Source organism: Parambassis ranga, chromosome 5 (assembly GCF_900634625.1).
Source record: "Parambassis ranga chromosome 5, fParRan2.1, whole genome shotgun sequence".
Taxonomy (NCBI): domain Eukaryota; kingdom Metazoa; phylum Chordata; class Actinopteri; family Ambassidae; genus Parambassis; species Parambassis ranga.
The window spans coordinates 19348048-19408995 of NC_041026.1; the positions used below are offsets into that span (position 1 = coordinate 19348048).

The following is a 60948-nucleotide window of genomic DNA, read 5'->3' on the forward strand; positions in this document are numbered from 1 at the left end:
TGGTGAGGATCCCTGACAGACCTTGACACTGAGCAATCTGAAACATTCAAGGACACTTAGTTGTAGTCTGTGGTTCCTCTTTGTAATTTTTGTTTGTGTTTCTTCTTCCAGGTTACCGCTGTTTCAAAGCAGTCATGTTTCTATCCGGTCTGATGTTTGGCTCGGTCATCATTTTCTTGCTGTGCCACAAGGAGCATGTACTGGACACCCAGCTGAGCGTCGAGGCCAGCGCGGGCATCGGCCTCGGTATCGGCCTTCTATGCGGTCTGGTCACCATGCTGGTGCGGAGCGTTGGCCTCTTCATGACAGGCCTGCTGCTAGGTCTTCTCCTGGCTCTTGCTGCCCTGCTGGTCACACACCAGTTTTTCATACCAACAACAGTCTGGGTGCCGCTGGGAGCCCTCCTGGGATCGGGCATGCTGTTCGCAGTGCTTACTCTGCAGTGGCAGAAGATGTTCACCGTGCTCTCCACCTCTGTGTTCGGAGCTGCTATCATGACAGTGTGTGCTGATTACTTTGTGGAGATGCTAGCTTTGGCCAAGCATGTCTACGAATGCTTGCGCCTAACGCCAGGGCCACCACTCTGCTGGTACAGCTGGGTCATCCTGGGAATCTGGCCCACTCTCAGCGTCATTGGAGTACTGGTGCAGTGGAAACTGACAGATAACAGCTTCTCACACACAGACGGTAAGGATAAAATATGAGTATGGTCATAGCTGTGTCAGGCCCAGATTGATCAAATGTTAGTTAGAGAGTAGGGAAGCCTTTGCTGGGTACAGAAACTGTGCAGGAGAAAGTGATCACATGATTTATTCATGCAGGCCCAGAACAGGCACAGAATATGAATATGCTGAATCCATTTTTATCCATCATGAACCCCTGCTGCTTGTCACAAAGGGAAGTTTTAGTCACATAGTTCTAAAAGCTACTTCATCTTTCTCTCATAGTCGTTCTCAGTCGGAGACAGAAGAGGATCCAGTTAATGCGGATTCGTGAGAAGGACGCCAAGAAGCGACAGCAGGCAGGTGGGCAGGAAGGCACGTACCGTCGTAAACCCACCCCAGTCAAACGTTACGCTGGGGATCTACTGGCACCGGTCAGTGTCACCCAACATGGCGTGTGCTGCACTCATTATTGTGTACTTATAGCAGCAGTTTGGACCACCATAAAGAACAAAAGAAAAATAAAGGATGTGGAAATAAATAACATCTTTTGTATGTATTCATCTCTGTCTCCTCCCTTCTGCCTCCCAGAGTTACCTGCAAAGTCTGCGAGACAGACAGACTGGCACCGGCACTTCTCTTAGCAGCCTGAGCACCAACAACCACACCATGATCGACCTGGACTACGACACCGGCTCCACCGCGCCCCTCACAGCTACAACTCCGGTCGTCAGGGTCTAAGCAGCTCGGAGATGAGAAGGGACTACTTAGTGCTAGAATATAACTTTTTTTAACTGGGGCTTTACAGCCCTTTAATGGAGCAAGGATGGACTCCTCCGCTGTAAGAGGTGTGACGATGATAAAACCACTACAACCACTGACAGAAGACACTTACAGATATTAAAACATAAGATCACCCATGTCCATTGATTCTGTATTAAATGCATAACAGCAAGAACGAGCCTCAAAAACAGACACATCTGTTTTGGTAGTGAATGTGACAAATTTGTGCGACTCATTACATGTACTGTACTTCAGGAGTTAGTCTTTGCCAACAAGTGTTGTGTTGTGTTGTGTATTACCCGTCAACCGTTTGGAAGTTTTTTGTTTCTTTTAGATGGTATTACATGGAGTATGACAAAGTGAAGCAAAAGCTCTTAAAGCTCATTACTGCAGCCTTCAGCACTCTGTGACCGTTCTTTTGTTTTTTGCATTGTAGTTCCTCATACAATAGGAGAAAGTTTAGACTGTCGTGTATGCTTGTGGAGTCAAGTTTTCATAATTTAATTTATATAACAACCAAGTACCTGGTAGTGTTGAAAAAAGGACAAAAAACAAAGCATGTTTGTTGTTCATTTGTAGATTTTTTTTTAAAAACAAACTAATTATCCATCTTGTTTTAAAATGTGCAGGGACGAATGTTACCTGAATCTGTAAATATCTGTTAATAGGAATTTCAGAAAGTTAATAAAACTTTGATTTTGGAAAAAAAAAGTCATGATTGAGTGAGATCTGTGGTCTGTTTGTCTCTTCAGGTTCTTAGCAACACTGGCAGCATTACTCACCAGATTTTTCATAGGCAATAAAAGAGGTCATGGGGAGGATTTCCTCCGCTGTAATTGGTTGGGGTTGCCATGGTGTTTCCAACGTTTTTTGTGTTACTGACAGCACAGTGAAGAACAGAGCACTCTTTGATCACATGAAATATTTTTCTGATTATCATTTGTGACAGAATTGCACACACAAAGGCGGCTTGTATTTACATGTCATCAGTTTATTATAAAAATGTTACATTTCTCACAGGCCAGTGTGAATCCAGACATACTGTAATGGATGCGACCAGACATACAAGGATGGTTAAACAAAACGGAGCAGAAAGTGCACACTCCCATCATCAACATTACATCTGACTGAAAACATTACCACACATAATCCAACACATGTGTCCAAGAAGAAAAAAAAACAAAAAAGGTCTTGATTTCTCCTTGACATCATACAAACGCTTGTGTAATCCAAAAAACAGTGTACAGTGTAATCTTTACAAACATCAGCCTGCTCTGAGAGCTTTGTTAATCAGATCCAGTGAGATAAATATCAATCTTCACACTTGATTTTTTCTTATGTGATCATTGATTATTCACCATTAAGTCCTACTGCTGAGGTTGCATGGTTGGCAATGCCCCTGTAGTGAGTGGAACCAGCACCCCCTGCTGCCTCCTGGTGGCCAAACACTAGCATCGCATCCAGCGCTCCTTCTTGCTCAGTGGGTATCCTCTGTCCACTCGCAGCAGCTCATTCACTCGCCAGTAGTTGTCTCCCTTGAAGAAGAAAATCTTGCCGTTGGTCCAGGTGAAGGCAGCATCAGGAGAAGAAGGCACTCCAGTAAAGAGCATGCTGAGCGGTTTGGGATAGAAGGAGAAGTCGTTGTACTTCAGCTCATCCCATTGCCAGTACTCTGAACCCTGAAAAGCAATGAGGCAATACAAATGAGGATTTCTCCAGGTATTAAATGTGGATGCGGCAACATATATGTTGCCGCATCCACATTTAATATATTAAATTAAACATAATATATATGTTTATATATAAGGGACAGTTCACCCCAAAATTGTGAATAGATTCACTATTGAGCTATCCAGTAGTTGCCGAGTGTAGTTAAGCAGAAATGAGTTCTTACACAGCATTAGTTTGATTGTGTTTGGGGTGAACTTTCCCTTTAAACGCCCCTGCCAGGTACCTTGATGAAGACCAGCTTCTTGTTCCTCTCCAGGTAAAGAGCAGCATCAATATTAGCAGGGATCCGCTTCACCTGTTTAGGGTAGCCATAGTCCAGCATGAACCTGTTATACCTCCACACTTTATCACCTGTGATCACAAACAAAGATTTTAAACATCCAGGACGGACAGCTGCCGAGGAGAAGGTGTACTACAGAAGTCCAGCTCTACCCTTTAAGAAGTATGTGATGTTGGTTCTTTGAGAGTGCACAGCAGCATTCAGGTTTCCAGGGAGTTCCCTCCACAGTCTGTTGATTTTTATCGGTGTGTTGTGTCCCAGATCAGAGACAGTCCAGACATAATCACCACTAAAAGCAAAGGTCTTACTCCAGGGGCCTGATGAAACAAATGTTGATGTCCATTTAGAAAATAATCAGGATATAAATAGACACAGATAAGAGTGTCTTGTGATCTGTTCTCTTCAAAGCTCCACTGGTTGGTTTTACGTTGTTTTGAAAACATTCTATCAAACTGTTAAACTCACACCTGAAATCTATTAAATGTACCATTTTGTCCTTCCCATATAAACCCAGCCTCTTTATCGCCTAAGGTTTAATGCATGTGGATTTTTTTTTGCAGCTGATCTATAAGTTACCGAGCATAATGGCATCCAGCCTTGCAGTGCAGGGGTCAGGGATGTTCTCAGTTCCATGGTTGCTTTCTGTGGGGAACACACTGTCTGGAGTTGTTGGACTGGCTAAAGTGCTGGTGATGCGTTTTCCTGTAAAACAGAGAGGGTTTAGTGTGAACATTGAATTATGATTTATGATATATAGATGTGTGTTATCAAAGTGAGATGGGCTGGTGAATCTGAGCTGCTGCAGTTAAAGTACTAGTTACTAGTGGTAGTACTAAGCTAGATCATGTGAAGTGTAACATCATATCTCAGACTTTCGTGCACCCCCCTCACCATATAGTGCCTGGATGCCTTTCACATCATCTGAGTGCAGCCTGAAGTTGGCACGGTAACCAGAGTAAACAGGTGCCATCAGTGAGCTTGTGAACTGGGAGTGACCCAGGCCGAGGGCGTGGCCTATCTCATGGGCAGCTACAATACGCAGATTAGTTCCATAATATGTTCCCTCAGTCCAGAACTCATCCTCATCAAAGTGGACAACACCAGATTCTGGTGACTCAGCGTGGGCCAGAACATGACCTGCAATGGAGCAAATAAACAGAAATGATTACAAACGACAGCTGCTCCAACGGCATCAGTGTTCAGTGTTTCTATTTGCAGAGAAGACTAACCCCGGCCATCAAAAGGGACAGAGCAGTAGCCATCTTTCTTATGGAAGGAGATCCTTATGTCGGCTCTGCCGTAGTCGACCTCCCTGAAGGTCAAAGCTGCCACATCACTCCAGTACGTGAAGGCAGAGCGGATGGCGGCCCTGACCTCTGTCTTCTTCATGTCAGGAGTGTAGTTGTAGATACGATAGGTCAGACTCCTTTTTCTCCAACGACCTGAAAAAAAAGGAGAGTTGTTTGTTTCTCCTTAATTCAACTTTAAAAAAGGACTCTTTGATACTCTGACCTCCAGTGGCTTTACAAAGAGGAAATGTGGTTAAATTGCACTACATTACACTGTAGGCAGCGGACACAGCTTCACAGGTTAGATCATTTACTTCCTGTATGTAAAACTGATGTATATACACATTTAGATCAGCAAAAAATAATCAATAAGTTGTCTATGTAATTACAGATTAAACTATGCAGCAGTATAAAGTATAAATGATTTAAATCAGCCTCAGTACAGCTGAGTATTCTAAATATATTTTACTTTACATACTTAATATTTTGATGCTCTGCATCAGATTTTGAATGCAGGAGTTATAAGAGTGTGCAGAACTGCAGCCTTAACTCAGTTACTGCTGTTTAATCTTGTGGTGTTTAACAACGCAATGGTCTTGGGTTAAAGCACAGCAAAAAAAGAAAAAGAAAAGCTGACTTATTGCTCTTATTGCTTATAGGCACCACTGTCAGCATGAAAACAACGAAGATGACCGTAACTTAAAACCATAATTATATTTCTGGATGATAGACTCACCCATCACTCTGTACTTGTGAAACTTCTTGTTAAAGGGATCCTCCAAACCACAGCGGGGCTTTCTCATCACATCCAGGGTGGCTTCATCTATTTCTCCAGTAGGTGGCAGATCGTTCACCCTCTGGAATACCCTTAAACAAGACAAGAGGCCATCAAACTTATGCACACAACAACAACGCTCGATTAGGATGAAACTATATTTAGACATATTGTAGATTTACTCAGCGTGTCATAGAGCATGCTGAGATATGTCACCTGAGAGCTTCAATGACCTCCTCCAGGTAATGAGGGTCCTGTGGATCAGTGTTGTCATTCAGGTAGCCATACTGCCTCAAATAGGCCTGTACATGTGTAAACAGGAAATACTGCAGCCAACTTATTTAGGACAAACATTAGAAGTTCAACATCTGAATACAAGTGATAAAAGTCAGCATTGTGTTACCCATACCGTTGCTTCATCTAACTCAGTCCACAGCACCACTGCACAGAAACCTCCTCTGAGGCTGAGCAGCAGCAGCAGCAGCAGTCCTGAGTGCTCCATTCTGCCCCAAATGTCCACAGCTGTCTGAGAAATGCTCAGCAGAGTCCCACAGCAGAGTCTTTGTCCTGAGGACGCTCCAGCAGTTTTTAAGTCTGCCGGCGTGAGTCAGCCCTGTGACTCCGATGATGCACCTCTGAAGAATGAGGGTTGCAGGAGCAGCCAGTTGGCCTGTTGCCAACATGTCTGCTGTTAAACTGCACAGCTGCTCACAGAGGGAGAGGGGTCTGAGAGGCAACAGGCTGTATTCACGTTTACACTAGTGTGCTTTATAATCCACTGAACAACCTGAAACCTCCTTCAACACAGCTACTGCTTTATTATGGTATTAATCCAAGATTGGATCATAGCTTAATTGTGGGCCTAACCCCAAGGAAGAACCTCGCCCTTACAGTTGCCTTAAAGAAACAACTTAAAGAAACACCCCTATAAGCATAATATAACATTCTATGTGAGACAAAGTAACTATTAAATTCTGCTGATGCATTTGACTTTTCATTTGGGAGGTTAACATGTAACTATTTATTCCTATCAAGGAAGGATAAATTTGGTTTTGTTATTCTCAGCAACTCCAATTCCTTCTAGTTCCTGTACTCCTGAGCACTGTGTCATATTTCTGATCAATTTGTAGCAGTTTGCAGCTGTGTAAAACCACAAATAATGTAACACCCACATAAATCAGAAGTGCTATTTGCAGAGCACAAAAAAGGCTGATGGAAGTCCTGTAATGTGTATTTGTGCACAGTTTAGGATCACAGTAGACTAATGTGTATGAATCTGGTATAAAGAAGCATGACCAGTGAAACAGCTGCTTTCAAGATGTGAGTGCACGTTTGGCATCGTACAGCCTCAGAGGTCCCACACAGAACATTTGTCTTTGAACTTCAGGTCAACAGCAGAGCTTTGAGTGAAATAGTTAATAATAATAACTAAAAATAATGACCCAAGCCTCAGTTGATGTTATTAGGCCCTAGCATTCGTTTGCATCTTAGCACTAAGCTAAAGACGTTCTCATTCAGACAGTGAGGCTCCACATCCTGCTCATTCCTCACTGTATCACAACTCACCACAAAGAAAAAGTACTTCACTAGTCTGCATCTGTCACCAAGGTGACACAATTCTCTGTACTTGCTGACTTAAAGAACAGCAAACTGCTTACAGTCAGATTTGTGCTTCCTGTATTTGTCATCGTGAATGATTTTAATTATAACTGTGAAAAGACAGACAGGAAGAACGAGGGACATGGAACTGGTGAGAGGCAGTACAGCCATTTCTGGATTAAGCTGGTTTTGGCGCTGAAGTGCAAAACACAAACACACACAGACAGACACACACACATACACACACATTAATGGAGTTATTGTTCCCTGTAGCTCTGTTCCCTAACGTTAATTATCACGTAACTAAGTGCCAATATATAACTAATGGTAACCTTACTGCAGCTATAAAACATGCACTGTTAAAATTTAATGGACTTGCTTTTTGTCTCCACCAGGATGATGTGTCCCTGTAATGTTACTGTATGCCTGTATGATGAGTAATGTCTGTATGTAAATCTCTCAGAGCACGATGCAGTTAATATGATGATATTCTTCATGTTGGTTTTATTTTCCTTGTGTGTCACTTCTCATAAATGTTAGTGAACAAAATGTGCACTGCTTTCATACACGTATCATGGCTTTTTGTACCACCCGAATGCATCACATGTCATGGTTTTGGCCAACCAGTAGAATCCAATAAATGATTTCCACATCTGCTTGACGCAGTTCTGCTAAACACAGCTTTAGTCATTTGTGACTCAGAGACAGATGCATGGTAGAAAAGAGTGAAATATCTCTGTTGTTATTTTTATGTAATTTAGTGTTTTCCTGTCAGAGAAAACATGTGGGAGAACACTTCTCCTTAATCCCCGGTTCTAAAGGCCAGTCCACTCATCACTATGACAACATCATGACTCCAAGAAAAGTTCAAGTTTCGATAAACATTACTTTTACATAGATCTCAGTTTTGAACTCAGGCCCTTCTCAACATTTCTGAGGAGGCTGTTTGAGTTTATTTATATCAATTATTCATGTTTCTCTAAAGTAACTGAGTAAGACATCCGGACACATGATTAGTATTCTAAAAGTGAAAACGTCCGGAATGAGGAGATTTTCAGATGAAACTTGGGTGCATACTTTAAGCAGAGAGACATTATATTCAGCTGCTCTCCAACATGTTTCCTTTAAGACCAGAAGCTAAACAATGTTAAAAATGAACAGCTAGAAAAAGTCCTGAGCAGCAGTTCACTGGTTTATTTGCACTGTAACCTACAGATATACACCTCAAAAGTTTTAAATTACATATTCTCAGATTAAATGTATACAAAAGTGCAGCGTCTTTACAAATAAAACTGGTTTGAATGTATTTATTTGTCCATCATCTGTAAGCACTACTGTCAGATTAACAGAATTATCCAGTTTATCTGATGACAAAGCAGGTGCTCTTCTACACATCACCACTGAACAGCAAGCAGAAGTCATTGTAAAATCAGAGGTATTTAATCATTACAAGAAAACGTACATTTTATAGTATTCACAAATTCAAAAGCTTCTTGTGCGTTTATACAGCTGATTGGCATGATTGGCATTCAGGTGAATGTAAATGTGCTGCAGCATCACTGTGTTCTTGTACATGAGTTACAGACCTCTGATGTGTTGACTGAAAACAAGAAACAAAATCTCAATCACCGATGCTTTGTTTAAGCATCCAGATTTGCATATCAATGATCAATAAACTACATGTTTTAAACATTCCAGGTTCATCCCAGTTTTAAGATGCAGTTGTTCTCTTCAGTTAGCATGTAAATACCAAAAATAAACCACTATTTCTACAAGATTCCAAATCACTACATCCTGACATAAAATATAAAATCTCTTATTTTCTGTTACAACATGAATTCTACCCGCTCAGTGTGTTGTGCATTAAACATTAAAATGCTCATAACAATTGCAAAAATACATGTTTTCTATAAATGGTTGACATTTATAGTGTCGACCATGACACGTGTAGGTGTTCATTTTGTGGTTTTACAAAAATAAAATCTAGACACCGTTATAGTTCTCTGTAGCTGCTGCACTGCTGCTAACAGTGTCTTAAACACTACATTAATGTGAATTAAGTGTTTATTTACTGGGTGCAGACTTTTGAACACATTTGATGCATATCAAGCTTTAGCTTTAGATTATAAAAGTTATTAACAGTTGTTGCTCACAAGGCTTTTAATGTCACCAACTTGGTTATTTAACTCAGCAGAGCAAAGGAGACCGTAGAGAAAAATCTCACACTAAGCTGAAATTCAAATGCATATAAGGGAAAATAACATAAATAAGACGTGGGTTTTTATAAGGCATACTGCATTATAAAAATAAGACATTTTTGGTTTGGATAGTATTTGTATTTACTTCTACAAATCTTTCAAATCTCATCAAGGCTGTGTCAGAAAATATTAAAATGCATATGACACTGTTTCCTTCCACTTTTTCTGCTGAGTCTAATAGTTCCCTTAAAGATGACTCCGTTTTAGGTGTACACCTTCCTCTGTAGATCTACTCCTCACTCTCATCCTCTCTGATCTTCACCTTCACTCTGTGCCAGGCGTTACTGAGCACCCCCCTCAAATTCCAGATGGGAGAAACTGTGTCCGGCTGCACATTGTAACTGTTGTCAACCGCCTTGCAAATGATCTCCACTTCCTGAGCTTCAGCAGGAAGAGGAGCTGTGATCTCCCAGAGTTTCCAGGCCCAGGCTCGTCCCGGTGGAGGTGAAGGCTCGGGAGTCTCGCCCCTCTCGCTGCTCCTTAGCTGGGCCACCTGCCATGTCTTTCCCCCATCCAGAGAAACATCCACACGTACCACCTCCCGACCCCCACCACTCCACGCGTAGCCCTTCACAGTCAGTGTTTCATCACTGCGACTGACTGCGGCGCCATCGGCCGGTGTGGTGATGGCAGACTGAATGGGCAGCTCCTGGATGGCAGGAGCAGATTTGAAGTCCACTGTGTCCCAGTCCGTTCCAGGGGAGAAACCTTTGTAGTCGTTCTGCTGCCAGTGGCTGCTGCTCTCCTCTGCACTGACTATAATCTTGCCGAGCCACTTCACGTTGCGAGCGCCCACTATGCCTGGTACCACAACCCGCACAGGGAAGCCGTGGTCAGGAGGGAGATCTTCACCATTCATTTCATAAGCCAGAAGCACATCCCCTTCCTCACTAACTGCCTTGTTTAGAGGGATTGATGCTCCATAGGTGGTACCCGTCACATCTTTATCCAGCCCTTCAAACTGAACATGGCGAGCCCACTGCGCCACGTCCGGCCCGTAGCCAGCAGCCAGCAGCACATCCCTGAGCCTGGCACCACCCCATGTGGCATTGCTGATGGCAGCTATTCCCCAGTTCAGTCCTTTCACCTGCTTGAACTTATTCATCTCACCACGACGATTACCGGCACACTGCAGGGTGGCGGTGACAGTGTGTTTCGGGAACCGAGTCTTCAGGTCTTCTAAGGAGAACGTCAGCACTTCTCCTTGTAGTCCCTCAACATGGAGCTGGTATGAGGCTGGGTCCACCTGGGGAACTGGCAGGTGGTTTCTTTTAAAGAAGAAGGCAGAGGGTGTGATGTAGCTGTCAGAGAGGATTTCAGGAGGTGGCTCAGCATTAAAGGGCTTCAGGCTGTTGATATGCAGGACAGGGTGACGCTCTGGGTCAGTGGAGTACGGGTCTAAGGATTTACCAGCCTGCTGCTGCTTCCGCACGTCTTCCACACTCAGCTCACCAACCTGGGATCAAAAACATAAAGGTTTTGTGACGCACCTCCAACCCTCAAATTTTCAGGCCAATTATTCATTTGAGTGAATAAAAATAAAATTCATAGTGAAGTGCAACAATCAATGTCATGAATGACTTATATTATAAACGATCCCTGACATAGAGCAAGGTACAGACACATTCCATCAGCTGCAGTTAAGCCACGTATTACCATGCAATCCTCAGAAGCTTATCTCTGTTTGCTCTAAAGTTAAAGGAGTTTGCAGAGGTGTGCTTCACTGCTGGATTGCCTGCATATGTTCTCCTAAACTCCTCTTTTAAAATACTGTAGGTATTTTATCTATGCAATCAAAGGGAAACATTGCCATTTATTGCTGATATTTAGAATAAAAAGAGGATATCTGAATACCACAGATGTTCCTTCTGACTGAACATTTCATGGAGCACAGTTTTTCTTGTTTTACAAACTGGCAGTTCATTTCTGTGAACTGCCTGACAATTGCCAGACTTGGATAAATCATTCACTTTTGTCTTGGCAGTTGTTCTAGGCTCTTTAGACACATCTTTCACTAGTTCTTGTTCCAGAGCCAATTTTTGGATTTTGACCATGTCCAGTCTTTTTCTGCACTGTTTGATTCTCTTTGAACTTGATAAAACCTCTCACACAAGTCCTTCAAATGTGGAAGCACTTTGATAAACTTGCAGATCCTTCTCCTGCTTTGAAGTTTTTAAGCAAAAAAACAAAAAACAGTACTAATAATATTGATCCTGGTTTGTGTGAGGACAAAATATGTTACTCTGTGCAAATTAAAGTGATTAAGACCTTCTCAAGGGAAAGACTATCATAACAAAATGTGTGTTATGATGTATTTCACCTGGGAAATATCTGAAAAAGAATGACAGTTTCATAGAAGACCTAATCATTTTGCAGCCAGTCCTTTTTCCTCACTGACCACTTGATGGAGTGCCAGCATTCAGCCTACAGCTGTCAGTTTTTCCTTAGTATACAGTATGCAGCAGACCTTTTCATATGTGTCTGCAGTGCTAGACAGACAGCATAAATGAAAAGTTCATGTGCATAGTTGAAAGAGATCTTTTTGTGAACAACAGAGCAGAGCAATTTACTTTAACCTTAACCTTTTCTAAATTTTGATTTACGGCAAAAATATATAAGCTGCAGTCTGGCTGTTATTGTTGCTGTACAAATGTATGTCAGTCGTGTTAAAGGTCTGCTGTATGGTTCAACATCATTTGTCTACAGACAAGCTACACTGTTGTTGTGCTGAGGTGCACTTTCAAAGATAAATTTGTGGCAAACCTCAGCCATGGAGAACAGCAGTGAGACCCCAGTGCAGAACAGAACAACCATTAATGGCAACAGATAGGATACAAGTCAGACAGAATAGAAAAGAGGTGAGCATGTATAGAAGAGGCAAAACAGCATCCCACCTTGTATTCTGAGAGGATTTCCAGCACATGCTCCTGGTTATGGACAGCATACAGTGCCCAAAAGGGTTCCAGGGCGCCACCTGCTGCTAGCAAGATTTTATCTCCACCAGGGTGCATGGCCACAAACTCAGTGATGTCATAGACGCCCCCTTTGTATGTGACCCAGATACCGTTTTCTAGAGAGCGGTGCTTTGTCACTTCCTCCTGGCTGAAAACAGGAAGTGTGGAGCTCTTCTCTATGGTCGACACTGTGATGTCTGCCCGCTCGGCCTGCACAGAAAGAAACGGCACATTACACTCAAGCAGAGAACTCACAACATTTTCCACATTTCAGCCAAAAGTCCACCTGCTCACACAACCACACTACATAACTTGGGCCAAACCAGGCGACTTAACTGAGCAAACAACCATGCTGGTCATTCAGATAACCCTTTGTGTGTCAAGCAGCTACTGCTGCTACTGTGTGAAACCTAGATACTGACATTCCACTGCCTCACTGCCACAGATGTTTACATAAAAAAGATATATACAACTTCAAAAAGGTTTGTATTTGTTCTTTGTTAGTGGGTGTGCTACATACATTTCTTTTTTAGTGAGACAGAAGTTGTTGGCAAGCCTTGGCAAAACAAAAGCCAAGTAATATCTTACAGATCTTATCTCCTTCTGACCTTGTGCTGATGTAGGCCATAAGCCACCACAGCCCCTGCACCAACCAGCAGCCCTGCTGCAGCATGTCTCCAGCTGGGACGGTGGCCTCTGTGATGTGCTCTCTGTTCCTCACTGCTGATGCCACTGCTGCAGAGACGAAGTGCACATGATGCCAGAGCAGGGGCCAACTGACACCTAAGAAAACAAACAAATATGTCTGAATCTGAATGTTGGAACAGTACCTGGTCCCTAGACCTCAAAATCAAAAAGGATGCAGCGACTCTTTAAAAGACTTACCAAGAACTAAACAAACAAATAAATCTATGAATTAAACATTTAACAAATGGGGAAATGGTTCCCTAAACAGCCCATTTGGGTATTTGTGTTTTTATTGTGGTGTATTCGATACACCACAATAAACTACAGTACCTTTGAGTGTTGAGGGGGACAAACTGGATCAGGTTGCGGCAGCGTCTGAGAAGCAGCATTGCATTGATGTTCTAGGAAAAAGAGAAGCACATTGAATATCTTTTTTTAAACAGTTACACACAAACTGCAGTAAAATCAAATCTGATGATTTATTCCCCCAGCCTAAGAATAAGTGTGAGACGAGACGAGCAAACAGAATATACGACCACATTTTTCTCCAGTTTATTTTAACTTTAAAAGCCTTCTGCAACTGCAGTGCATGAACATATCTCTCACCTATGTGTTTAAAATGAGCAGTGTAAATGTCACAATTACATTATAAAGGCTCTTTTTAAAATTTACTTAAGTGTTTTGGGAAAATTGGGTTTAAATGATTACACTGTGTATAATTGCTGCTGCATGGCAGACCAAATTTCCCCCTCTACAGCATATGTGCTCTATTAAATGACTACCGGTAACTGAACCTTTTAACCCTTTTACTCCTACTCAACTGGCCAACCAGCTGAGGTGAGGCGAACAAGAGGTCCTGGTTTTGGTACACTCTTCTGTGTAATCCACTCTGCTGTACCGCTTATGCCAAAAACCAAAATGATTCAATGGGAAGGTTTAAGTTTTAACAGGAGTTATGTGACTGGACCTTTAAACCACAAGTTATACTAGTGTGATGACTCAGTGTGTCAGGGTAGGGCTGTTTTATGAGGAACCATCTGGGAAAGTCTGACTATGAATTCCAAACCAGAACTAGAAGCACAAACTTTGCAAGACAAAAAAACCTTCTAAAGTGACAGGTAGCTTTATATAGAAGAGGTGTGCTTTATCAGTACCTTACACCTGTCTTATCACTGTCTGCAGTGGCCATTAAGATTACTGATTATGCAGTTATCTCAAACCAGCCTTCACTGAGGCTGCATGCCAGTCAATAGCTAAAACAATACTACTGATTATAAGGGGCGAAGCAGCAATCTATGACAATTTCAACGACTTGGCCTTTTCACATTTCTACTAGAAGGAACAACTCTTTTGCATGATAATCTAGAGCACATTATAACTGAGGGAAAAAAAAATCACTTTTTAATTAATTATATGAGACTTAATTGTTTTACACCTGTTAATATCTGGTACCGGATATCACTACTACACTAACTGCATGCAGAATTACCATGACCATAAATCTTATGGTCATGACCACAGTGTAGGTTCATGCTGCATTCAGATAGATGCCAAAAACTGGCAGACACAATTCACAGGGCTCTCTGACTGACCACTGATGACCGTAGCTGTTACTGTGAGTGTGGTTGTAGCCGTGGTTGTGCTTTGACTGCGGTAAAGCTACATGCCGCTGCAAGGGTGTGGTAAACATGTTTATCTGATGGATGAAAATATGACAGCAACACAGTGGAGACCTGAGAGAGTGTAAAAGACATCAAATGAATAAAATCAGAAAATAATTTCCACAGTGACCCTTCATATTCCTTCTATTTTCAAGATTATTTGATGATTACTTTTACAAACTCTGATGTTTAACATATGGTTTGTGGTGTGATTTTCTAGTGTTAGAAATAACACACCTTTCTCCTCAAGATGAAACACTCCTCACTAGATTTATTACAACCTGTAATATTGGCATAAGCTGCTGTTGGATGTATTTCTAAAAGGCTACCTTGAAGAAATGTGTGTGTGTGTGTGAGGGATGGAAGTAATTAAGGCTCAATATAATAAGCCACTCAATATAGTATCCAATTGTTGTGTTATAAAATGCAACACTGGCTAGTGACTGGTGCTAACTTTCCTCCAATGACTCTGTGTGTGTGTGTGTGTGTGTGTGTTTCTACAAACATCATGTACTCAGTGTCGCTGTGTAGCCTTGTGGGTCTGTCTCAACCGCTCTGTCTGATTGGATAGTGATGTGAACAGTCAATCCTGTACACTTTGTCTTCACTGGTGCACTATATATGAACTACAGTCACTGCAAATGAAGGCTGCTTCAGTTTGAACACAGTTACTACAATTACTATCCCCTCACCCTTACCAAACAGTTTGTTAATAAACAAGAATTTAAGCTAGCTAATCCCACACTGCGTTTCATCCTTCTCCTCGCGGCTAATTTAGCTAACACCGAAGTTAGCAAACATGCCCCTCAAAGCCACGCTGCCCTTACCCCTTAATATTCTTTCATAATCAGAAAACAAATATTAGTGTTGGCTCGTCAAAATCAGTCTACTCACCTCTGAAGTGTCGCCTTCTTGTCTTGAACGCAGATGTCCTCTGTTGTGCTGCACCACTGTTAACGCAGTGAACGAACACTGACCGAGGCGCGTTCAAGACAACTCCTGCTTATTTGAACCCGGCACAAAGTGTGGCACCCACAGCCTCTGGTCAGGCCAACAGGTCAGGACTCAAAACACAATCTACTGACTAAATCTAACAGAAGAAACACAATAAAGTGTACTGACCTATGTGGCTTCTTTTAAGGGAGACTGTATTTAAAAATAATCAAAACAGATATTGCTATGCTTTCCAGTTTTTCCAGTTTCTCCAGACAAACCCTGAACGCACCTGTATGGCAGGTTAGACATGCAGAAGTGGACATGCACCAAGTGTCAGCAGTTTAGGGGACATTATCCTCTCTGTCCTTCCTGAAAAGCAGCTCAACATCAGCATCTAAGCCTAAGAGTGTGACAGAGAAGTCCTCTGATTCACATGACCAAGATGTCACAGCAGTGTGGAAGAGGCCTCAAATAGAAGTTTTAAAGTCTGCCACCATTGTCATTAAAAGTCAATGAGGATGTTTTTGTCAGTATTAATTTTAAACTATGAGAATGAAGCCAACAGGAGGAAGGTGTACAGAAAGATGAAAGTTTAACAGACACTGTGTACATAAATAACCATAAATGTGGTCCATAAATCAATCATAAAGTAATCAAACCACATCCAATCTACAGAATACATATATTTAAATACAGACATATATAGGTGTATAGGTGTTTCATAATTCTGTTGCAACAGCCACAGTTAGAGCTGTTGCCTCACTCAATGTGAGTGTGTTGCATGTAATAAAATGAAATGATACATTTGAGATTGACATAATTATGTGTCCAGCTCTGACAGCTGTGGTGCAAAAATGTGGCTGAGTGTTTTCTTCAAACTCATCCTGTGTGTGTGTGTGTGTGTGAGCTACATTTAAGGAATCCAGGCAAAACAGGAATGAAGAATGAGTTGCTATGGCAACGGAGGATTTACAGGACTGCCTGTTATGGTCACAGTGTTTCTCTACATTAATCCCACTACATGTCCTTTCATGAACCTCAACAGTAAATTAAAAATATGGAGTTTCTGATACAATGGGTTTTTTTTCATGTGTGCTCCTGGTGCCTAAACAGTGTTAAAACACAGACTTATGCAAAACTACGTGCACCTTGAGTAAATATTGGTATTAAGAGTTTGCACTTTGTGTTCTGTTTTTGCAGGGTGTGTGTTTAGCTAATGAAACTCCTTAGAGTTCTGTTCTGCTCTGTTGGAAAGGTGAGTTTAAAGTGGTTAATGAATGGTGCTTGTTTGTTAACACATCACCAATAATAATTCTACAGTGCAGCTCACTGACAGAGCACATTATACCGGTGACATTTCTCTTTCACATGTAACAAGTGGGATTTACTTTGCTAGTTCTTTCCAAGTAAAAAATATGAGTGCCAACAGTGGCAGTGCGTTTCCGTCTGTGTAATCAGCCTGGATTTTCTGCTTCTTTGAAGCTGGTTTAAAATTCACCCACAACAAATCTGAGCAGCACGTCCTTAAGATCATACCTGAACAGGATTAATCACAGTTTGCCGGATCATGTGTGGATCCTTTAAAGAGTACTTTGAATCCATCCAGGCTTTTTTGTGTCATTTCAACTAGCAGGAGGAACTCACTGGTGCTCCATGGTTAAACAGATCCTCAGCACTTCAAAGCTCTGCAGAAACTACAGCATCTGTAAAGATGGGTTTTTCCTGTACTTAAATGTTTGCACAGATGTAGACCAGAAGAACTGTGTATACCAGTTTAATATTTTGAAAAACCTTTACTACAGAATTTACATTTTCTAAAAATACTGGAACAAAACAAGGCTCGATCATGTGATTACATCACCAGAAATGTCCATAAACTGAGCAAAACCTATCACAGCTTCACTCCAGGATTCATTTCAGCTCAATTGGTAAGAAGGCATTTATAAGTCCAGTTCTTGGCATCATGGCTGTTCCTCACAACGGCATTTGTATCCACTTCCTGGATTCGGATTTTAGCCGGTCCATTTTTTCTGCTGCTTGGCCGCTGATGATCACTGCTGCGTCATCTTGGCTGCTTCAGCTTTTATTAGTGAGATGAGTTCCAGATTAATTAGAAACACAAAGCGGAGACCTGCAATCTGCAGAGACAAACATGGCATTTCCCATTTAGCATCATTAGAATATCACAACTTTTTAGTTTTATTTGTTCAGCTGGGTCAATGCCCCTCACACACCTCCACCACGGAGTTGTTGTTCAGTTTCCACTTGTTTCCTGACAGAACTGGTCTGCCATCTATGTAGATGGGCCGCCTGCCCTCATTGGCAATGAAGAAGTCTCCATTATTCTTCAGCTTAATTATTCCTGTTAACACAGAGAATCAACATGTATTTCCTTCTTTCCTTTCTACTGGAATATGAGTAGCCCAAAGATCTCACACTGTTTTGGATTATATGTATGAGATTAGTCACCTTGCTTTCTGGATATTTTCCACGCAGGTCCCTCTAGTGACAGATCCACGTCTATTTGTTTGTCCTTGGTTGCTCTGCCCAGTGTAATCTTAATGAATATGAATAAAAATATAATAAGCAACAAGTTAAATCTTCAGGGTAAGAATTTTCATGGCCTTCCCTCTATTTCAGGAGAGATAGCTTACCTCTCTGGATCTCATGAGGTAGCGAACCATTCTTCCTCGTAATGCTGCCAGTGTCTGGTTGTCAAAGTCAGGCATGCTCATACCTGGTGGAAAAAAACAACAATGAGCTCTAAACATTTAAATTACACAAGCAAATATACATCCTGTTTGCTTGAACTTGATGAGTGACCTGTGATGCTGTCCACGAGAACCTGCCAGCGAGGCAACTCCTGCTCCAACTGTCTGATCTCCCTCTTCTGGTGTCGGTCTGAAATCATCAGCTCTGAAACGGAACATAACATAACATAGTTAACAAGAATATGATTCTAGACAGTTTAGTAGAACCTGATGAGGCTCATCTAGTCAGATTGGACTAAACACTCCTTAAATCTTTCTTCCTAATCAAATTTCTTACCGTGCTCCAACACCTCATCTCTACTCTCCCTGTGTGGAAAAAAATATTGATAAGTGTTGGACAAACAATGAAATGTTATCAGTGGTAAATACATGAATGCTGAAAAGTGAAAGATAAACTTACTTTAACTTTACATCATCAACCATCTGCTCAGCGTCAGAGAAATTAAGGACTTGGTCACCTTTAGGAAGGGGCTGCACTGCAATGCACAAAGGCACACAATGCTACACTCATTATCTTATTTAGGAACAGAAGGTCAGAATAAAACATGTTCTGCTTTTCAGTCTAATATCCACTTAGTAGGTAAATAAAATGACATCTTTCAAACATGTATTTGAACTCTGAAATTACACTGTCTATTCAATGTGTGAGTAACTTAACTTACCACTCTGGTCATCCAGTAGGTAGTACTGCTTCAACAGCTGCCAGTGGACCAGCAGGCTCTTGGGAGTGCGGGACGGGTGAAAGACACTAGGGTGTTTGTTCAAAAGCTCCTGAAACACGTCCAGCTTTGGCTGACTAGTCTGTTAAGAAGAAAACATATTGCAACCATTTTTTCTTCAAACATGTTACCTAAATGTCAATAAATAAGAGTGTTCTGATCAACTAAGCACCGAACATCCTCAGCCAACCACAGATGACCATTTCAAAAAACAACAGCAGCACAAAACTGTATATAACCAATTTAATATGATGCATAAATAAAAAATAGCCTAAATAAAATTAGAAGCAACATATATTTACACAAAATTATAATAATTCCTAAATAATATAAATAATAATAATAATAATATTTTTAGGAATAATTCCTAATTCCTAAAAAACTATAATAATAACAGTGACATTTATTTATGACACAAAATGTCTTTAAAGTAGAGCTGTCAAAATTGGCACATTAATTCATCATAATAATGACTGATCAAATATTTTAACACATGTACTGCAGCACAGAATGACTCAAAATCCCTGAAATGTCTCTGGCATCATGCACTTGTACAGAGCAGAGCCTGTCATTAGTATGCAGGACTATTCCTGGGAGTGGTGGTCAGCTCACACAGGAACTCATGACAAGCTGGCACATATCTCTCCACTCATGCAAACACTGCTCTGTGTGAGAGTTGCTGGCAACATTGTGCAACCCTGTGATCAATCTGATTAAAAATTGTAATCAGTTGACAGCACTACTTTAAAGATAAAATAAAAATGATCAACAAAAGATGTATTGCCATTCTAGTCCTACCAACTCTGGATTAGCTCCAAAAACCCAGATCAGAGCAACTCCAGCAATAAATTAACAAACTTTAAAGCATTACTGTCACTTACCGAGCCTATCTTGGCCAACAGTGCCTCCTCAGACTGACTGAAGAGAGCTTTGCTTTGGACTGCTGCAATTGCTTCTGGGTGAAGTTGCCGCATAGCCTGCCATGCCAGCCTGAAGACACACCAAAGCAGGAATGTGCTTAAAAGAAAGCTCAACAAGACAAGAAAGAGAAACATGAAGCTGAAGTCTCTTACTTTGAGATGACAGGATCATACAGCAGAGCGTACCACCTCTCTTTAATTTCCCGCAAAGTGAACCGACAGCTGAACTTCACACCCAGATGAACAGAGGTTAGGTCAGTAGTCTAAAGACAAATGTGGAATAAGACACAAAAGATTAAACACTTTATTAGATCACACACTGACAAACAAGTTCAAGCAAACAAGAGAATATTATTCTTTGCAGTGCTCACCTGTAACACTGCATTAATGAGCAGAAGGTCATCTGTTGGTTTCCATCGCCCCAAATCTTTAGTAATATGTAAAGGCTGTTTGCTCTTCTTCACTCTTTTGGTCATTGGTGCATGGTTTAATACCATTGTGAGAGGTGGTGTAAGAGCTGTTCCTGATTTTGTCACCTGATGGAATAACAATTATTCATCATTTCCCAGCAAATCTTCCATTTTTGCCATGAAATGCTCCATAAATCTGTAAATGTACTTGTTTTGTGTACCTTCTTTTTCTCACTCGATGAAGGTTCACTTCCTGAACAGCGGACAGGCTCTATAACAGGAGGGCCTTTGACTCTACTCGACGACTTCACAAGACTGCTCTCCACAAGCTCATCATCGAACTTCTTCCTCTTTATTGACCTATAGACATTATTATGTAAACGAAACTGTTCTTTAAACATCTGTAGATTCACCAAGTACATGAAGAAGCAACACATTAGTCATATGCACTTTCACCTGCCAACAAAATAGACTGACAATAGTTAATGTTAGAATTGTACAATATAAAATATGAAACCTGGATGAACTCCTGCGTTTGGGAACACCACTGCCAAATGCTTGTGTTGCCGTCCTTTTCACATCTTTAACTCCAAGTGACTCTTCATCTTCTGATCGACTCTGAGCACCAGGTACTGTCATCGGCGCACCAACCCCAGGGTCACCTGCCTGCATCTGTTCATCACATCAGAGATCACATTAGGAAATAGACCAAACATTTTTCAGAGTAATGACACTTGACATGTTGTTGGTGTCTCACTAACTTCTCCATGCAGCTTTTCATTATTCCTAATTGCACACAATTTCCACATAGTAGAAGAACTGGCTAAAACACAGTTTTAAATGATCGTTAAATCTGTTAGCTAAATGTACCACTAATTGTGAATTCAAACTTAAAATTCTTCAGCCTGTGTTGATCAAGTCACTTGTAAACATTTTCATAAGACTGTATGACAACATGATTTTACAGTTAGGTTGAACTAAGATTTAGGTCTAGAGCTACAGTATAACATGAATTACGTCCTTAAATTAAAGTATTTAATGCAGTTTCTTCTTGATTTGAGACAATGTTAAGAAGCTGTGTGTTTCGAGGGATCTATCTATCAAGTACAGCTAGCTCTACAATGCTTTTGTTTACATGCAACGTTAGCTACAGGCCATCTCTTGCCGTCTTTAAAACAGTATATTACACAGTATAAAGAAGAAATGCGGTGGGACCTTAGACTTCATTGCACTATAGCCCGTGTGGCTATACACATAATTTGACCAAATAATGTCAGTTTACGCCTACTACCTGATATTAGCATAGCATAGCATAGCTTGCGACAGCTAGCGTTGGTTAATTAACAGGTTAAATGAACTAGCTACGCTGTCTTGAAACTCACCTTTCTCGCTGTGTTTTGTTGTGTCGTTTGATCCGTTAAATGGAGTTTCTATAGTGTGTGTGTTTCTTTTTTATCTACACATCGTTGCCTCGGCTATATGGCTAACTCCACGACTTGACGTACGGCTTGCTAGCATTAGCCACTTAGCTTGTTTGGATTCTGTTGCTTCACGGTGCAGTGCCGCCCCCTTCTGGACGGAAAGAATACACACACCGACCATCGCCTTTTATTTATATTTTTAGATGTCCTCACATATTTTTACTTTGATTAAATATATAAATAAAATGTGTTACCATGCAGTATTTAGTGAAAATGAACTATTTTCCAACATTTCAGAAATTATTAATATTATTTAAAAATGCCTCCAGCTTAAAAAAAAGACGTCAGGGATGAGGCCACCCTAGACAAAGGTACTGTTTGTCTCACAGTCTTACAGTTTATAAAACATTTTGTTTAACAGACCACATGTCACTAGTTCTTTTACTTATCTTTCACCTCTGCCACACTTAGAGAATTTCTACAGGATAAAAACAGCATTTCTCTAAGTCCAGTGGCATTTCTTCCATGTGCATCTCCCTGCAGTATAATATTGATCTTCTATGGTCTTCAGACATCACATCACATAACTGTTACATGTAACTAATAATATAAGTAAAGAGGGGGGAATGTTTTCCATCAATAAATATGCAGAAATCCAACTTCAAACCTTTTATTGACATTTACAGCAACAGTTTCAAAATGTGTTAAATTAGAATAAATACAGTGTCCATCTTGAACTCTATTATTTACAAAATGATGTCATATCATTCAGAGTAAAAAAGTGCAGGGCAGCCTGAGCTGAGATCTCAGTGGCACACTGTGTTCCTACACAGGAATTATGTCAGCAGCTGCCTTTTTGTTTACTATAAGGTTTTCCTCAAAAGTGCCTTAACAACACTTTATAATCAATCAAATGATATCAATCAGAGCCGGAGATATTAGACACAGTGGCTCCATGTGCCAGTCTAAGGCTCTTCTTAGACTCAGAGGGACTCTTGAGTACAGTGGACAAGAATGCTCTTGAAGAGAAACATTTGCGTGATGATGACACATGAGAAGTGGGAGGTAGTGTGCACAGAATTCAAAGAAGAAATGTACTTTGATAAGGTCATGGTCTGGTAAGGGAGACTGTTTGTTGTTCATGGAAAATATGCATTGATGTCCTTCTTGGAAAACACAGTGCTTGAGTTGTTACACCTCAGTGATGTGCTGTCAGCCTCCCTCTCTGTGTCCTACCATGTCGGCCTGTGCGCACACAAGGCCGCAGATAAGGAGGGCTTTGGTCTCTGCTGTGTGATGGGTTGAAGGTTGCTGCATGCAGCTGGCTCATGAATGTTGTGATAACGCCACCTGTCCGTTCTCCCCAGAGCCGAGGGGCTCACACTCAGGCTCATGTAACTGTTCGGCTCAGAGGAGCAGTTCATCGTTCAATAAACTGCAGGTTGATGACACTTTCAGGAACTAGGAGCGTCCGTGTCATGGGCTTCACAGAAACCCCCTTTGGGTCCGGCTTCACCTCGAATTCTAAAAGGATCTAATGAGACCAGAAACAGAGGAAGCAGGTTAAGAAATAGGACGACTGAAACAAAAAAAATCTGTGTGTAAAGTGTTTGTATTAACTGGGAAATCCCTGGATTAAGTAATCAAATTAACTCATTCATAGAAACTGGATTTGCATGATTGCTTAAAGCTTTTTCTGTTTGTTGGATTACTCAGGAAAGTTCCAGTAAGGGGATTGATCAGGCAAATCTCCATAAAACTGCACTAAACAGCAAACCTCCTGTTAGTAAACAATGCAATAATCTGTGTAAAGGCAGGAACTAAGCAAATGTGTATCTCTGCTGCTGCTGAATGTACTGTACACAGTGATTCTCTGTGATGTCACAAACGATGAGCGAACTCACCCTGGACAGAGCGAGGTAGAGCTCCAGCTCAGCGATACGTCGCCCGACGCAGCTGCGCTTTCCCACCCCAAACGGTATAGAAGCATACGGGTGGTAGCTCTGCTCCTTATTTAACCATCGAGAGGGCTGGAACTCATCTGGATTTGAAAACACAGCTGGATCCCGGGATGTTGCAAACTGGCACAGGGTGATCAGAGTCTGAATGGGAGGATTTAAATGATCAGGTCTCAGCCTCATTCATACCAAGCTCTCCTCTAACAAGGAGCTGCACAGTTAAAGGGACATTTCAGTGTCTTGTTGCAGCCCACAGAACTTCGCAGAACCATCCCTTTAAATTCAAGACTCCCAGACTGGTGTAGGTCAGACTTACATTTTTAGGGATAAGGTAGCCTCCAACCTGGATGTCTCTCTCTGTAATGACTCTTGCATTAGCAGGAATAACAGGATATAACCTGAAAAGCAGAAGTTTGATACTGTAAGTCAAGTTAAATGTGAAGCCTTTGTTTTGAGATAACTGAGTCGTTTTAAAACCGTACCTGAGCACTTCTTTGATCGTGGCCTTCAGGAGAGGCATGCGGGCAACATCTGGAGCCTCAGGTATCCTCCGACCCTGCATGACAGTCAGCACCTCTTCCCGAAGAGCGGCCTGCACCTCTGGGTGATGGGACAGCTCGTACAGTGACCACGACATAGTGCTGGAGATCTGGAACAACACAGATAAATCCAACAGTAAATCCCTGTTGGATTGAAAGCAGAATGCAGTGAGGAAGACGGAAGGACAAGCACGCTTACAGTGTCAACTCCTGCAAGGAGCAGCTCTGTGACATTGCTGTACACAGTCTTCATAGGCAGCCCAGTTTGAGACAGGAAGTAGGTGAGGTAACGACCCTCCACCTTCTCTCCGCGGGAAACCTTCTCTGCTTCCGCCGTCAGGCGCTGGTCGATGTGACCTTTTGCTGCAGAGGAGAACAGCATGATATGTAAATGCCAACAAAGTGACTCACTCAAGTGTGCAGAGGCGCAGCTTTCTGGTGCAATTTTTAGTAAGATCAAGTCATCCTTCTTAAAAAGTGCCTAAAAGCACACATTAATTGCATGACTGATGTTAAAGACTTCACGCTCGTTCCAGTGCAGATCATCTTGTAGTGCGTGAGGGTTAAAGTCTTTAATCTCCTGCTTCTCCTCATCTAGCTTGGACCAGTGTGATTATTTTAAATGCTTTTGATGTCTTAGATCTGCATAAGTCTTAATGTGGTGGAAGAGTGAGTGGGATGATGACCCAGCACTGAGGAAACAGGCGAGAGCCAATGAGAAGTGAGGAAAACTAAGAGGAAATAAGGTGTGGAGAGACATGTTCCACCTTTTAGTTCCATGGTGTTTAAGCTTGCAGCTCGTATTTAAGTCTAGCCAGAAGCTTCTTTATAATATTCTCTGCTAATCTGCTAAATCTCTGCTGGAACACATTTGTTTAAAATGCTGTAATTATCCATCCCAGCTGTCGTAAATATTATGTCTTAAATTCATTCCTGGTTTATGTTTTCTTACTTTGAAAAGAATTATGGTGCTGTAAATTAAATTATATCCTGACAGGAACATGTCATGCTGCTATTTACCACACTCAGATATCATATAAGGGAGAAACAACCTACCAAAATCGAACATGTAGTCCCAGCACTGGCAAAACACATTCCAGGGTTTAGGGAACAAGTGGTGCAGCCAGCCCGGCATGGCCATGGTGAGGAGAGTCATCACAAACATGGTGTTGATTGACTGGATGAAACGTTCCGTCTCTACAGGAACAACTTCATCCAGGCATCCGATTCTGGACTCAAACAGCACCGAAGAAATCCCTGCAATGTGAAAACAAGGAGACAATAAGAAAAAGAGGGACGTATGGTTGGAGGAGAATGACAAGTGTGAGGCTGAATGTATCAGAACATTGTTTACATGTGTGTGCAGCTCTTTGAGAGGTTTCAGATCTTTTAAATGTGCGAGTGCTCTCATCCACCCTGTTCTAAGATGTCACTCTCAGATTTACTGACATAAAGGTCAACTGACTCCCTTTCTCTTTGGCCACAAAGTTATCAATCACCTGCTGCATTTAGGGGGCTGCAACTGTTTGTCTTGGTTAAACAACGATTACAAAAATGGAACAAAGTTAAAAGATTAGCTGCTTGTCCTAGTTCTTTCAGAAATGACAGAGGAAAAGAGTTTTTACATTATTGCATAAGAGGTAAATAGACAAGTCAGAACCATATGGATGAGTACACACAAGATGACAGTAGTGTAAAAGTTTGGGAGGTGTGCATGTGACCATGCAGCCATTTAATTGATGCTGTATTTAGTCTGAATGTATATTAGCATAATGCAGCATATCTGCTTTTCTGTCTGTGTATCTGAATATTTTGCTGCAGAGGTCAGATAAAGGTCAGAAATGTTGAAATTATTAGGGCACGCCAGGTTTGACAGCCATGTTTAAAATGTCAGTGATACCAGATTATATCCCTGCATGTGGCTGGCACTGATTACGTGTTTACATGGGGTAATGTATGATACCGCTGCTCCTGGAGACAACACAAGAGCTTACCCTCAAGGCCAAAGCGATAGAACTCGCTGGCGATGTCAGTGACGAGGCCTTGAGGACGTCTGCAGAGGTGAAGTTTGGCAATGAGGTCACTGACGACGCTGTTCAGGGTTTTATCATAAGCTTCCACTGCCTTTGGCCGCAGCATGTGTTTCCCCAGGAGACTTCTCACTGCCTGCCACTCCTCCCCCTCTCTACACACACACACAGACACACACACTGAATAAATTACCTCTGTGGGTACAGTTGAGTAAAATGTCTACTGTACTTCATTCACAAATCTTAGACTGTGGTTAAACTGGACACCTTACACTCCTTCTTATCTCTTATAAATAAGGTACTGGTCGTCTTTTATCTGACCTCATCTTTGAGCTGAATCAGCTGCTTCAGTAGTAAAAGTGACGTTTATGTAGAAGAGGTGACACTCACGATGTCAGCAGTCCAAAGTGATATCCTCTGTGCTTCCTGTAGTCCTTCCAGGAGGACAGGTCAGAGCGCATGGGGTGCTGGCCCTCCTGCCTCAGGACCTGCTCAATGAGCGTTGGGTCAGCCACATGGACCGTCAGGATGGGACCGAAGCTCGCCTTCCACATGGGGCCGTACCGCTGCACGCCTTCCAGCTGAGTACACAGACAAAGGGTTAAAAAAATAAACCCTGCAGGCTATGAGATGAGGGGGGATCCTCTGTGGATATATACAGGCTTAGTGTGTTTTAATGCACTGATCATTAGATCATTCCCAGTGAGTGATGCATCACATTGTACAGAGTGTGGATATATGATGGTTGGATCAATGCATGCTTAAGTCTAAAGCAAGTACACGTACAAGTACAGGGGACACATAAAGTTCTTTGAATTGAATTTAGTCAAATAAATGAACAATTTTAACAGATACAGAATATCACTTTTAACTCTTTGAGGGGAGAAGCTTATAAAACACATATTATTATTCTAAATGTTACACATAGCAGGAAAAGATCACCTGACTGCATCTTATACATACAATCAATTATGTTTTTTTTATTTTTTTAATAGATCCATTTAAAGTGCAGGTTTGCAATAGGACTTCATTGTCTTACTTGTAACTCGTGCAGCCGTGACAGACCCCGTTTAGCAAATAAGTCCCAGACGAAGCTGGCCACAGACGGTCCGGGCATCTGGTCCAGAGTCTTCACCGCCTGCTGGTGCTTGGTCCCCTCCGCGCCGGCTGCTGCTGCTGCTGCTGCTGCGCCCTCGGCCCACCTCTCCATCCACTTGACCAGTGGGAAGGCGCTCCGGGCGGAAACTCTGAGAGCTTGCTGCAACATCCTTCTCACCAAGATCATAGAGCAGTGACCAGACCCGGGTCTCTCGGATGTCGGTACTCATTTTGTTTCCGCGGATGGAGGCTGTATTTATAACGCGCGACCTGCTCCTCGAACCCGGGCAAAAAAGCTGTAAATTTTCTTATCACGGGCCAATCAGGGGGGTAAATGCGGCGCAGGACCCGCCCCGCCTGGATGAGACAGCGAAGGCGTGCGCGGAGAAGAAGGTGTGTCCAATCAGACGGCTGAACTAGGACCATCCCAGAGACAGCACACGTGGAAGTCCTCGATACACAATACAGCACTCCTGTTCTGCTGTTAGGGCTTATCTCCAGACCCGTGAAGCACTTTGCTCCCCGACAGCCCGGCAGACCCCCTCCCCCCAATGCCAATGCTATTAGGTTATAGATTAAAACGGAGGAAACCAGGACTATTTGACAGCGATAAGACGGCTGGAGGTGAGCTGAAGGACCATAGAGACAAAAAACTAAAGCAGACTGTTAGAGCGAACCCCAGCTGATTCAGTTCCTCTGTATGGTGGTTTTGGAGCCAAGTCTTTCCCAGAGCTGCTGCTGCTGCTGCTGGTGGTGGTGGTGCTTTGTTTACCCAGCTATAACCAATGCTTTTGCTGGCTCTGTGGGTTTCCTAGTGAGAGAGAAAATCCTGACCTGATTTCATTTGAACTGGAGCTTGTCCAAAGCACCATGTGTGGACTGTAAAGTACCAACCCTGAGGCTGTACGCAGAATCTGTGTTGACATTTCGCATTTCGTAGGCTCTAACTAGAACTCTAAGATCATCCAGTTTCACAGAAATCAGAGGATTAACCGCAAATCTCAGCCATCATATGATGATTCCTGTTCAAAGTTATTACAGGTAACTATGAAAAAAACGTGATGTGATGCGGTTACAAAATGAATCAATAAAGCAAGAGGATGCAGGAAATGTTTTTAGACATGATAAAAATGTGTGTTTAAAATAGATGGTTTTATAAGCACTTTAATCCATTTCTGGAAACATGCTCAGATTACACTGCTGCAAATAAACTAGATTAAATGAACCTGTAACATTGTTTTCTGAGATTTAAAATGGTCACATAAATGGTATGTCCATAACATACAAGGTTTTTTGGCAGCATTTTAATGATCATGCAGAAAGTTTGAAGAAAGGTTCTGTCTGTCCACAGTGTCCTCTCCATTTACCTGCTCTTTCACTGTAATGATGGAATCACAACAACATCTTCTACAAATAAGGTATTTGTGTGCAGAAGAAGAGTATATATCGAAACATAATGTGCCAGGTCTTCTAAAACTGACTGTGATCATGTAAGGCTACAAAGAGTGTATTAGGACATACAAAGAACACCCAGTTAGGCTGAATTTTATGACATTTCAGGACATAAGTGTGTGATAAAAACACAGTCAGGCTACACTGACTTGCTGTTGAGCACCAACACATAACACTACCGTTGAGTATAATAGCATATATTTTCTAAAATCACTCAGAAATATGAAATAATAATCATCCTTTAAGCTCTTCACAGAGCCAAGCCTCAACCACATTAAATCACACTTTTGGCAGCTTAATGACACAACCTCATGTTCATATACATGTATGCAGCCTGAAGGAGGAAAAAAATATGATTTGGTGCCTCAAAATGAGCCCAATGAACGTCGTCCAAAAAGTTACATATTAGATTTTTTTCCCCCCTCATATAATAAGTGACCTGCATAGTATTATATACATGAGCATATTAAAGTAGATGTCCCACTGTGATGAACACACACACACTGTGGGGGGTAAAACATGTGAGAAATGTATTCCACAGACAGTCTCGCCAGTGCAACTAGCTTCTGACATAACACTCGACATTTGGATTTTTAGCAGTAAGGGATGTTGTGCAGAGGAACACTTGTGGTCTGTGTTGTGTCTGTATTATGTGTTGGCTCTCCACAAAGGTCAGATGAAGGGTGATTTATTTGGCTGGCGGCTGGACAGGATTAAGTTATGTTTGAATTGATTGTTTCACAAGAAAACTGAAGCAAGGCTGTGATGTTAGATTAGTTACCAATGTGATATTGATGCAAACACTTGACAACACCTCTAAGACTAAAAAAGCTGTGAAAGGGGAGAGGTAAAACAATCTTAGAGCGCTGCAGCGATCCTTACATATCTGACCTCACTATTTACAGTGCTTGACCTGAACATGTGAATCTGACTGCTGCTTTAGAAACCACAAACACATTGACAGTGAGTTATGATGAGGAAAGTGCAATTGGACCCCCCCTGCTCAGATCGGAGTCACAGACCACACAGAGGCTTTGTGCTTGCTGGCTTGGGTGAAAGATAATTTAAAGGTGAGAGATAAACAGTGACCTCTGAAATTTTCATGAACACATAAACAACTTTTTAACAAGGTCACTGGTGCCTTAGTGGGCCTTGGTCTTGCACAACACACAACAAATCAAACAAATCATTTTTTTGTTTGTTATGGTTTTTTTTTTCGGGAAGGCTACAAACCTCTCGTGCGTGCATGATCTATATACAATAGCCACACTGGGTCACATCAAGACAATGGCAGATAAAGCTAATCAAGGATTGATTAATTACCATTGTCTTACTTAAGTATAGACACATAAAAATATATTTAAGTACAGTAACTACACTGCTCAAATAAAATAAAATAAAGGGAACACTTAATCAACACGATGTAGCTCCAAGTCAGTCACACTTCTATGAAATCAGCCTGTCCAGTTAGGATCAACACTGATTGTGAATCAGTTTAGCTGCTGTTGTGCAAATGGAACAACAAACAGGTGGAAATGAGAGGCAGTTATCAAGACATCCCCTATAAAGGAGAGGTTCTGGAGATAGCATGAGGCGGTGTCTACAACCCACACAAGTTGCTCAGGTAGTCCAGCTCATCCAGGATGGCACATCAATGTGAGCTGTGACAAGAAGGTTTGCTGTGTCTGTCAGCACAGTGTCCAGAGCAGGAGATACCAGGAGACAGGCCAGGACACCAGGAGACGTGGAGGGGGCCGCTACCTCCTCCTATGTGCAAGGAGGAATAGAATAGAATAGAATAGAATAGAATAGAAATTTAGAAATGTATTTATCCCAAGCCGGGAAATTTTGTACAGGCACTCAGCAAACTAAAAATATACATCAACAGTAGAAATAAACAGTATAAACATTATTTACAGCAAATAAAAATATAAAACATAGGTACAAAAACAAAAGTGTGCAATTTCGAATTTGGAATGAAGGTATAAGGTATAAAACAAGATTGTGCCATTTGAGATGTACATATAAGTACAGAAACAAAAGCGTGCAATTTGAAAGTTAAAACCTAACCTCGGCAAAAAGGTTTAAAAGGAGCACAGCCAGAGCCCTGCAGAATGACCTCCACCCTCCATCCCTCAGGACAACATCCGCCGCCTCATCAGGAGCATGTCCAGGCATTGTAGGGAGGACACACACACACTACTAAACCTCATTGTGACTTGTCTTGAGGAACTTCCACTCAAGTTGGATCAACCTGTAATGTGATTTTCTACTTTCATTTTGAGTATGGTTCCAAATCCAGACCTCCATGGGTTATTAATTTTGATTTACATTGATCATTTTTATGTTATTTTGTTCTCAATATATTTCACTTTGTAATGAATGAAGACTTTCAACCGGAATAGTTCATTTATTGAGATCTCTGATGTTTTATTTTGGTCATGTTTGAGCAGTGTACACTGTAGTTGCTTTCCACACTGGTCAGGAGTATCAGAGAAGATCTGCAGGATTTTTAATACCCATGACATCCCGGTCCATTTCAAACCCATGACGACACTCACTTCAATCCTTTGAATGAGAATTTAAATGGATGACTGAGAGTCTTCATTAACATGTGGCCCGTGTGTAGATCATGCTATAGAGCACAGTTGGGATAACCTCAGAGGTATTTCCCTGTACTGTACTGGCCCAGTGCCCAGATGGGAGGCACATCCCAGTGTGTTAAAGTTCATGTCTGCCGTCTGTCTGGGTGGTATTAGAGCAGTGTCTTTGTTTCTCTTTGTCACACACACACACACAGCAGGCTGGTGAGGATGGTGATGGGGTCTCCTCTGGGAAGCCCTGCCTTTTAATAGTTAATTACAAGGTTTTAAATTTTCACTATAGAAATCAGTGGTTCATTGTCAGATTGTTCTTTAAAAATATAACAAACATATTTTACATCAGCAGGTTTTTATGTAATTACCATTGCTCTTAACATCAAGCTAAGACCAATTATTTCCACTGTGAATTAACTGTTTATGTGTTATCATACTTTAGTCAGTTGTTGACTGACCCTGTTGGTTGGCGACATCAGGTGTTTTGCCAGTTTCTTTATTCATGCATGTTAATCTCAATGATTTTTCATGAAAAATGCACTTTGTTTGAAAACTGTTCTGTAATCAGAATATAAATGTTTTCTTTTTCATTCATTACAGACATGCTCAGGCACAAAACCTGTAAGCTGAAAGCATTTGCCAAATGCCTAAGAGCACACAGGATATGAGGATGTGGTAATGAAGAATAAAAAAACAATAAAATTACTGGATGTTTTTTTTTATTGGGATGCATGTGGTAATTGATTTTTGAAAAAACACTTCAATGTCTTGATTATAAAGTAGGTGTTTAAGGTGTGGTAGAGGGCATCTGTTAGATTAAGAACACATCTGGACACCAGATGTGGCTGACACACCAGAAAGAGTTTTTATTCTGGCTGTATATGATGAATGTCCACCACAGTGACTGCATACATGCAATGGATAATGATGTGTCTTTACTGCAGGGCCATAGGTAGCAGCCACACCTACTGTGTATACTGAGAGATCCTGCATAAAATGCAATTCTCACGTGTCATTTTCACAAAAACATTTACAGAATTTTGAATCACTTCTAAAGGATAAAAAAGGTTCCCCAATAATTTAGAAGCATTATACAATCATGTATCTTGTTTTTATCCAGTAGAAGCACTGTTACTGTTGTAAACCTCTGATTATATTGTTCGTCTCCTTTGTTTGCCTGTTGGACATTAGGTTATCTTTCTGCATTTCTGCTCGTGACCAGTCACACGTTGGAGTTAAGAGTTTCATTTTTAATAGGTAATACATCTCTTACAGTTTGAAAGAGTAGGTTCTTTAAAGAAGTCTGTGACCTTACTCTGTAAGGTATATTTCAAACAGAGGCTTTCTTTTCTTTAGTGGCCTCTTGAGCCTGAAAAATGTTCCTTACACCACACAAAGTGTGAAAATAAAAGCTGGGAGAAACAACATCAATGCTCATTTGAAACTAGTAGGATTTGAAATGACAATCTGTGAGACTGCAAAGACTTAAAATCATTTGGTAACATATGTGAGCTTGTTAAATTTTATTGCAGTCTACAATTTAAATTGTCCAGAGAGTTGCTCAAGAGGAAAGCACCAGACTATCCAAAATGTTCCTCCAGGCAGACAAGAACATGTTAAAAATATTAAAAGCAGTTTGTGAGCTTTATTATATCCATGTGAAAGTGTCACATGGTTGGACAGATATCACAAAATTACCAACCTGGTGCTGCTTCAAACATGGAAAGAGGATAGTGGAAGAATTAACCATATGCATCCAGAGGTGTAGATGATCCAGTGTTGCTCAGGACTGACAGCACTGCTGAACTTTCATAAAAAGTGGAGCAGATTGAGCCTGAACTATAGCCAGCAGGCAGCAGTCTAGACATGACTGATGACCAGTTGGCACAAATAGTATATTTTGGTCATCTGATGCAAGCTGACTTGAATAATGAGTCAGTCATGATGTCATGACCTGCAGGTGTAAACAGTTAGTGCGAGTGCAGCAGCTGCTCTCTGCTTTAAAGTCATTAGTGGTGTCCATCAGCAGCAGAGTTTACATCGAACAGATCGCATTTCCTGCCATTTATCACTGATTACAAACATGAACTTGCATTAAGCTGCATTGTTTATAGAACTGCAGTGGAAGTTGTTTACACTGCGTAGGTAATGTTAGACATATTTATAGGATGACTGGGTGCATTATCTGGTAGTAACACATTTTTTTTGTCCTTCCACAGAATACAAACTGATTCTTGACATACGTGACACAGAACTTCGTCCAAATGAATGCTTTTGTCAAAAGTACTTAAACCAACACCGCACAGTAAATACCAGGATCAGACACTCCTACAGTCACTACATAAATTACAATTGCCATCATGTGGAGACATATGGTTGCATCACCTGGGATTTTCACTTAATAAACTAGCAAGACGAGATGACAGCAGCCAGTTATGCATTGAAATGATGATAGGTTGTTCTCTGCACGTAGGCCAAATGAGCTGGACAATATCAGCATATACAATATAATAATATGTTATATGTTATATAATAATAACAATATAGTTTGTTATATTTAGTTTTTAATCTTAAATAATGGTCATCAATGGGTTTTATGAGATCACTTCTTACCCTTGAGTCCAAGCGGAGGTGCCATTTAACATAAGGAGAAAACATGTCTCTGTGCCCAGTGTAGCTTTTCAGACCAAGCACAGGAAAAGAAATGCATGCTGCAGACAGAATGAGAGGGTGTGACGCTTCAGTCCAGGCTGAGAGCTAAAAGGTGATTTTACATAGAAAAATGACCGATCCATAGAGGTTACAGGACAACAACTATAACAGTACAAACAGAGCCTGAAGGGATCGTGTTGGAAACATTGGCCAGTCTCTTATTTGAGTGAAGGATCTGATGCTGAATGAAGCCTGCAGGATGAGCTGCTCTGATGTAGCTGGAAGGAAGGAGTCTGGATTTTGTGTGGATGCACAGTTGGGTTCAGTCTGAACGAGAGGCGGCAGAGCAGACATCCAGCCAAGCAGGCTGCAGAAATTCATGTCTCAACCTGAGTATTAGGAAGGGAAAGAGACAGACGTGATTGCCTGTGATTTGGCACAAAATAAGGAAATATTGTTACATGATTGTGAATGCAGAAAGAAGAGCAGCATAAATCATCAGAAGCCTCCAACCATCAGTGGCTCACACGTGAGCTCAGTACAACACTTACTGTTCAACAGCATCTTTGCCAACATGTGGACGTGTGGGTGATAGGGTGTAAAAGTAAAGGCTGGTCAACAGGCTGGTTAGTTTACCTGTGAAGGAGAAAACTGTACATTAATCAGTAGAAAATTAAAGTTGTGATCTTCCATGAACAGTAATGTATTTAGATCCTGTTGCCTCAGGGGATTAGATAATAAACCAGGCAGTTATCAGCACTGACACCAACGGGCTGCTGAAGTAAGTTTTGTACGTACTTACCGCACAACAGGAGAAGTTTCTCATCTTAGTCTTGAAAAACGCAGAGGTGTAACACTTACATGCTGTAACATAGAGTAAATGGCCTAATGGAGGTATGTTGATTATGTATTGACAACAACTGTGGGCAGCTGCCTCTGTAAACACGTTCAAAGGAGGATTAACCTTCGACCTCAATAAATTCTTTGTGTATGAAGCAAAGGCACATTAAAAGAGCTGCCAAATGCTAATCATTAAGATTCTTCAAATCCCCCGCAGAACATTTAATTAAGCTCCTATCTGATGACCTGATGGTGTTAAAATGTTACATGTTGTACTTCAGCTGGCTCAGGCGGCTTTGTAGCCACAAGGCAATGATAAGTGATAACAGAAGAGCGGCACTTTGACGACATCACAGGTTTGATGGACTGATTACCATTTACACCATAAAATATTTTGTGAGTTCTTCGTTCGCTCGTTAGTGTTGAAATGATTTGAACTCAGGTTGTTTTACACGAAGCTTTCATTTATGTCTCGTGGCCTTCCTCAGTGCACAGTTGCTCAGTTTTTAGTGATGAGACTTGATGGACACAATGACAGCATACCTGGCAAAAAAAATAAATTGTGTGACAGAAAACATTCTATATTATTATCACAAAACAATATATATGGCCATTTTCCCCTTTGTGGAAAATGTTTTTGTCCACTTTTTAACACAGGGCCTGAAATTAAGCTTTAAGTATGACCTTATTGGCTGTAAATTCGAAGGCACCTGGACTTGTAGAGTTTTCTTGAAGACATTTTGCTGCTCCTCCAAGCAGCTTCATCAGTTCTGTTAGTTGGGGAAACCTGGTTTACATGTGGTGGATGACCTCAGTGGGTAGGTCTGTGTGAAACTCTGATGTTCACACAGATCCACATTCATGTGTTCTGTGAACTGCTCCACTTCATGGGTGTGAATTTGACCCAGGTGTCTTCCACATGGCTGTAGTTCCAGGAATGGAACTCAGGGCTCTTCTCTCCACTTCCTCCATGTAGAGGTTGGACACAATTGGAGACACGGGTGATCCCTTCTGTCTGTAAAGGTTCCTATTATACTGGAAGTAAGTGGTGTCCAGGCAGAGGTCCAGCAGGTCACAGACAAACAGAACTGATGAAGCTGCTTGAAGGAGGAGTGAAACGTCTTCAAGAAGTTTAAATGCCTTGCTCCAACCATTTGAATGAAAAAGGCCTGGATGACAGAATGTTCATCAACATTGCCTGTAAATGTTGTTTTATGGGTACAGATGATTACAGACAGATTTGATATGGCCTGCTGTAGAAAGTGTGAGAGCAGCAGTTCAGTGTTCTGAGCAAATATTGCTGTGCACTTAAAGGTAGGGTAGGAAATTTTGAAAACTCAGTGAGAGTCAGCCAGATTTTGAAAGTAAACACACTTACAACAAGCTTACCCCAAAGCCATGCCTCCCAACCAGTCTGTGACTTCGGCAATCATGCACGTATCTCTCTGATGCGTGCAGAGCAGGAAGAGAGTGACAACCAGCCAACTCTACGCGCAGGGGCGCCTCATAGGATTGGCTGATGTTTTTAGCGTTTTATAGCTTCCACAGATGATTAATATTCTTCGTTTTAAAGCGAAACTGCCAAACTAATCGGTTGCTATCAGATTGTAAAGAGAAGTCACACTAATTTAACAAAAAGTGCATCAGAATGAAATCTCCTGCCCTACCTTTAACATGCTCATATGTTCACAGAGGGACTTCAGCCCACGTGTAGAATAAGAATAATCCCATTATTTGGTACGCTGGTTTGTAAAATGGACACAGTCAGTGGGTAAACTGCCAAAAATTGTGAGCAAAGTTAAATTATTTCCAATTATGACTTTTAGCGCTTCAATTACTCTTTATGCTCAGTGAAGGTTTTCCATCATAAGGCATGTGCTGTCCTGCTCATAATCAGCACAGCCTGCAGCAGGAAAAAAACTGCAAACCTGCACTGTGCAGCTCCCAAAGTCCTGACAGACTAAAATACCAACCGCTACTATACAAGTAAAATCATAAAAGTGAACATAGAAACTCACTCTTCACTTTCAGTTGAACTTAAGGCCCTACAAACCTCTCTGAGCATTAACTGTGTAAAGACTCCAACAAAACCCTGAACTCTCATCTCATGAAGCAGGAATCTAACAGCAGACTAGAGCCTTAACTTCAAATAAAATCTCACAGAAGTTATCCAGTCAACTGTAGCACAGGTTTGTGAAAAATGCCAAAACATTTAGTCTTTCCATTTTCAGTTGCTGCCCACAGTTTACAAACAGTGCACTGATCATAAACATAGTCAGTCAAATTTTAGTCTTTTTTTTTTTTTTTTACTGAAAGACTTCACAGTTTTACAGTCTGTGGAAAAAATGAAAGAGTATCATTAAAAAAGTAATGATTAAAATAACAGCTTCACAAAACACTTGATAAGACTCGCCTGAGTGAAGATTTACTTCTTCATGAGCAGAGGGAGGAAATTCATAAATTAATGGAAAAATCTTAAAAAACAAATCCTCTGTCTGTAATGATGTGTCTGTTACTGCAGGAAAACATATCAATGTTCGTCTGTTTTGAGAGTACATCCAAGTCTCAGTGTGAATCCTCAATCCTCCTGAAAACAGCAAGGAACGTCTTCCCTCCATTTCTCTGCACTTTCTTTCCTTCTTCGGTGCACGTACCCAGGCGACTAATGATGATGTCATCAACCTGCCAAGAAAAGATGGAAGACTGAATTACACCCATTGACTTTACTCACAAGGTCAATTTAGATTAACTCAATTGGTCAAATGTTTTTGTTCTTGTGTAGTCCTAAATGTTAAAGTGTCTATTTAGTCAAACTGGTTTTAAAAGAACAGTGGAGATACGTCTAGAGATTAGCAAAGCATGAAGGTCTCTGCAAATGTTGATAATTAAATTATAGTCACTTTAACCTTCTGGTGTAGCCTGTGGTTATCAGATGATGGAAATCCAGGATAAGACGCTGTTAACAGTCAGAATGGAGCTGCAGTTGTGCAACAAGGATTCTCATTACATTTTCTTGGCAAATGTGACATTGTACAGTTATCTTTTTATCTCTACACAGAATGTTTACCTCTCACAAAGTGTGTCAAAACTACTTGAACAAACACCAGAAACCTTCTGGTACCAAAGACTTGTGTCTCTGTCAAGTTATTTTAGTAATTTTATCCAATTAGACTTGATGCCCTTTGATTTTTGTTAGTCTGCAACACATTTCTCAGACTGACTCAGATCAAACTGTCATGCAGAGATTTGATCATTCCAGTATCTTCCTGTGACAAAAGCACTTAATAATTTAATGCCAGAAAATGCTAAGAAGTGCTGAAAGTGGGAAAATTGATTTCCCTAAAATGGAACTTTCATCTCCTGGTTTTGACCTCTTTTCCTTGCATAAGCAGCAAATGCTGCTGATATGACCTGTAAACACAGTGATGAAATGCTCCACGTCAACATACCAGTTCTTCATCCGGCACACGTGCAAACAGTGGATGTTCAGTGAAGTGCTTCACCATCCAGAGGTGGACATCCTCCACGTCTGTGATGGTGTACACCAAACCCTGACATGACCAGACAACGCACACGCAGAGGTTATTAACACAGTTCTGGGAAAAGTAAGCTAATGAACCATTAAATCCATTTTTTTAACTCCGTAGTAAACTCAACAATTTGATCTGAAAAATGAAACCGTCTATGAATTATTCATTATTTTAAACACAACACGCCACTTTACATTTTAGGTGAAGGCGTTTCATCATGTCTTTCTTAAAAGATAAAAATAACCCACAGACAGCACAGAGGTGAATCACCTGTGTCAGTGTAGTTTACTTTGGAGACAGAACAGATAAAATTACTAGAACTTGGATTTCTTAGAAAACTTAGCAGTGGCACAGATATCCAGAGCAGTGCATGCAGTCACGTATCGTGACTATACCCCCCCCCCCCCCCCCCCCCACACACACACACACACACACACACACACCTGAAAAAGGCAAGATAAGATGAGAGAGACATTTTAATCACATGTTTACTGTTTCTTAAATGTAGTCTGGCAACACTTTAGATTTCAAAGATAGTCACTACTGAACAATAGTCTCTGGTTAATTTTGGAATGAACCTGCCTCTATAAATGAGCCTATTCTTGACAGCCCATCCCACCCAGCAACACAGTTTTGGCTGTGTGCCAGTGCTGAAGGCCCTAGTAGTGCTCGCACACACACAGAACCTATGCATGCACAAATGCATCAATGCACACACACCAGAGGAAAAAACGATAAAGTCAAATTTAGACACAAGACTTCCATTGTTCCCCACCACCTCCATCAGCATTCCAGTGTCTCGCTGCAGCTCTGAAAGCTCTGACAAGCAGGAGCCGGGTGTGTACAGACATCAACCAGCTGCAGGGCACACTGGTTGCTCAATTTTATTTCAGCGAATTTATGGATTTCTGCACAGTAGAATCCACTGATAAAAGGGTGAAGAAACAGCGATTTCATGTTCACAGGCCAAAGAGATTTTTCAGTAAAATCAAAGAATCCAGCTGGATTTATAGACTCTATTTATAGACTATAGGATTCCTACATCAGAATCTAAAACCCAAATATCCAAACCCTGCATTTACAGTATGTATAAAGAGGTGAAGCCCTACTTCGTCTGGTGGACCACACTCATTATGTGTTATGTTTCACCATTCAGTCATTTGCGCTACAGTTCAAATGGGAACAGAAATGATTGTTGTCTCTCACTTCCATGGTGGTCCCTCCTTTGCACATCCTCATATTTGAAGCCAGTGAATGTGTGAACAGTGAGTTTAAAAATGTTTTTCAATCAATTGATCACTGCTTGGAATAATTATCATTAAGATACATACCCCAACTCTGAGTGTGTAGGCATACTCCGCCAACAAAGTGGGACTAATGATCCTCCATTTGTGCTTGGTCTTCTTAAAATGAGGATCAGGGAAGAGGAAGAACATCTTACTGAGCTGGAAGTCAGAAAAACAGAGTCAGCAATCATTGCATTCAGCATGACTTCACCTATAGATTAAAAAATAAACAGATCACTACAGTTACTGTTTAGGGAGGAATGGGGCCTTTTTATACATTTAGAATTAGACCTACAACACGCGGGGTGTTCAGAGGGAGAGGGGGTCTGAAGAGTGCTGTGAATGTGGCCCCCATGATATTCTGCGGTTGGTTGTTAAACGCTGTGGCTTGCAAAACTGGAATTTCCCTTCTTGAATTTTTCTTTCCATAAAGTTCCCCACGTCTCTGCCTTTGACAAGTGTACAAGTGCAGGCTCCAATGATATTAGTCTGGCTGATATATTAAAAAAATCATTCCAGTCACTTTTTATTAGTTAAAATAAATAATGTCAGGTATAGACAGAAAGACGTGGGGATAATCACTGGGGACGGCTGCAGCCTCAGGGGCTGCTTCAGTGCTGATGGAAAAACCTCAACACTTTGAATTATTTTTGGGTTACAGACTGCACTAAGAAGAAGAAAAAGGAAAAGAGTTTCAAGTCTTTAGTCGTTTCAACACTGCATGTGAGAAGGATTGGGGCAAGCTTTTCAGTAACAGCAGTCTGGGTGGTCTTCTCTTAATTCTTCACTTCGAAAATGAGTTTTCTGCTACTCAAGAGCAAAGAAGACAACTCCCTGCTGTATTAATCTAAATGTTAAGGAATGATTTAAGGGACTAAAACACTTTAAATCTCAGCTTGGCATGGAGCTTCAGCTTAACATGTACGACAAATCCCCTGAAACAGCAAATGAACATTAAAACCACTGATTAAATCAATATGTGTTTTTATATGAATGAATATATGTCACTGTTACAGCAATTACTGTGCTGTATTCATTCCTTGGTTTATACCTACTCAGGCCATCTGAGGTGAAGGTTTGTTTCTTTTTAATCGAGGGTACCTAAATTAACCCTGGTACACTAAGCCCACTGTGTAATCTAATGCGAGTTTCAACAAGTCATAGATTACCGCAGCTAATTGGAAAGGATAAATGGCCTCTTGCACTGCTCCATGCTCAGCTGATGCGATGCCTTGTGTGTCAGTCAATAACCCCATTGTTGTGAAATCTCTGGATTTATTGAGCAACCTGTGTATAATAATTCACTCCATACGTTACAAATGTGGAAGGTAGTTAATTCTGGTCAGAGACGTTTGGCCTTCTCATTATTATTAGCTTGATTGTGCCAGGACAGACTGCCAGCTTTAATTAAGGGTTATTACAGACCACAATGGATGACCCATTAAAGAACTGCAGGCCTAGTCACGTACTCTAATTCACAGATTCAAATACATGTAGTCACATTCACATCACATTCTGTGGTTATTTCTATTTACAGCTAGAATTTCTATAAAAGAAAATGTTACCAAGAGTGAACCTGCCAGTCTGTAGTCTCAAGTACATAAAATTTGCTGCACCACAGAACAACACACAACTAAATGATGACATGTTAAACCCCTGTAGCCCTATTAGAGCCAGGTGCACTAGCTGACACACTGAATCCAAGCTGTGTGCGGTCTGTAGGAACTGCACTGTATAACCTATACGGCACGTGTTCAAAATTAATGCAGAACAGTAGTGTGGATTTCATGTTTGCCTAAATCTGGATGTGAAAACTCATTTATAGAACCTGAGGAAGCAGAAAAGAAACATCAAAGATAACAGTAGCTACTGTGTGACAGGCTGGAAAGGCCTTTTCTGGAAAATAAGCAGTTTTTCCCCATTCGGGCAGTGTTTGTGGTGATATAAACAAGAAAAAAAAGAATCATTCGATTTGGCAAAGAAGTGGAGCGTGGGTGAAGCTAAAAATGTTGAGTGATATTCAGACAAACAGCTCCCACCAGTCACTCAGAACACCATAATTAAGCATAACTTCAGACATTTATACAATTGAAATTACCTGTAGAGATTAAACCTGTTTTTGTACCAGGTTGAAAACATGTTTATGCTGCCGTACAGAAGCACAGGAGTTATATAAGGAACTGCAGGTTTTAGCTTTTTAGGGTGCTGGCTTCATATTTCAAGGCTCAGAGGTTTAAACTGAATGATCACACTTTTTTTGTTAAAATCACTACAGCATTGGCACAAGTAACACATGTTGTAGGTCTGAACAGCCTGCAGCTGCTTTAATGGATAGACACATTAAGATAAGTCTGTGACCAAGAAAGATGTCCAGACATCAGAAGATTTAAAGAGAGACTGAGTAGATCCAGGAGCACAGGGTACACAGAGATGGACCGTGCAGAAAACGTCTGACAAAATCTGACAAATGTGATGAAGGTCGTGAAGATAATTAAATGTAAAAGTATACAACCTCTGAAGTTTTTTTTCTGGTTCTGCTCATGAAATCCTGGAGGGATTATTCATTATTCAGTGAATTTATCTAGATACCACCTCACCTGTCCTTTATAAAAGAAGTTGGGGAGGTACTTCATGGCATTGCTGCGAAGGCAGGCGATGTTCTGGTAACTTCCCGGTTCGGAGGCACGCAGAGACTTGATACGATCCTGAACATAATCTGACACTTTCACCCGGATCTCCAAACCCAGCATGAGTGTGTCTGGGAAGTGTGGCGATAACTCCACTGGTGTGCATGTGGGGGGAATAAAAAAAGACACAAACATGAGTCCAACAGAGAGGAAAACTGTGACAAGTGTATGTAGTCAGAACAATGATGTATGTACCTAAGAGACCACCATATCCACATCCAATGTCAGCAAACTCAACTCGAGGGCTCTCCTTCTCCGATTGGTCACCCTTTATGAATTCTGGATACAGCTGGGACCAGTCCATGTCCTGAGGACACACCGGACTGAGGAGGAGGAGACAGTTAACTCTAAATCCTCAAAACTTTGTGTTCTTGCCTACATTACACATCCATTAACACATGGGAAGACATATTTTCTTATCAGTAGCTCACTTAATTTTTATGCAAACATTTTAAATCTACAGAGAGGTAAGATAAACGTTGCAGACGCTGACAGAACAGTAAATGTTTTGTGTAGTTTTTGCACATTAAACAGAAACATGGACATCACTCACTAGTCAAACGTGTGGTGAGCCATCGGGTTTGAATGAGCTCGCTGTCTGTAGTAACGCTTCTGCGGCATTGACGAACTCATGTTGGATTAAAATAAAGACGACACTACCAAGAGTGTGTAGCCTGTGTCCAAAATGACAAATTAAACGTATATCTCTACTGATGAACGCCGACTGTCAGAGACACGTTTGTTTCCTGTTAGTTTACCACGGGTTGAAAGTCGCGGAGTTTTTACGTCATCACGGAGCGTCCGCTCAGGGTTGCCAGGTTTGTTGAAACAGTTTGAAAGACTGGAAGAAATGCTTTCTGTAACTAGAAAAGCATTTCCTGAAGAAAATGCAAGTTTGATTGCCGCAGCTGAAGCATTGCTTTGAATGCTGATGTGAACGATTGCTCTGAATTGCTGAATTGCTTTGCAGCAATCAAACTAATTAATTTAAACCGCCATACAAAGGCTCCTTTTTTAGTTTGAGACTTTCAAAGTGATGCATTATATCGGTTGATTTGCTTTATTCATAAAAAAACCTAGAAAACAATTAACAAATGTTATTGAACTAAGATTTGATCAAAGTGAGAATGTCTAATTATATATAAACGATTCATTAATGCAGATCCATTTGGTAACAAAACAAAAGACAAAGTCTTCTCTTCTTATAAACCAAATATTTATTTATTTAAAATGAATTAAATGTATTTTAAAAGTTATTGTGTCCCAAAGTTTGTGTGAGCTTATTAATGTCTGACCCATCAGTGCTGCCTAAAGTGAAACAGAGGACCCAGCTCATGGAGGGCATTATTGGAGTAAGAACACAATCATTTGCACCATCAGATTCTCTGGTTTACAGTCAAATTCATATGAGAACAACAATGACTTTATTGTTTGTTTTAGAAATGAACACTGATTATGGGGTAAAAACACAAACAGTTAATATTAGAAACACATTCATTCTCATTGTACTCGGGTCAGGAAGAGTCTGAGAGCAAAATGTGAAGCTAGGAGTTCACGGCAGTGTTTGTACAGCAGATCAGGATTTTTGTATGTATTGTATGGAATCCTGATCAGCACTTCAGCGTTTGAGCTCTTTTGTCAGTAGAGCTCAGCCTCATACTGTGGTCACTCTCATGACCACCTCATGGTTGGTCCTGTGCAGGTTGTTGGGTCTTAGCTGGCTGAGGATGTGCAAAATAGTATAGCCACAGTGGTGGTTGAGAATAGTCCTGACATGCCTACTTGCCCTTTGGCTGCCGTCTGTGACCGCGTGAGGAGAGTCCCTCACAATGCGACCAGTGCCTTTACTGGTACTGATGGGGTCACCTAAGTCCTTGGCTTTCTCATAATTCAGCACTTTCCACTGCTGGTTCACCGCCTGCCAGCGCTTAAAGATCCGGTAAACAGATGATCCTTCGTGGATTATAAGGCCTGAGTGTAAAGGACAAACAGTCAGGGAGGTGGAAGCAGGAAACAGGGTTACATACAGACAAACAGACGTTTGTTCAACCTGGAGCAGAACAAAGTAATTAAAAGGTTAAAAGTACTCGGCTTGTTTATGTTTTTTTGGACTTAATTGTAATGGGAATCCATCCATTAAACGACTAACAGAACACACACATGTACATAGGACATTGGCACAAATGCAACTATTAAGTCTTACCTATACAAACTATGTCCATGAAGCCATACATGCCGTAGCATATCTGGAAGAGAAGGTCCTGCCGCTGCCATTTGGCGGAGGGACTGAGAGAAGACCACACCAACCAGGAAATACTTGCGATGAGGAAGAGAGAGCCCAGGATAATGGCTGCAATCTGCACCCTCTCAATCACAGTCAGAGAGATAGCCTGCCACTGCACACAGACAGGGTGAGACGCACCAATCAGACTCTTGTCAATGAGTCATTGCAAAGAGCACAGTGTCTCAGTGACAGCAACATGGGATTCCAGAAAAAGAGTTAGAAATGTGTCAGATACATGCATGATGGAGTAAAACAATGCCTCACTGTAAGCCTTCATTTACATGACTTTTTGTGTTGTGGAGGCTGACTGACTAAAAAACGCAGACTGTACCTGCAGAGGATTTTTGGTGCTGATGGCCAGGACCTGGTACTTGAAGTAGCAGAGCTCACAGCTCCAAGAGCCCCTCTCACTGATCCAGCGGATAAGGCAGGACTGGTGGGTACAGCGCACAGAGCCATCACAGCGACAGGGGCTCAATAACTCCCCCTGCAGCACACACACACAAACTGCATGAGATACACATTCACTGAGACGACTGCAGGTTAAAACGGTCACTGAATCAAAACTTTAGTTCACAGTGAAAAAAATAAAGATGATAAGACGAAGTGGTGGTGTTATATCAAATCAGGAGCTGCTCACGTTGTGATGTTTGCAGTGAATAAAACAAGATAAATAAGGGTTTGGAGTATGTATGGGTTCAAATGATTAATTAATGAATATAAAAAAACACAGCCCCCTGGCTTAGTGTGTTTATTATCTATACATTATGTTTGATTCTGTTTGTAACCAGGGAACCAGAAAACGTGTGACTAAGACTTGTTTTAGTATGTGGTTATTTTTAGCATGTAGCCACTACCATAGTGGGGCGTCGAGTGCCTTTTCTTTTATTTGATGATGATGATGATCATCATCATCATCATCATCATCAACTAAACACACCTTGTCTGCAGTCACTCAGTCTGGATGAGTGATGTTTTTTGTTTTATTATTTGAAAAATCAGCAGGACTTCCAGAGAAGAATATTCAGCAGTTGATCCCTATTTAATTACAGCTATTGAGTAACACACATCAATATCACCAAGACATTTCAAGCACTGTGTGAAATGTAACCATCATCTGGTTCATCTGGTCTATGTCTACAATGTCCTTTGCATCCTGAGCGGCAGACATTTAAAACTTGCACTCATAATGAAGCGACACAATGTAATGTTCTTTAGCTGGATACAGTTTGCTCTCTAGTGTCACTTTTCTGTGGCCGCACAAGAAATCACGGGACATCTGGTGCAGGTTTTTGTTGTCAGTATGAGGCTCCCTAAGGCCTTCGGACTGACAACGCTCTCACACATCTCTCTCTAGTTTCCGTCTGACTTTAGCTGATGTGCGAGGTCTTTAATTAGTCAGATATCCGGAGGGCAAATAAAAAGTTTTACAGACCTCCAGCAAAGTCTGTCTCTTCAAGGTTGAATTCATCCACTAGATATGACATGCTCAGGCCTTCAAGTATTGGACCAAGATGACATAGACATTTAAAAAAACCTTTTTTTGCTTCATTGATGTGAGAGGACAACACATGAGCTGCACTTTGTGTGACCTTACTGGTGATCAAAGGTTTGATTGGTGCAATAATTGTTCCCACAAGAGAGTCCTTGAGCATTGTTATTGGACACATACTGCCGCTCTCACTTCCCCTTGAATCACGATGAATATAAATAAGCAGCTTTTATGTTGGGGAATCAGGAAGCTTTCTCTTTTAAAACTGTCTAATGTGGGCCTGACTGTTTTACTGTGAGGACTTGACACTGGTTTGCATAGTAAATACAGAATCTCTCCAGCCTATTCTTAACTGATGGCTTTTGTCTGCCCACTGCTATTTTCAGATCACACTTGATAAATTATTTCCCTGTTTTAGTCTCAGCCTCTCTGGATTTTTACTTTTGCGTCTAGCAGACTCGATGCACTCGACACACATCAGAATCTTAAGGGAGTATGTGAGTAAGTTCTCATATAGCTTTGCTGGTGTTGCTGTTGGCATTACAGACCCAAATTTTAGAGACACCTTCTGTTGAAGTAGGATGGGATATTTAGTCAATGTTACTAACTCTCAGCACAGCATGAGAGAACATGTAATCCATAGTTCTAACCTCTTGTCATGCTGACAGACAGATAAGTAAAAGAGTCAACATATTGATGGCTTGAACCTCTTAAGGGGCTAGAGAGCAGTAGTAACAGGAGTATTTAAGGCTTTGTTTTTATACCAGCACAGGCTTGTTGCCATGTTTTTGCTTCCTCTCCCTGTCAATGGCAACAGACTGCAGCTATGTGAGAATCTTATCCTGCAGATCATCATGCAGATTGGTGGTTTGATGCTTGTGCTGTAGCAATGTCTAATAAATGGTTCATAAAAAACAACGATCTGACCTAAAAAAGCAGAATCTGCAGCCATTTTACAAACTGTGTCTTTAATTTTCAGCTGTAAGTTTGCATCTCACCTGCTATTTTGTCCTAAAGTGAGTAGTGAACTTGAGACAGTTCTCTCACTTGAGCATCGCATGCCGTGAGATTCCAGGAGGAACCTGCCCTGCTGAAGTCCCACTGAGAGGCCCTTTGTTAAATCAAAGAACCTTATGAACGCCTTCATTTCTAAACTTTACCTTCTCTGGTCCCTGGAAGCAGATCCGGCACTGTGGTGATCGCATTCCACTTTCTGAGAGACTCGGTAGGGAAGTAGCTTCCAGTCCTTCTCCTTCTCCTCCTCCTTCTCCTTCTTCATCTCCTCCCTGGGGTTTGGCCCCATCTTTATCCTCAAATGTCAGACTGCGTGGCCGTGGGTCAGAGCCATAATACTCTTCATCGTCATCCCGGTGAGAGCAACCACAACCCCCTATAGCCAGACCTCTCATCCTGGTCTGTGTGTCTGGGTCTGTGCCTGTATCAGTCCTCCTGCTGGATCCAGGGCGCATCAGTAGCAACACTTTGAGTTCATTGAAAAACATCCGGATGCGATACTTGAACATTCTTTAGCAGCTTTACTACAACTGCTCTGAAAAATACAGGCTGGTGCTGCACTGTGGAAGATCCTCCATTACTATTACTATTATTAATATTATATTATTAAGACATCAGAACTATTTCTGTTGGTTCACATCCTTTTAAATGAAAAAGAGATCTCGGTTGAAAAAGCATGAGAAAAACATGATAGGCTGGGAGATCAGCCCATAGCTCTTTGCATATCCTGTTGTTATAGCATGTGCACTGCGATCCAGCCAATAGGCAGGGATTATTTTTCATGGATAGAGGCGTTTTCTTTCGGGATTCAATGGAGGCTGAACTGTGAGGCACAGGCATTAAATTCACAGGGAGTCCAGCAGCATCCTCTCACACATCTTCAGCCTGGGTTGTTTGCAGGTGCTGTGGGTCCAGCTGGGTCCATTTCATTCCATTTAAAACCAGCAGGAGCTGTCCACCAAATGTGTTCTTTTCCAGGCGGACAAGCAGCGAGAGGGACTCCGTGGGGGGTTGATATTAAATCCTATTATCAACCCAACTCAAATCCGATTTATATTTGAGGTTCTCATTTACCTACAGGGGAGATGGGATTACACGAGGTGACAGGCGTGCATCCTTTGTTGTCTCGCAGCGGCATCCATCAGTTCACCACTGCTGCCTCTTCTTCGCCTCTTTTTAGATGGAGGGTCCCACACCTTCCTGCCCTGAAGCAGGTCCTACAGCCCGTTTACAAAGTTACAGTCTAGCAGGGCTGTTTCTCAACGGCTGATGAGAAACATATAAAATAATATAAAAATCCATCTCACGACAACTTGTTATGTCGCTTCTTTCCCCAGCCATCTCTGCGCCACAAATCAGGAGGAGCTAGAGGATGTCAGATATGGATTCCTCCAAATGAGCCGACAGCAGACTGCAACTGTCCCTTCCGGGTTGCTGAAAGAACTGCACATCATCATCTTCTTCAAATCATCATCATCATCATCATCAGGATCTCCAGGGAAGATAACAAAATGCCACTTCCTGTGCACGTGCCTGGCCTCCTTCCAAGTTGATTTTCAGGTCGGTTTGCAGGCTCGCCTAAGCTCAAACTTCTTAATCAGCCTTCAGTTTCCCAAAAGCACACCCTCCCTCCGCGCAGCCGAGCAGAGATGAGCTCCATCCAGTGTGGGCGGTGTGACTGTGGCTGCTGTCCAAGGTGCTGATATTCATGTGACGTGGAGACCACGTGCTAATATTCATCTGCTGATCGAGAAGAGAAACAATTGTTATATTACAATACAATAAAATACATATACAATTGTATATATTATATATATATATACGCGCGTGAGTGCATGTATGTGTGTTTGTGTGTGTATCAGACAAACAGAAGAAAAGCTGCTCATGGCTGGGACACAGAATAGACTCAACAGTGGTCACAGGAACACCTCTGTCAGATAATTATGAGGGTTTATTATTAGGTAAACAGGACTTCTGTTCCTTCATCACAAAGAGAAGCTGTTTGCTGGAACCATCTGTCTGATGGGACTTTTTTTTCAAAAAGTTATTTTGGATACCAACAAACTGGTTTAATCAGACAGCCATGTGCTGTGTGGTCCTGCTGCACTCAGTAAACCTCAGTAAATCAGTTCAGTTCAAAGGAATTACAGTGATAGTTGTTGATGGTTCTAGACATATAATAATAATCACCTAATTATCTTAAGTGAAAACATGTGTATTAATCCCCTTTTTAATAACATGTGTAAACAGATTGACAGCCACGTTTGTTTTTACTGAAAGGACTCCTAGATAAATGGCTCAATAGCGCCCACTACAGTGCAGCCCCAGGGCTACATTTACCATATGGACTTAACCATCATGAAAAAAAAATCCTACATGAGCAATATCCTAAAGACAGCTGACGGTGTGTTTCATTTAAGGGAGTGTTTATGTTTTCACAATGTAATTAATTAAATAGATAATTAACCATATCCTCTTAAGTCGTGGCACGTTCAGGGACTGTCTGAGTGTTTGTTTATCCCCGTGTTTATCCTGGACTGGTAAACCTATCCAGGGTGTACCCCACCTTCCCGCTCATCGACAGCTGGGATAGACTCCAAACTCTGTAAAGGATAAAGCAGATTAAGACGGTGTATGGACAGACATATTCAGAAATGTGAATAGCATAGGCATAACAGAGTGTCTCATTATGAAACAGGAAACTGCCTTACCTCACATATTTCTCTAAACACTTCATGTGCCGACTGAGAACAGGAGCATTTGTTGGCTGCTTGCTCTTACCTCTGTGGTCCAACTCAATCAAACTCAATCAGATTTAGGTTGGGTGATGGAGGAGGAGGTCACATCACTCCATCCCTCTGTTTCATTGTCAGGCACATCACCAGTGTTAAACCAGAAATCTCAGATGTCTTCATTCCTAATGACATCCCTCAGGTTCTGCTGCAGATATGTGACATGAACACTTCATTCATGCATGTTTATGTTGAGATGTGTCAGCTCTTTAGAATCACACATCGATACTTCGACCCTCTATCTCTGTTTAAACTCTCAAAGCTCCAAAAGTATAATTTCCTCAGAGTCTTTCTGAAGACGTAATCACTTCACTTATAAATAAGGAATAAAGCAGAGCCATCATTAATGTATTCCTTCTATAAGACCAGTCATCCTGTGCTGTGAAAAAAGGCCAATAAAACACAGGCAGATGTCTCTAGAACAGTTTTCCTGGTGGGGCAGAAAGCCCTGCAGCAACTCAACATTTTCAGAGCATCAATGCTTCGTTTCAGACTTTTGTCCGCCAAGATGCTGTCACTGTACTACGTTCTCATTTCTGGTCACAGCTACAAATTCTGACAGTGCTGACTTTCTTCCCTTCTAGCAAGCAGCAGGAGCACAAATATAAGAACACTGGAGAGAAAACGTGCAAAAAGATCTGCATCCCAAAAGGATTTGTCGCACAGCACACCAGGAAACACAAAACCATAAGAGGCATGATATTTATAGACAAAAAAACATAGACAGTAGTTTTGTTTTCCTTTGTGAGCACACAATGTAACCAAGGAACATCTAAAACAATACTTAACCTGTAATGTGTCATTGACTTGAAGGTGGACTCCTTACTGAGTCATGAACCTATTTTCTCCTCATTTGGAGCTCTTATTTGTCAACACTACACTTTTAGGTCATTACTCAGGTCTACACAGTGCAGGCTTCCCTGAGAGCACAGAGGACATCAGGCAGGATGTGAGTTAACTGTTAGATCAGATTATTGTGTCCGACCTACAGTGACTAAAAAAAGACACAAAAACAGTACTTGAATAATACATTACAATTAAAATTGATAATAATGATAATTGATGCTGATGTCTTAATATGCAGCTTTATTGGAATCAATGTGTTTGGCACACACACACACACACACAGTAGACAGATGCGTGCATGTATATTTACACCTCACCCTATCATAATTACATTATCACAAACACATATTAACATATACGTGTTGAAGTGTATTGTATATACATTTATTTTACTTTGCTGTTTTCTTCTATGAAAGCTAGCAGAGTCACCCCAAGTCTTAACCCCTGGTTATGTCTGAACCCCTGAAGTACTCAATCCTGTAGTAGGCCTATAATAAATAACAATAACAATAATAATAATAATATTAATAAATTAGTTAGCTATAATCAACACTTCCTGTGGTGCCATGACGACCGTTCACTTTATCTATTTTTTACATTTTACGCTATTTCTTACTATCAGTCTAGTTGGCGATAAAGTTTTTAAATTCATACCCTGCAGAGAACCAGTAAAATGAGGTACTATTTCTTTGCTCCCTGAAAAGTTAGTGTGTGTGAGTGGAGCTGCTCTCACACATGATTTAATTTGGCCCCGCCTCCTCAGAGTTGCTAGAAGCAACAGGAAGACAACCCAAAAAGGGTGCAGGCTCGAAGGAAAAACAGTGGAGGCCCAAATCACATCGGTTGATTCACTTCTCCTCATCAGATCCACCGCCGGGCTGTAAAACCTGATCCCGGAGCCGACCTGCCACTCCTGACCCTCTCGTCTGTGAGACTTCTACGTGGCAGACTGAATGAGCATGTCCTCCTCACTGAGCTAAAAGTGAGCTGCCACAGAAGAAGAAGAACCAGCCGAGGTGAGTGCAGTGACTGCGATCACACGGAGCTGCTCCTGATCCCAGTCTGTCACACTTTCGGGCTGCGGGTTTTTATGTAATGTGGCACACATGTGAAAATACAAGTTACAGGCGGTGGTGAGTCCCATCCGCCGCTGGCAGTAGTTCTCTGTGTTTCCCTCCGCCACGTCAGTGAACGTGGAGGTGAGAAAACGAAAAGTCCGTGTGGCCTGTTGTTGCTGCACTTTCTGAGCAGTTTAATTAACAAAGGAGCGCTATGGAGGAGCACCACGTGTCGGGCTCTCCGCCTGTCCTGGCCTGCTTCTGTGTGCCTCCGCCTTCAGTGTCACTGGCCTGCAACGTAATGAATGAAACATGGGAGATGAACGTCTGTCACACAATCAATACTGACAGGCTGTGCTGTGATCGATAGCTGCTCTTACACACAAGCAGGTGAGTGACCTCAGTGCTGTGAGACATCTGTGAAAGTCTCCAGCTGTGCAGCTGGAATCTGTCCTCATGTGGTGTCATAGAGAAAGGAAACCAGGAGAGGTTTTTAGGAGCCATGCACAGGAAGTCTGACATGAGGGCCACCATGAGACACTAGTTTCAGTCTAAATCATCTCTTTTCCCATAAAGCTCCTAAAAAATATACCCAGCTATACTCAGGAGACTGTTTGCAACTTTATTTCTTTCTGTAAAATATATTTTTTTTTAAAGTAGGGATTAAAACAATTCCCTGACAAAGTGCTGTTTCCCCATTGTGGGACAAATAAAGGGTTTATTAATAATCACATAATTGCCAGCTCCAGGGCAGCTCCACGAGTGGCTATTTTCTTGTCAGGCATCTGTGAATGTTTATTATACAACTCAAACTGCATTTAGGCTTAAAGGCCCTTTGAGTGACGGGTGGGTGTCGTCACTGATCGCTAGCTTCTGCATGACAGAAGGTGACGTCTGGTACCCATCCTGTCTTCATGTCTATATGCTTTCAAGTAAGTAAATCACATTATTCAGATGTTACACTGAATAGTCCATGAAGCCGTTTTGGCTGCATTCTCATTTTTGTTATTTTTTAAGATGTATCTTGATGGTTTACATTCACATATGTGTGAATCACATATGGGACCACATCCTATTGTGACTCAAGTCTTGATGCAAAAAAATCAGGCATGATGATCAGATTTGTGTGTCCATCCAGCCCTGAAAATAATCAAATTTAGGTCATATCACCTGAACAAATCAGATTTGACTTGCTGCCGTCTGGTAGTCTGATCGTGGTCTTTGTAGCAGCAGACAGCAGAAATTTGTTTGTTGTTTTTATAGCTGGAGTCCATGTGAAACTTGTTAAATGTGAGCAAGTTGTTGCACTCTGTTAACACAGAGAAAAGATGGACCATGAGCTTGGTGCTCTGGGGTAGCATGCACCCCAAGAACTTGACTCCTGAAAGGTCCTACAAGTACAAAGAAGATCAATAAATAGGAGAAGGATCCAATGGAAAGTAGCATTGTCTGCCTTATAAATAGTAGTGTGTTTTAAGATGACAACTACAGACTTTAAGAACCATGATTAAAAGTTCAAAACCTCAAAGCTCTACACTGCAGTTATCCTTAAATATCTGTTATGAATCTTGGCCCCACACACTGCCATAAAGGTTTCTGGGTCTGCTTCAGTCACATGATGAAAGTCCCTGCTGCACTCACTCTTTGCCCTTTTAGACGGTCGGGTGGCTTCAAAGCTGCTCTCTAGAAAGTAGGTGGTGTCACAGAGGATTTGTCTGTCTGTGTATCGCTGATTGCTTTAACCCCCGACTTGTCTAGTTCTCTTTATCTTGTCTTTTTGACTTTATGTACAACTGTGTATGTATGTAATATATAGAAGTCTATAAAGTAGCTCAGCTCAAACTTTGGAACGACATTCTTTTGCAGTGTAAAAAATACAGTTTTATTTCTCAGATTGTGGCCTTCTGTGGCTCTTCTGACTCCCACAGCTGCTCCTACAGAGGAAAGTTTCATGATAAAGAGCTACAATCAGCTGCAGCTTTTATGCTACGCCAACATTTGGAAAGTGTGTGGTTGGTGGAGTCACCCTCCTTTCAGAATGAAACCTTGATATTATCATCACATCAGCCTGTATAGCTATATAAGAAGTGTTATGATCATATTGGGGATGTTTTTGTGTTTGTGTTCTCTCCCTCGGTGGAGTCAGGTTTGCATGGTAATTTTTTTATTTTCAGCCTCACCCTTTGAGTGAGTCATGGTAAGAAGAATTCATTCTTCTTGATCGTCTTGTAGATGCACAGGAAAGAAGGCAGATTCTTGTCCGCAGACAGTCTGACTCAACTTTCTTTGCATAAGAGGAGGAAACGTGGTGGTAATGTTGCTTCCTTCTATAAAACTGCTTTATGCTGACCACTTCAACAGCTGTGGTTTGGCAGCATATGTTCGGGTTTGACTGCTATGTGATTCAGCTTTTTAGTGAAGTATTGATGCAATATATCCATTATTAAAGGTTAGACCACAAAAACAAAAAAAAATATAGCATTCAGCTTTACAAACCTACAGCCCAGATGTCTGGTTCTGTGAGTGTTGGATACTGGAGTACTCGTGGTGGACAATGAAGATGGCAGAACAATACACAAGAGAATGAATTCCTGGCTGAAGTGTTTGGCTTTCAGAGGATTGTGTTTCTGCTCCTTTGTTGTACTTTCCTCACTTTCCTCTCCAAAAGCAATTTGAGTTCCAGACCTACTTCATCTCTTCGTAGTTTATACCAGGTTGCAGAGTTTTTCTGCTGTGTGTGTGTTTAATGTTTGAGTCATATGAAATGAATTGACATAAGTTTCTATATCATGTTAAACACAATAATTAAGTGTGCATTTGTAGTTAAGTATTAGGAGTCTAATGAGCCATTCAGACATGTAGCCCCTTGTGATGTCACAAGAGTACTGCACTTCCTATGACAGGTTTTAAAGCAGCAGTGCAGGGCTTTTAAGCTACAGGCAGTAAGACATCCTGCCAGGTGATACATATGTAGGCAGAAGGTGGGTGAAAATAGCTGATTGGGGGCGCACTGAGCAGAGGAAGTGTAGCAAACTAGTTTGACAGATTGAAGGCTGAGACTTAAACAAACAAAAGGAAGCAGTAGGGTGATGTTCTTTCTGGGTGCAGGCTACTTCCTGGAAGGAGATGAGAGGGAAAGATGGGACGGAAAGTTGCTTCCTGTGCTGCTGAGCCTGCATCAAGTGTATTTTAACATGACACTCAGTGAGGACATGGACCTGCTTTAATGAAGTCACCAAGGTCTCCTACAGCTCGTTGTCTGCTGACATTTTTCACTTTTGATGGATCTAGAAGGGGCATAGGTAAATTTATTCTTGGACTAATGTGGGTCACATATTTCTGCCTCCATTCCAAAAGAGGTTTGCACTGTTAGTCATAAAATGTTGTGTAATAGTTTTGTTGTAACAAGTCTTAACTGCTCCCATGTAATATAAAATTATTATTATTATTTTGATATGGATCTGGCACTATTGTCAGTATTGCTGTGCTGTGTTTTGATTATTTGCTGGTATGTAAGGCTGCCAGTGACGGTATGGCAGCAGAGCTTCCTGTGTATGAAGTGAAAATGACTTCAGATGAGCCTGACACTGGTGTGGCATTGTGGTGCAGTGTGGTGGTTGTAGTGGTTAGTACTGTCTCCTGACAGGAAATACGTAATGGGTTTGAATCTGCTGGTTCTGCTGGCTTCTGCAAGGGTTTTCCTCCAAAAGACACATAAGTACACTCAAAGCCAGCACTCTGAATGATAAAGCAGTAGTGATAAAGCAGACATGTACAACAATGGACTGAAGAAGATGAAACCGTAACAAGGAAGGCATCGTCTTGACAACCAACATTAGACAAATATGCTGACTATTTTTTTCATCTTATTGTTATTAATGGTGTTCACTTTTGCCTGTAATGTGTGTTCTACTTTGCCCCTCAGCCTCTTTGAACCTGGCCATGGCCCACGGCGCCAGTATCCAGTATGAACCAGTGGCAGAGATTGGCGGAGGCGCTTATGGGACTGTTTACAAAGCTCGGGACACAGAGAGTGGCAAATTTGTGGCTCTGAAGAGTGTGCGCGTCCAGACGGACCAAAATGGCCTCCCAATCTCCACCGTCAGAGAGGTGGCTCTGTTAAAACGGTTGGAGCAGTTTGACCACCCCAACGTGGTCAGGTAAGATGGTCGTTAGTGCTGTGGTCTGTAATCTACTCGAACATCTCTCACTGGAGCCTTTGTTTTTTATTCCAGGCTCATGGATGTTTGTGCCACCCAGAGGTCAGAGCAGGAGACTAAAGTCACTCTAGTGTTTGAACATGTGGACCAAGACCTCAAGACATATTTAGAGAGAGCTCCGGCTGCAGGGCTATCTCCTGACTGCATTAAAGTGAGAACTGAGTGAAGCAGCAGCTAAAACTATAAGCACTAACATTGTTAAATTGGTCAGAAAGCAGGTGTTTTCTTGTGTTTTCAGTGAAGTAATGCCTCCGTTTTGTTGCAGGACTTGATGAGGCAGTTGCTCTCTGGCCTTGCATTCCTTCACTCTAACCGTGTGATGCACAGAGACCTGAAACCAGAGAATATTCTGGTGACCAGCCAGGGTCAGGTGAAACTGGCTGATTTTGGACTGGCCAGGATCTACAGCTGCCACATGGCCCTCACTCCTGTGGTAAGAAGTGTACTTTCTTTTCAAGTCTTCCACCAATTCATCTATTTACATTAGGTTTGTTTGGAAATGAAAAGCCAGCTCTTGTAACATGTATCTGTACCACAGATGTTTAAAATGCATCAACATGCTGTTGTTGATGAAGATTCTCAGTCATCCAGGTCATTTTCATTCAGAAGGTTGAAGCAAGGCATCTGGACTTGTAGAGTTTTCTTGAAGACGCTTCATGCCATTTGCTCTTTCTCAAACCACTTTGCACCTCACAAGGCTGCTGCAGACTTCACAGTTGTTTGGGATGCCTGCATCATGAAGCCCATACAAAAATCTAATGCTCTTTAATCAGAGGTGAACAGCTGTCTCTGCGACTTGCATTGCCTTGACTGACACTTCTGTGAGCTCTGCCAGATGACTGAGGCTGTGCTCTTTGAAAGAGGAAAAACACAATGTTTTCTCTGAGTGATAATTGTACATGTCAGTTTGGCTTAAATCACTGCACAGACTTCAGCTTACGTGTGTGGTGAACAACCTGGTAAGTGAGTTGTTGCCCTAACAGGCTGCATTTTGTTTGCTGTGTCATACATGCTGAGGTGTCTGATGACAGAGCTGATGAAGTTATTGTGTTTTTTGTGATGTTTTTGCTTTATGTGTATGTCTCTTAGGTAGTGACACTGTGGTATCGACCTCCTGAAGTTCTGCTGCAGTCCAGTTATGCCACACCTGTTGATATCTGGAGCACCGCCTGCATTTTTGCAGAAATGTACAGACGCAAGTGAGTTCTAATGCAGTATAAGTCTATTTATATTTTGACAACACACGCTCACACACACACAAACAACCCTTTAGCTTTGCTAAATGCTTTGTGAAAGTATTCCCCTGGTGCCATAGAATCAGACATCTAAACATGTCTTGAGGCCCACATTGGCAGGTGTGTAGCACCTTTAGACTCTCTTCTCAGATAGATTCTCTTATCAGCTGTAACAGATTCACTCATCGCTGACACTGACGTGTGTGTCCAGATTGTATCTTTAACACCGTCTTTGTGTGTATGTGTCAAAGCAGTCCTGATGAGTCTCTGTTCAGGATGGTTCAGATTTTAGCTGTTAATAGGTCACATCAGCAGGTGATCTTTGTTATGAGGTCCTGAGCCACTGAGTGTCAGAGATGAATTGATTTTACCAGGCACACATTATGTTACAACACACACACATACACACTCTCTCAGTCAGGAAACAAATGGGGTCATTTTTTTGACATACACAGTAAATGAAGATGGAGGAACCGTCCATTATGTCATGGCAGTTTTGAAGCTCAGTGTGTGAACAGTGTGTCTGCTAAGACTGTTGTAGTAAGGATTTTGTGAATGGGCTGTCTAAGGTGATGCATCACAAACAGCTTTAATTCACCAGAGAATCTTAGAACTTCATAATTTAACATTATGGAGTGATACACACAGTAGCTCTATCTAGTGGTAGAAATGACACACAGCATGAAAACAGTGGAGCTAATAACTGCTTTTTGAACAGTTTATATGAGGATGATGGGTATACAGTACTAAAATAACATTCCTGCAACCAGTTTCAATCCTTTAACTAAGCTGTAACCTTTCTCTCAGACCTCTGTTCTGTGGAGAATCAGAAATGGACCAACTGGGGAAGATTTTTGAGTGAGTACCACTGTTCCAGCACATTTATCTCACTGAAAGATCTAATCAAATGTGTGATTCTTGTTTCAATGAAAATGTCCTTTCAGAGTCATCGGGTTACCACTCGATGAGGAGTGGCCTACTGACGTTAAACTATCGAGAAAAAACTTCCCCCCCGTCACGGCTCGCCCAATCACTGACTTTGTTCCAGAGATAAATGAGCAGGGGGCAAAACTGCTGCTGGTAAGACCTGTGACTAAACACAGAACATGGCAGTCAGGATATTCAAATCTGTGTCCTCATGTGTCCACATGAAGAACAGTGTGTTTGTACATGCACTTGTTCACAGTTTTCAAATGCAGATTAACCATTCATTAACGAGCAGTTCACACCTCTTCCATAGATGGGATTTTTCCCCCCCATAGTGTAAAAGTACCTGAAACTCACTGCTTAACAATAGTGAAGTGTTTGAGTGTTAAAATCTTTGTAGCTGAACTTGAAGAAGATGTCTTACCTCTCATCTGAACTGTTGAGGCACAAAACCATCAGGTTTGCTATCTCAGTGTTAACCATGCATTAGAAAGCCTCTCTGCCGGAAGGCCTGCTGAGTGCAAATATCATTGTTGGATTGGATTGTGAGGATGTCTGAGTGCCCGCCTCTGCCCTGCTATATACTCCCAGGTGTAAACTGCTTCAGTGACAGCCACCAGGAATTTCTGCTGTTTGCATGGAAACTAGTCAAACCAGTTCTCACTTTTTGAATAATCAAACGTTCACTGAGCCTCCTGCTTGTGGTTGGTATGCTACCTGGTTGCTGTTTATTCAAAATCTGCTGTCAGTGCTCTGATTTAAAATTCATTGGTGTTTTCTTAGAATGCCAGACTGAAATGTTAGAGAAACACAGCTCACACTAATGTCAGACTTCTCTTCCCCTCCACAGGAAATGCTGACCTTTGACCCCTTGAAGCGAGTATCAGCCCTGAATGCACTAAACCATCCATATTTCCAGGAGGAGGAGACATTGACTCAGACAAAAAGCTGAAATCAGGCAGAGAAAGTGCAGCCAGAGGTAACAGTGTCAAAGTTTAGGATGTCAGTGTTATTCACTGCTTTGCCGTTTCAGATGTTTGGGGTATATTTGGAACATTATTTTGTTTATATTCCTGCATCAAAAACAGAACTACTGCCTAAGAAAGGGATGAGTGAGTGCAGGTGTCGTTGTAAATGTCATATTTAATGATGTTAACGTGTCACGTCTTAAAGGACAGTATCAGTGTTTTTGATTTCTGGATCAGTGTTGTCAGTGGGGACCGATACAACTGTCACCTTCTTACGATCGTGTTACTTTTGTAGTGTGTCTGACAGGAGTGACACCTCAGAGTGTTAGAACAACCAGTTTTTAGTGATTTTACTGTGTTTTAATATTTATCGTACAAAAGAAAAAAATAACACGAGCCTGTGATAGGCATTATACTGAATGAAAGAGGCTAAACAGAACTCAAATCGGGAAAAGGAAAGGTAGGAGAGAGATAAACGCACAAAAATGTCACACAAATCATTATATTTCCCTGACAAAAAAAGTATATCTTTGTTTTTATTGGAGGACTGAAGAGTGGGACTTCATTTCATGTTTTTGTTCAGTTGATAAAATGGTCTGAAATCAATCATTACTGCAAATAAAAAGACAGTTCAATCACCTTCAGACTTTATTTGTGTATTATTATAAAAGGAAAAATGCTAATGATTGCATGAATGAAATTGACTAAAAAATGACAATTGATACTAATCCAAGATCAGCCTGATGACATCATAATTTATTTGTGTTTTAGGGAAATAATAAAAGAAAACCCCAACTGTATGTGTTAATAAGACATCCAGATTTCCATTGTTTCCATGTCTCCATGCTATTAGCTTCTGTATCCAGTCACTATATTAGTGTTCAGATGTTACTCAAATCAAACAGAAGTTATTATCTGACATAAAATGTAGAATGTAGAATAATGGAGCTAAAGCATTGTATTGTATTCATATTTGTCCAGGTTTCACTCAGAATTTCCTTCTGTGAGCTTCACACACATTTGTTATCAGTTTATTGGTTTTCTGACTGATCAATTAGGGCTGCCTGGTTTACAAATGACACAAAGGCAGATAAATGTCTCTAAATTAGCGTGTTTTGAAGATGTTAATGACAGGTTAATGGTGAGGAGGCACACAGATAGAAGCTTAATCCCCCTTAAGAGAGAAACAGAGAAATCCATTACCTCTCTTGAGCATTGTTTATTTGCAAACCTCTTCATCTCTTCTATATTCTTCTCCTGTCCTGCATCTAATTACCCAAACCCCTCAGTCTCATCAGTATATGCAGCTTTCTCTCTGTGTCTTCTGCAGTTCATTAAGATGTCATTTCATTCAGCTTCCCTCCCTATAAACATTGGGGTTTTCCTCTATTTGACATCTGCCTTTTGTTTTCTTTCCTTTAGCAGTTATCCTGCATTTATCCATCCTGTGCATCCTCCTTTTCTGGCTCAAGCAGTGAGGCAGGGAGAGAGAGCAGGAGCTGCCCATCAGGAGAGTGGAGAGAAAGGGCTAGAGACAGAGCAGATGCGTTGGCAGGAGAAGAGCTGTTTTTTTCCCCTCCTCCCTCC

At 41.4% G+C, this 60948-nt stretch overlaps 8 protein-coding genes across 10 annotated transcripts in view; 2 read left to right on the plus strand and 6 right to left on the minus strand.

Moving 5' to 3' along the window:
- Positions 1-2044, plus strand: part of LOC114436542 (transmembrane protein 198-like) — an 11444-nt gene extending 9400 nt beyond the window's left edge. The window contains exons 2-5 of one of the 3 annotated variants that reach the window (XM_028406847.1): positions 1-2; positions 112-687; positions 948-1037; positions 1254-2044. The exon at positions 1-2 is cut by the window's left edge and continues 247 nt beyond it. In XM_028406847.1, coding sequence (XP_028262648.1) covers positions 1-2; positions 112-687; positions 948-1037; positions 1254-1306 — 721 coding nt within the window. In that variant the 3' untranslated portion in view covers positions 1307-2044. Of the gene's footprint in view, positions 3-111; positions 688-947; positions 1097-1253 lie in introns of all 3 variants that reach the window. The other 2 variants (XM_028406848.1, XM_028406846.1) reach the window with 2 other exon arrangements.
- A 371-nt stretch (positions 2045-2415) lies between these two features.
- On the minus strand, positions 2416-6115 carry mmp19 (matrix metallopeptidase 19). The gene is made up of 9 exons (XM_028406845.1): positions 5930-6115; positions 5737-5822; positions 5482-5612; positions 4686-4898; positions 4348-4593; positions 4033-4158; positions 3609-3773; positions 3400-3527; positions 2416-3124 (listed from the first exon to the last, which is right to left on the minus strand). Exons 1-9 carry the CDS (start codon positions 6020-6022, stop codon positions 2894-2896), a joined length of 1419 nt encoding a protein of 472 aa, XP_028262646.1. The 5' UTR covers positions 6023-6115; the 3' UTR covers positions 2416-2893.
- A 2183-nt stretch (positions 6116-8298) lies between these two features.
- On the minus strand, positions 8299-15777 carry suox (sulfite oxidase). The gene is made up of 5 exons (XM_028407112.1): positions 15574-15777; positions 13349-13419; positions 12940-13114; positions 12272-12541; positions 8299-10833 (listed from the first exon to the last, which is right to left on the minus strand). Exons 2-5 carry the CDS (start codon positions 13405-13407, stop codon positions 9607-9609), a joined length of 1731 nt encoding a protein of 576 aa, XP_028262913.1. The 5' UTR covers positions 13408-13419; positions 15574-15777; the 3' UTR covers positions 8299-9606.
- Positions 15778-17373: 1596 nt separating this feature from the next.
- Positions 17374-21989, minus strand: mcrs1 (microspherule protein 1). The gene is made up of 14 exons (XM_028406201.1): positions 21818-21989; positions 20953-21107; positions 20657-20795; positions 20397-20561; positions 20179-20288; positions 19987-20095; positions 19049-19187; positions 18787-18862; positions 18664-18692; positions 18439-18531; positions 18270-18352; positions 18085-18172; positions 17850-17977; positions 17374-17753 (listed from the first exon to the last, which is right to left on the minus strand). The coding sequence occupies exons 2-14, from the start codon at positions 21105-21107 to the stop codon at positions 17667-17669; spliced, it is 1401 nt and encodes a 466-aa protein (XP_028262002.1). The 5' UTR covers positions 21818-21989; the 3' UTR covers positions 17374-17666.
- A 726-nt stretch (positions 21990-22715) lies between these two features.
- Positions 22716-27691, minus strand: cyp27b1 (cytochrome P450, family 27, subfamily B, polypeptide 1). Its single transcript, XM_028406445.1, has 9 exons — positions 27423-27691; positions 26774-26964; positions 26348-26538; positions 25410-25610; positions 24553-24716; positions 24297-24463; positions 24131-24212; positions 23761-23958; positions 22716-23390 (listed from the first exon to the last, which is right to left on the minus strand). Exons 1-9 carry the CDS (start codon positions 27666-27668, stop codon positions 23277-23279), a joined length of 1554 nt encoding a protein of 517 aa, XP_028262246.1. The 5' UTR covers positions 27669-27691; the 3' UTR covers positions 22716-23276.
- Positions 27692-37497: 9806 nt separating this feature from the next.
- Positions 37498-43290, minus strand: mettl1 (methyltransferase 1, tRNA methylguanosine). Its single transcript, XM_028406175.1, has 6 exons — positions 43079-43290; positions 42721-42848; positions 42436-42620; positions 39884-39997; positions 38472-38573; positions 37498-37704 (listed from the first exon to the last, which is right to left on the minus strand). The coding sequence occupies exons 1-6, from the start codon at positions 43156-43158 to the stop codon at positions 37588-37590; spliced, it is 726 nt and encodes a 241-aa protein (XP_028261976.1). The 5' UTR covers positions 43159-43290; the 3' UTR covers positions 37498-37587.
- An 889-nt stretch (positions 43291-44179) lies between these two features.
- On the minus strand, positions 44180-47824 carry LOC114436468 (E3 ubiquitin-protein ligase MARCH9-like). Its single transcript, XM_028406741.1, has 4 exons — positions 47462-47824; positions 45141-45296; positions 44729-44921; positions 44180-44496 (listed from the first exon to the last, which is right to left on the minus strand). The coding sequence occupies exons 1-4, from the start codon at positions 47822-47824 to the stop codon at positions 44180-44182; spliced, it is 1029 nt and encodes a 342-aa protein (XP_028262542.1).
- A 3892-nt stretch (positions 47825-51716) lies between these two features.
- cdk4 (cyclin dependent kinase 4) lies at positions 51717-59986 on the plus strand. The gene is made up of 8 exons (XM_028405902.1): positions 51717-51969; positions 55937-56171; positions 56247-56382; positions 56497-56664; positions 57321-57430; positions 58274-58324; positions 58411-58546; positions 59244-59986. The coding sequence occupies exons 2-8, from the start codon at positions 55954-55956 to the stop codon at positions 59343-59345; spliced, it is 921 nt and encodes a 306-aa protein (XP_028261703.1). The 5' UTR covers positions 51717-51969; positions 55937-55953; the 3' UTR covers positions 59346-59986.
- The last annotated feature ends 962 nt before the right edge of the window (positions 59987-60948 follow it).

Coding starts and splice junctions, on each gene's coding strand:
- suox (XM_028407112.1), bottom strand. CDS start 13,407: ATGCTGCTTCTCAGACGCTGCCGCAACCTGATCCAGTTTGTCCCCCTC. Junction 12,542..12,939: donor ATGGCCTACATCAGCACAAG/GTCAGAAGGAGA, acceptor CTTTCTGTGCAG/GCCGAGCGGGCAGACATCAC. Junction 10,834..12,271: donor AAATCCTCTCAGAATACAAG/GTGGGATGCTGT, acceptor TTTTGATCCCAG/GTTGGTGAGCTGAGTGTGGA.
- mettl1 (XM_028406175.1), bottom strand. CDS start 43,158: ATGAGTTCGTCAATGCCGCAGAAGCGTTACTACAGACAGCGAGCTCAT. Junction 42,849..43,078: donor GCTCACCACACGTTTGACTA/GTGAGTGATGTC, acceptor CCTCCTCCTCAG/TCCGGTGTGTCCTCAGGACA. Junction 37,705..38,471: donor GTGTGCCGGATGAAGAACTG/GTATGTTGACGT, acceptor TTTTCTTGGCAG/GTTGATGACATCATCATTAG.
- LOC114436468 (XM_028406741.1), bottom strand. CDS start 47,824: ATGTTCAAGTATCGCATCCGGATGTTTTTCAATGAACTCAAAGTGTTG. Junction 45,297..47,461: donor GCTTCCAGGGACCAGAGAAG/GTAAAGTTTAGA, acceptor TGTGTGCTGCAG/GGGGAGTTATTGAGCCCCTG. Junction 44,497..44,728: donor CATGGACATAGTTTGTATAG/GTAAGACTTAAT, acceptor CTTTACACTCAG/GCCTTATAATCCACGAAGGA.
- cdk4 (XM_028405902.1), top strand. CDS start 55,954: ATGGCCCACGGCGCCAGTATCCAGTATGAACCAGTGGCAGAGATTGGC. Junction 56,383..56,496: donor TATCTCCTGACTGCATTAAA/GTGAGAACTGAG, acceptor GTTTTGTTGCAG/GACTTGATGAGGCAGTTGCT. Junction 58,325..58,410: donor CAACTGGGGAAGATTTTTGA/GTGAGTACCACT, acceptor ATGTCCTTTCAG/AGTCATCGGGTTACCACTCG.
- mmp19 (XM_028406845.1), bottom strand. CDS start 6,022: ATGGAGCACTCAGGACTGCTGCTGCTGCTGCTGCTCAGCCTCAGAGGA. Junction 5,613..5,736: donor GAGGTCATTGAAGCTCTCAG/GTGACATATCTC, acceptor GTCTTGTTTAAG/GGTATTCCAGAGGGTGAACG. Junction 3,125..3,399: donor AGAAGCTGGTCTTCATCAAG/GTACCTGGCAGG, acceptor ATTGCTTTTCAG/GGTTCAGAGTACTGGCAATG.
- cyp27b1 (XM_028406445.1), bottom strand. CDS start 27,668: ATGATCTTGGTGAGAAGGATGTTGCAGCAAGCTCTCAGAGTTTCCGCC. Junction 24,464..24,552: donor TCCTTGCAGGAGTTGACACT/GTAAGCGTGCTT, acceptor GTGTTGTTCCAG/ATCTCCAGCACTATGTCGTG. Junction 24,213..24,296: donor ACGATCAAAGAAGTGCTCAG/GTACGGTTTTAA, acceptor TCTGCTTTTCAG/GTTATATCCTGTTATTCCTG.
- mcrs1 (XM_028406201.1), bottom strand. CDS start 21,107: ATGCAGGCAGGTGACCCTGGGGTTGGTGCGCCGATGACAGTACCTGGT. Junction 18,863..19,048: donor CCTACTGGATGACCAGAGTG/GTAAGTTAAGTT, acceptor TGTGCATTGCAG/TGCAGCCCCTTCCTAAAGGT. Junction 18,532..18,663: donor AGATGAGGTGTTGGAGCACG/GTAAGAAATTTG, acceptor GTTCCGTTTCAG/AGCTGATGATTTCAGACCGA.